Source organism: Achroia grisella, unplaced genomic scaffold (assembly GCF_030625045.1).
Source record: "Achroia grisella isolate CSIRO2021 unplaced genomic scaffold, CSIRO_AGI_Agris_v1 utg327, whole genome shotgun sequence".
NCBI lineage: Eukaryota > Metazoa > Arthropoda > Insecta > Lepidoptera > Pyralidae > Achroia > Achroia grisella.
Window position 1 is genome coordinate 3,149,258 of NW_026712799.1, and position 72,089 is coordinate 3,221,346.

The following is a 72,089-nucleotide window of genomic DNA, read 5'->3' on the forward strand; positions in this document are numbered from 1 at the left end:
ACGCATGATCGACCACTTAAGAAGGCGTCTAGTTCTTAATAACCATATTCTGTGAGCAGTTTTCTTTAGTGTACACTATAACTTTTTGATACGATGATAATCACCTCACCACTGTAGCGTTATATATGATGTGATGAGGTGTCGCTACATAATTTATTGTTTATAGTTGTATGTACGTAGTGAATATTAAACAATTGTACTATTTATTGTACATTAGTAAGTTTATTAAGGCCTATGTCCAGCAGTGGACTGCAGCGGGCTGATGATGATGATGATGAGTAAGTTTATTTAGTAGTGTGCTACATGGTTTATTAGTAACGCGTATATTCGACGCGGAATCGAAACGTGGATTAACTCTACACTGAACTTAAAGTATGTTATCTGGAGAGGTAAAATAATGGATGGGTCTCTAGTGTTGACAGAAATATTACATGTGTAGGCACAATTATAAAAAATCAGCTGAACCCTAACAATAGGATAGGTAGTCGGAAATTATAAATTGTATTGTATTTTTTCAGATTCTGTTCCCAATCGGTAAAAGCCATCCCCGTGAAACTTTTGACAGTGAAGAACCTACGTACTTTGGATTTATCGAACAATTCATTGTCATCAGAAGACGCATTGCGGCTACTCACAAAAATGAATGAGAAGTTTGTAAACCTGCAGAATTTAACATAGAGAATATTATAATCCACAAGAATTGGAGGTAAGAATTTCCAATTTCTTACCTATAATTAAACACTCGCCAAGGCGCGGGTGCAATATAAATAGAATTTCTGTGCTATAATATGAATGTAATTTATATTAAATTATTTATATAAAAAAACATCTATTGAAAAGAGCAACATACAAGTTTCTTGCTCATTCTTCTTGTATTGTTGATGAATCGCATTCCGAATGAGTGGTAAAATCAAAATATGACTATTCAAAAGTGCTTGTAATGAGTTTATTTGAATAAAGATTATTTCTATTTCTATTTCTAAAAAAATCTAATATATAAACCTTTCTCTTGAATTACTCTTTTAATTGCAGAAAACTGCTTTAAAATACTTTGCGTAGTGTTAAAACCTAAGAGTAGAGCCAGTGACGGCGACATTGTTTTCTACTATGTAAAAATATTAGCATAGATTTAGGTAAGAAATTGTTTTAAATAATTTATTTTGAAGATGAAAATCAGCGCTGGAAACTATGTTCCAGCATTATGCTGGGTTGTGGTCCACATTAACTCTGTTTTATATATTGTGTAAATTATTGTTTATTTTTTTAAGTCATGATCATGGCGGTTGTAACAATGTCGACATATCGGGAATTCCATTAAAATAGATAAAATGTTGTAAGATTCTGTGATTTTTTGCTAATTATATGAATATAGTTTTTCTTTAAATAAAAGCATAGTGCATATATAGATGTTAATTGTTTGAAGTGAACGTATTGTTTTGATATTGTAAAATTATATTTAGAATACCAATTGAACGGAGTCAACTCGGATGTGGAGTTTTGTTAAGCTGGATTGTTTGAGTTTTCGTGTCGAAGTTTATCGGGTTTTGAAAACAAACGTAATTTTAGGAGTACGCTTTTAAGTTTCTGTTTCAACGTAGATACCTGTTATTTATTTATTCGACAAGTTTTGTAACTTGGTAAGTTAGTACTGTATAGGTTGCTGTTTTATTATTAAAATATATTGAGGTATGGTGTATTTTGATAAACTTACTTCATGTAACAAACATAAATATATTGGTGCATTAAATTACTTTTATACTATAGGTAGTGTATCTAATATTTACATAACATCGCTGCATATAGCACTTTAGTACCAATTATTGAATTTGTCATTATTTGTATTCCATTTAGGAGATATAACTTAGTATTATGAATTTTATTTTGGTTTATAATGACTTTGTCTTCTTTTTAAAATCTCCGTACATCTTGTAACAATAAAACATTCACCTAATATCTACTGGACCTCACATACAGATGTTCCACTATTGTGTTTAAAAACAATCCATAGATTAGACGCTGAAAAGAGAGGTAAGCAATTCGAGACATAAGCTGACTCGATGTGTAATTTACCGCATGAATAGGTCTTTGAAATGCCGACACGAATGTAGACGCGTATGAAAATTAAAAAGATTTACTGCGGTATTAAGGGCTGTAATGAAATTACTCTGGGATTACGTTTCAGATTAATCTGTGAAAGCATATGTATCAGTGACCCAATAAAGTGTCGACAGAAATGAGACATGAAATTATTTTTTATCTGGTTCTAATGGTATGTTTAGACAACTAAACTGCCAGGTCTGCCCTGGAGATATTGATTTCAAACAAGAAGAAAGACGAACCTAATGTAATCAAGACTAAACTGAATAAACTTCGAATTTAAATTCAAATTCAAAATATCTTTATTCATGTAGGTCTATTACAGACTTTTATTATAATTATGTCAAATCTACCATCACTTCGGAATGATTTCGAGATGAGAAGAACTGACAAGTAACTCAGCTCGCAGCAACGTATTCTTTTCAAATAAATGTTGTACATGTTTACAATAATACACAGTCATTAAAATTAAAATTTGGGAGAATATAGTGACCACCAGTATATGCTATTGCAAAAAACAAAAAATCTACTCAGTGTTCGCAACCTGAACAGACCGGTCCTCACAAGCAGCACCCGTTCACGAGTATGACGGATGAGCAAGTCATCATTGCACTCAACCATATTTGAGGGAACACATCAACTGATAACAATGTCAGTTAAGTCTTGGTTGACCACAAAATTTGTAATATGCAACTAGTGTAAATTCAAAAGTGCAAAACGACGCAACTAATGTTGTAGTATCAGAATTTTGCAATATATATAGTATAGTAGTATACAGTATTAGACCAGAGAACAATGCAATGAGAACCTTTACGTAATATAAATGTAGTCGCTTCCGCTGTCTATTTGCTAGTAGTTCTTTTGAACTTTTTAATACAGTTTTTAGCAATAGATAGAGTGATTGATGATGATAGTACATTTATGTCCGCAATAATGCTTACATAACAATAATATATACCTACTTAATTATACAATAGACTCAATAAATAGACACCAATCCTTACGAATATTACAAATGCGGAAAATAACTCTATCTGTCAGTCGTTCTTTCTCGCAAAAATGACTAAACCGGTTTAAATGAAATTTGGTACACAGATAGTCTAGACCCTGAGAAAGCACATAAGCCACTTTTTAATGTGAAAATAGGGTTGTAAGGAGTTAAAAGTGGAGATGAAAGTTTGTATGGAAGTATTCTCATTTTTAAAGCTAGAATGAAAAAACTTTTCCATTGCCTTGTTTTGAGTTAGATTCTGAATATTTTTTCTTTATTTGGTCCAGGTCACTATACCACATGCACGAAGTTATGGAACAGCTAGTAATACATAAAATGAAACAAAACATTCTCAAGGTTCTGTTTGTTTATAAGTAGATATACGAACCCCTAAAATATGAACTCACTGAATTCTTAAATTGTTAATTTGACGGAAGTGATGTCGTTAACGTTTACCGCTTCCTACCAGTTTAGCGGTTTTACTGGTTTACCCAATTGCATCCTGTCAACAGATGCAGATTAGGTACAATTGGGTAAACGGAATGATGAACACCAAGATGAGACTTCTGTTCTGAGAGATAGCTCCAGGTCAGGATCTATATCAAGTGGTAAACAGTTTCATTATACATTTAGCTCGGTAGTAATAATAATATTATTCAGGACAATTCACAAAGCGCTATTTAGTACCAAGTTAAGCAGGACTTGTGTTATGGGTACTAGATAATTGGTATAAATATTTAAATACATTTACACAACTAAAGTTTGTGTGTGTTATAGGTAACTGATACCAATACATAGATATATATTTTTTGTATAAGTGTAGTTTACTACTAGTGTAGAGAACCGAAGTCGTCAGGAAAAAATGCATGCATATCAATCTGTCGATATTTTTAAGTTTACCTAATTATTTAAGAGAACTTTCAAATGGCAAATAGTGTCGCAAATACCACTGGCGACTATTACGCGACAGGCGATACATTAGTCGCGTGAAGGAAATAGAAGACATATATATAGCCCAATGGTGGGAAAGCCCACTCTGCATAACAATAAATCTCTTCAAACATAATATTAATCATTGTTAATGCTATGAAGGATATGAAGTTGACTGTACCTAGTTGGCGCTGACTGTACCATGTTGACTGTAGTTGGCGGAAAGTGATCTGACATATTCCCGTGTATGTTGTTTGTTATTGATGATTTTAATTACAAAACGGGGTAGTTTCCAATGTGGACGCAAATGTCGAGGTTAACCGCACAACCACTGCAAACAGTATCATTTCTAGGATGCCTGTAGTCAATCATGCGGAAAGACAAAGCTACCAGTTTCGAAAATAGGCAACATCATATCGGATGCAGGTAAATAAAACTATGCAGTAGGGCGGATTGTTTTTGCTCCAATGAAGATATAGAAAAAGAATTATTCAAATAAACTTAATATACATACGTAAATAGCACTTTTGATAGGCATATTTACTTATATTATTTATTATATTATCTCATCACGAGAAGAACGAATAAGAAACTTACGCGTTGCTCATTTAATTAAATGTTTAGCATAACATTTTTAAAGTTTTTGTGAATACAAACTGCTAAATAGCAAAACTTACAAAGTATGGTATTCTCCGTATTAATAACTAGAACTTACTATACTGTCTCGTATAGTCCTTCTTTAAACAGAGGGGACAAACGAGCCATCTGATGGTAAATGATTACCGCCGCCCATGAGCACCCACAATACCAGGAGAATTGGAAGTGCGTTACCAGCCTTTAATGAAGAAATAAGCTCTTTTCTTTGAGTTTCAATATTACATCGGTTCGGAAATACCAATGCGCATGGAAGGTGATTCCGCAATGTGGTTTCGCAAAAAAGTTTCTGGAAAAACACACTTTAGAGGACCGTCATTTATCCAGATGATCAGGATCATTATTTTGTTTCTTTTCTTACCTACAGATAATAAATGTGGAACTACTGCTCGTGGTTAGTTTTACCTCGGTTACATTTCAGTGAAATTGTAAATGAAGCATCGCCGTGTAACGTCAACATGATACTACCTGAAACTGATGAAATGATGAAATATCGTGTTCGCTCGGAGATGTTGAGCAATTGACTGTATTATTATACGAGTGTCTCAAAATCATTGAAAAATATATATGTATACTAAGCTGTACCCGCGGTTTCATCTGCTTTAAATTACAATAAAAATATAGCCTATGTGTTAATCTGATGCATGAATTATATTACTGTAAAGCTTCATCAAAATTCGTTCAGTAGTTTTTGTGTGAAAAAGTAACAAACATCTTCAACAACTCACGAACTTTCGCGTTTATAATATTATTAATAAGATTTATATTAATTTTTGAATGTAGAGGGAACCTTAAATATATGTATTTTATCTAATTTGGTATTACTTTTTACAGAAGTTGATTTAATTACTTATTATTTTATATACTTCGGTCACCACTAGTATGTGTGAGACCACAAATATTCGGTGTGGAAACGCGAACTACGATTCACGGTTTGGTTGCCGAACAGTCAAAACTAGGCTTCCAAATGAGAAAATATTGAGCTCTACGTAATGCCTGATGATGCCTCGTTTAGAGGTGAAACAGGAGTGTAGACTCAATAACGGTCGGAATTTGATCAAATACAGAAGGTCGTAACGCTTTCAGTAGCTGTAGTTAAGTTTCCACACTGAAAATATATATCAAAGCGTTCGTGGCCCGGGTATGACCAATATGCTGCCCACCTTCATGAAAGAGGAACTGGCCGAAAGGGGTGGTCTATTTTTTGCCTTCGTCAGTGCCGTGACCATAGTTATTTTAACTTTTTATTATTATTTCTGATATATATTAGTCTATATGGTATGTATAATATGGGCCATGTAGCCTGAATTAAATGAATAATATAATTTTAAAATAATATAAATTCGCTATGTAAGAACAACTTATTTTTTGTCTATAATATTATATAGTGAGAATTTAGTTGTGAGATTTTTGTTTGTGTTTATGTTAGTTTTGCTATTAAAAAGCTAGTAGTTAAACTAGTTAAAAAGCTTAATATATATAAGCTAAGTAAGTTATGAGCAGTAGGGTGAATCAAGAGTGGGCCACTAGTCTAGCATAGTTTAGGATAAATTATTATTATATATTATATAAATCTTGTATATTGTTTTAGTTTCTAAGTACAATAGTTTGTTTTCAAGTTTAACTTGTTCATTTTCAATCTGTTTACCGCGAACTTGTCACTTCAATATCGATTGTATGCAAGATTGGCGATTAAAAGTTACGAAGTGCTGTACGATGTTTAGACGTAACTTAAAGCATTAGCTTACTTCCTTCTAGTTGCATAACAGATAAAAAATCCATTTTAAAATTTAAATAACTCTATAGAATTTAACGAGTAATCATAAAATTTTGGCTTTTGAACTTCGCAGTTTAAACTCTGGCCACTCAAAGTAATTATGCTAGAACGTGGCAAAAACTCAACTTAATCCGCGCCACCTCGGTTCGCTTCAATTAACAAATAGCGATACATCAAGTGTGCACAGGAAATTAGCTCAAAACTCTTCAACTGGTCTCGTTGTTAAGATTCAATTTCGCATAGTAGTCGAGCTAGTGAGTTATTCTGTCGCTTTAAAGTGGAATTTGAACTTTAATGGCTACTAGAAAGGCAGCGTTTGCTATGTTCACGAGGTATTCGGATTCTTTCCCACAACAGAAGAAAGTTCAGTGTATCGTCGTGGAAATACGAGCCACTGTTGTACACTTAAGATACCTATGGGTTAGGGTTGAACATTTACATTTTATTGACTATCGTTAGAGAGCTCTTATATAGCGGTGTAAAATGTATTTGGGTGGGGAAACAAAATGTATTTTGAACAGCAATCACGGGTAAAAATACAACGGAATTGTTCTATGTTTCTACGTGGGAATATATATAAACTTGTATTATATGGGTTTATGTTAACAACTACTTATTTGATCTGTTGGTTAGTAGCACAGATAAGATAGTATTGTTAGTAGTAGGAGCAGTAGTAGAGCAGTTGCTACGCTAAATTCTTGTTTAATTTGATATCTCGATAGAATTTGATGTATTTATATTTCTATATTATTCTAAAGAAAATTCTATAATTTAATGTTTATATCGCGTACGAATAACGTATTCGCTTTTAAGAAAATTACACGAAATCTTACAAAGTTTTAATAAAATAATAATGTATTCAGTCCACAGTTGATAGGAGAACGTAAGCCGTGAAAGAGCAACAAACGTTTTTACCATAATAATATAAGTTAGTTTTGATAATATTACTTCTTTTCTAGAAAAAAAAATATTGTTAGAGTTAAATGATTTGTATGTTTTGTACCGACAAAGTACGACTCTAACCAAATTGCACAGTAATTTGACGTACACAATTATATAAGCCGCCTTTGAAACTATACATATTTATATACATGGTCTTTTAATCTTTGTATTTATAGTTTAAAGGTTACTATTTGTTATTTATTGCCAATTCACGTACTCTACATTATATTATAAACTTTCATTGTCATTCCATTCATAAATTCGACTTTATTTCTTTTTAATCAGGGGTCATTACGCTCAAAATATAACTTAGGCAAAATATAGTAATATCCCGAAGAATTTTTTGTTCGTTTTTCATAGATGATCGTTGTCATGTACAATTTTACTGATACTATGGGCAGTATTTCAATTAGACTTATATATACGGTATAGTATCATCCCTACAGTTGTACAGAAGGACGCAGCACCTGCAAGCAGGGAGAACTCCGCTCGTTTCTCACTCCAATGCACATTACAACCTCGTGGCATTGCTGCAAACAACATTAAAGTCTGTACTTCCATATAAACTTGTGATACTTTCACAGTATGTACGTTTTGTATTTCAAGAAAAAGCTAACATGATCTATGACTGGATCTTGGATGCTCTGAAGAAATTTTTAGAAGCCTAATATTTTTTTTCCGGAAATTTAAAATTTTTGTTACTAGCACTTTGCTTCTACATGTATACGATGTGATGTGGTAGTCAAATTATTGGGTACAGATACATGCATCTGTTCTGTTGTATGTAATTTGTTCACAGGCATATAGCTCTAGGATATAGTCACAGATCATGTTAGCTTTTTTTTTAAATACAAAACGTACATACCTTGAAAGTATCACAAGTTTATATGGTAGTAAAGAGTTTAATGTTGTTTACACATAGCATGATTTTTTTAATATAGTAATCGGAATGTCAAATATATTAAATTGGTAGCCCTGAATGCTACATTGATCATCCACGTAACAAGTCTTTACAATTGAGATGGCAAACTAGCAGAACTTCACCTGTACAGCATCACGGACACATCGTTATATGATGCACGTGGCGCTTCTAATGCACAACGCATTCATTCCAGATGACTAGGACGTTAGGTTTCCGTATCCTGTGATCTCTGCCAGCCTCTTCAACCGTAACACATCTTAGAAGTAAGCTGCGCGGGTTGAAATAAGCGTGATTTATAAGGTACCCACGCTGACAACTTCATACAAAATCTACCTCGGTCAAAAGAAGTTAAACATATTACGCCGACCCCAAAATAAATGAGATAAGTAGATGATGACGTCATCTGTGTTCTTAATAATCGTATTTTTATTAGGAATTTATATTCTCCAATCAATTTATAGTTCCGTGATATACTAGTGTAATTTTCGTTAGAACCTCAATACTGGAGACGTTATCTAACGTGCCTTATTTGGGGTCGAATTTTATGTAACGGTGGTGGGCTTCCTGTAAATTGTACCGCGTGTGCGCTCGCCAACCAGCCCATTGCTAACACTCGTGTCAGTGCAAGCTAACGATAGCTTACTATAGATGCGAACACAAAATTAGTTTCCGTTTAGATAATATATCATCAAACTTAAAGGCTTAAGTGTTAGAGAACGTTGTATAATCACGTGTGATTATGCTGCACAAATGGTCCTCTTGAAAACAAATTATTATCAACAAAATTGGAGGGTAGCTGTAAAAAATCAAGTCGTTCGTTATACCTCGAGTCGAGTAAGTGTTCCTTTACTTTTTTTTACATGTGAAAATTCTTAGTAATTTCTCCGTGAATAACGAAATATATTCATTAACCGCGGTCTCTTCGCATCATCCAATTATAGAATTATCTCGTGCATCTCAACAAAGCCTGATATTGAAAGTGGAATGGCTAAGCGTATTTATCACCTACACGCATAGACGTGAACCAGACTTGGATATTCTTTTTAACTATAATTTGATTTTCGTTTAAGAATAGAAACTGAGGGTTTTATTAGAAGGGTATAATAAGGTTTTTTAAGGGACGACAACGCGCACGAGATAACCCTGGTGTCTCAGGCGTCCATAGACTACGGTAACCATATACCATCAGATGACCGTATGCTTGTTTGCCACCATCGTAGCGAAAAAAAATGGTATTAACCGAGTTAAAATTAGCATTCTAAACATGCATATGATATAAATAACTGAACGTCAAACGAGATATCTATATTAAGCCAACGGTTCTTACGTACAATTTGGTTTGTAAATATTTAATCGTAAAAGGTTATCCACACTAAGTGAACGCAACATCGGTATATATCCAGGGGTACATCAGCCCGCTCTCATCCCCGCCGCTGGCGACGACCACCAGACATTATTTATACGCCGGGAGCACCCTCACGTGACATATTTTAAAGCGACCATTTTAATAAGTCGCCTTTAACCTGAGTCCTTTACGCGTAGAGAGACTGGAAGTGTTGGATAATCTTAATGAAACACAGATTAAAATATTTATTTGTTTGCATTTTTAATACCTTTTAATATCTCTTATCTATAATTTATTTTTCTGACTATAGACAATAAAAATCAGACCAGTATTTAATTCAAGATTGGTAGGCTCGCACTTTGCTACGTTGTACTCTTTGTATTCCACAAAATGATATGTTAATTGGTGCTTTCCCAATAACACCCTAAGGTAATAGAAATAGAAATAAGGGTTATTCAAATAAATAGAAACCCTTTTTAAGTGTCTATATTTTTTGATATATTGTTCTTTACTCCTTATTACGATGGATTCGTATTCCGAAAAATGACATGCAATTGTTACTTTGTCCATAATCATCATAGTTAATAATATCGCTACCTACACCGTGTCAAATAAAAGTCGTAGAAATATTTTATTCTTATGAATTTTAACAGGTTAATATGACCAATGTTACTATGGAATAATTTATCTTTTTACAGAGAAAAAAAATCTAATCAGTGTAGTGGTTTACTTGTTGTCTCTATTATATTAGGCTTAACTAATTTATTAAATTACATTGCCGTGAGTAACGTGGTTTCATGCGGGCGATACCGTCGCATATAGTTAGTGAGTAAAAAAATATAGACTTAATCGAGAATGACTTTGTAAAAAGTGGTCCAAACTACTTTCTAAGCTATGTAGGGTGTGAAATCATAGAACAAGAGATATGGCAGTAAAGTCCTTGTGTGGCGACCGCGGCCGGAAGACGCAGCATGGAATGGCCTCCAGCAAGGTGGACCGACGATCTAGTCAAGATCGCTGAAAGGCGCTGGATGCGAGGCAGTGCAGGACAGATCGTCGTGGAGATTTTTGGGAAGACCTTTCTTCAGCAGTGGACGTCTTCCGGTCTGAATGAGAAATGATACTTTAGACCTCCGGAATGACAAATGGTATCATGAATGTTGTTGAGATGACCATAGTGCTTGGTCATGTACATAGGCAGTGGAGCTGTTAGTTTGTTTCCCATTCCAATTGTAAAAAGACTTGTCAAATGGGGTAGCAATAAGAGCTGCTACCGGGGTATAGTAGCACTTTATATCTGTGTTCATTCCCTTGGCATACCGCCTATATAACTTGTGTGGGTTGCCCTCGACACCTCCTAAAATCTAAAGCTAGTGGCATATGTTACTAATAGATGTGCTCTCCGGGGAATAAAAACTGCCCAATTAGAAGTTTCCACACTGTCTGATATAGGCGAGTTTGTTTGCCCAACTTTGTTTCTGTCTCTCTAAATAATTTAATAATCTTACCTTTCCGGTTTCATTTATTGTTTATACGATCCCACGTTTAGTTTCATTTGGAGCATTGTGGCTTTGTATATATTTAGATTATAGCAGTGTTTAAATAACAAACTTTATTTGATGTTTGTGACATGGTTGTGGCCAAGAGGTTGTAAGTTCAAATCTGGGTGAAAACAAAAAATAAACTGTTTCTCTACTTACAGTTATCACTGACTCTACGGTGAAGGAACTATCAAAGTCAAAATATAAAAATATCCGGGACCGCGCTATGTAAAGTGTTGCGCTTAGTACAACATCGACAGTGTATAATACCCCTTGTTAGTGAAATGTATCCCAGTTATATGTATATAACTCTGGTATATTGTTATCTATGGTAAATATTCAATAAAGTTGTATGAAGAACCGACCGGTTTCATCATATTCAAAAAGATATTTTAGATAAGTTTGAGATGCGATCAATGCTATAGAGTCGCATTCCAAAATACAAAAAGGGACGCAGTCCACATGGAGGAGCGATTTTCAGATCAATGAGATCTGATTTTCTTCTTCAAGCACAATGGTGCTTGAATAAGAAAATGATAGAATAAGAAATATTGCATGGATAGTATACCTACCTTCTAATTTCCATTAGCATTTTTAGCTGTGCTAGACTATAAAAAGTTGTCTCCGTACCTCAGTTTCAAATATTTTAACCGCCAAATAGTTTGCATTCATAAGGTAGCTAAACTAAGCAAAATAAAATACAGGATAAGAAAGAAAACATGTTTATTTGTCGTTACACATATAAAATATGCAAGAAAAAAAAGAAGTTATTAAATACAATTTGGATCATTAATTGTGGTACCAAATAGGTCTCCGTTCAGCATATGTCGTGACGAGGTCCCACGACGCTGGTATTCTGCGGATAGAAATCTATCTATATCTTCGATTTCTTAGTACTCTGGAATGGCAACGGATAAGTGGCATCACTGGTGTCACATGGTAATGTGATGACCGTCATCATCATCATCATCATTATTTCAGCCTGTGTCTGAAATGATGATGATGATGATGACGGTATTTACTGTTGAATATAGGCCTTTGCCAAAGACTTCCACCATGTCCGATCTTCCGCCTTCCGCATCCATCCACCCAATCACGAAGTTGGCCGGGAGTGGAGAGATGGCCGTAGTGTTGTTCAATTATATTAACGGTTACCGTTTAACATCAGGTCCCTAACCGCTAAATACCATTACTCCAATTACGTAACAAATAGTAGCCATATAGTTTTGTGTATCACACTAAAGAAAATCGGCATGCTTCAAGATTTGAAATTTCATATCGACCCCGGTTCGTGTAATCACCAGATGTGTTGAGTTTCCAATAGCTTTTGTTTTTGAACTTTTTAAACTTCAGTCTTGGAAGTTTGTAATTTAGGTGTTCGAATGTATAGTACATACTTCCACACTAAATCTTGTCGGAAATGCACGGCAGCCAATGATTTACCGAACAATAAGGACTTTAATTTTAAATGGCCACACTTTTATTGCAACAGTTTCGCGTTATTAACAAGAGGGGAGAACTTTGTCAATTTCGTTATAAAATTGAAAAAGTTAAACAATCGACAATATTTGATTGAAACTTTCCAGTGAATTTTGGTGACTGCGGGTTCTTTGCTAACATTGTAAATAGAACAATTTGCTGTTTGTTTGATAGGTACACAGACGGACAGTTTTTTTTCATTATTTTATACTCTCATTATTTTAATAATAATGATAAACAATAAACGTTATATTCCAACAAAGCAAAAGTGAAAATAATTACAATTAAACATGTTTCCGAGTGACGTGTTGCAGTCACATAAATTTATTATTATTTTAAATTACTATAATACAGTTTAATAAAATTAAAGAGAATGCTATGACCACCAGCATATGGGTACATGGTAACATATGTAAGTTATAAAGAAACAATTTAATCAGCGGTCATAATCCAGACTAGTCTCCAGATAAACAGAGATAAACAGCATTTGATTCGATACCGAAAATACTTGCTATTGAAACAAAAGTATCAAGTATTTACTTATATCGGAACATCCCTAGTGAGTATACTTTTTAAAAAAATGCAGAAAAATGTAAATATCTCTAAAATACTGTAAATGTAAGTAACTGCAGTTTAGAACCTTAACACAAGCTCTGCTAAACTTGAGTCTAGATGGCGCTAATAAATGAGAGGTTTAAGAAATCAGACATGTTGGATCTACAGACCTGTTTCAACATATTACTGTTGAATCAATAGTCAGTGTAGGGTTAGCGGAATTTGTTCCCAGAATTATTTACGTCCTCAGCACCGGTTACTAAGTGCTGCATGATTCTCAGACACGAGAAACACATTTCGCATAGTTTACGAGGGTAGGTGCTTAAGATTAAGTTTAGCCAAGCTGTAAATTTCATGATCTTACAATACGGGCCGGGTGTAGCTATGGGTTAACAGGTTAGTGCTTAACGGGTCGCTAAGATCCAATATTATAATATAACGTTATAAACAATGTATGTATATTTATAATATACCTTGTACTTGCAAATTCGTGTTTTTTGAGATAAAACAACTTATATAATTCTCGTGATACTATATATGTATTGCCTTATTGTAACGATACACGTATCCTTTAATATATTGTTTATGCCTTTTCTTTACTCTGTGTTACAAATAAAGTATATTCTATCTATCTATCTACATCTGCAAGTCAAATTTCATTACAGTAGGGAAAAAATTAAAATTATAATGGTAAAAATTTGACGTTCATAAGCGGCTAAAATGTCCTACATGAATAAATGATTTTGAATTTGAATTAAGATTCATGCAGACGATTACTCATGGAAAACTCACGTATCAAATGGACAGACAGATAAACAAATTGACATCTGCATGACACTCAATGCTACTCCAGTCAGCTCGCGACTACGGCTACTGTAACGTCGTGAGGGTAAATACTTTTATTTACCATAAAATTATTCGCGATATGACCCGGTTAACAATATATATAATGTGTATTAAACAGGAAGGTTTAAAAACAACTATAACTAAACTTAGCCACGCCGACGGGTCCATAAAAAGTACTCTGCAATATCCATATTTTAGAGTATTAGGCCATTTTGTGAAACGTTGAGTTTGCATTTTGCAATCACTTAGAATCATAACATCCAGTTGGAGTAATAAATATCAGTTTGATATAAACATTTCCTATCTATATGTATAACACGATTCGATCGCTGTCCGTAAACCATTTAGCTAAGTGGTTCATGCAGGTTGGCTTTCCATTTCGATATTGAAAACTTGTTGCAACCAACAAGTTTAAGTTATGTCGGCGTAAGGTAAATTGGGATCTCTCCCTTTTTTACAATCCACTTTAAACATTTTCTTTTATATGCAGATGAAAAATAGCCTCCAGAGCTTTTGTAGTTAATTGAAGCATGTTTTCCAGACTTCAGTGGTTTGTTGAAAGAATTTACTCAGTATTAAACGATTGCTATTTGTTGTATAATTGTTAGTAATAGAAATGTATACTTATAAAACATTCAGTCTAGTCCCTTTCTATTAAAAACTATAATACAAACCGCTGACACACTTATTTTAATTATTATATTTTTTTCTTATAATTAAAATTAAGTAAGTAAAATTTTCTAAGCTCTATATGAAAATAACAATTGTTTACAAATTACGTCTGACTAGCTGTGCCCGCGGTTTCATCCGCATGAAATTTATAGCCTATGTTATTCAGATGTAATGTATAAGCTATATTACTGTAAATTTACATCAAAAGCCGTGTAGTTTTTGCATGAAAAGATAAGAAACATCTATCCATGTAGTCTCACTCTCACAACTCACAACCTTTTGTCTTTTTATATTAATAAGATAGATCATAATTATACAAACATAGTTATGTTAAATATTTATTTATCTAACTCGAATTTCAAAACAACCACCCTATGGAAACACCTGTTCGGGGAAAGTGGGCTATTCGCATGCTATGTTAGTTTGGTTTGCTAACCTTGTTCCAAAGCGTACTCGTATCATACCACTTAACGTAGAAAATGAAATCGATTAGGTACAAAAGTAATAAAACCTAACGATGGCAACAGTTGGGGTGTGCGAAACATAAATGTGTTGAGTTCCGATTGTGTCAGGCAGACTAACGAAGCCTCTTCAATTTGCGAGCCGTAAACAGTGTTGCCATCAAACTTTGGACTAACCCTTAGCTAATGCTCATAAAATTACCGAAAAACCACAGACTTTTAAAAGCATACCTACTAATAAGACTTTCAAAGCAACCCCTTGATTATAATTTAGTTTGATATATGTACTTCTTTAAAATGATGATTACATATTGCAAAGTTTGTGCTAAGAATAATTAATAAATTATTTAGTTGCATTCTTATTTAATATTAATAAGTATGCTTAGGTTTATTTTATAGGAAAATATTTGTAATCACTAAATAGAATAGTTCAGTGAATACTAATAAGTGACTGATATGTGCATGATTGAAATGTGAATGAACGAGAATTAGGAATTTATTAAGTAAAATATTTTTAATTTGTCATTATTATCTTCTTTATTTTCCAAGCCCACTGAAGGATCCATTTGTGACCAGAAACATATTTTACCAAATATTTCCCAGAATTAGTTTAATAAATACAAAATATTCTCGTATTCTCTTCTTCTATATTAAGGGCTTCTTACGAGTCCTTTCATTTCCTAATGAGTAACAGGCAATATCAATACTAATCCATTAACTAATAAATTAAACCCACCGAAGATGCGGTCAAATTTACCAGATCGAGTGATAAAACCACTAAGGTGGCAACACTGGCAGTAAATATGTTTTACGAGCTGGCCCAGGCTGATGGCCAGACCGGGATATTACTCGTCCGGAAGCTTACGACGAATGGACACTTGGTGATAGTTAAGAAGTAATTTACCTTAACACTGAGCTCACTGAAATTGCTGGTAATATAAGCAGAGGATGTGTTTATTAGAGTACATTATCTCATTCAAAAAGTCGCCAAATATATATTAATGATGACCCCTATTAATGATTTTAACCGTGATATATTTTGTAAATAGTCGTCTGCGTCTGCGATCTCATTTTTACCTATTTCAGCCACCAAGCAGTTGCTTTGTAAGGCGTGTTTTGATTATATGTAAGTTGTGATTAGCCAGTGAAATGACCGGATAGGATCATGTCTTCATACTTTGTATTTTCACTGCCTCAAATTACAGATCAATCTGAATTAGATCTCACAAAGTAAAGTTCTTGACGGCCCAGATAGAGAGATATTATTCACACAGACGATTTTACTTGGCAAAATGATGTAATGAAGAGGATATATGTGGATAAAGTTAGATCAACTAGTTTGTGGCAAATTCATGATAAATTTAAACACGATTACTTGTAATATCCTCCCTTCCATCTATTTGTATTTATTCTATGTATTATTTGCCATCCAGGAGAAATAGATAAAAATATTATTATTATTTATCAGCCTAAATACGTAAAACATTCGGGAACTTTCAGATTTTTTTATAATGGTGGCAAACAAGATCGTTTGCTTTGAGCAAATCTGATCGTAAACGATTACCGTAATCAATGGGATGGAAACACTAGAGGTGTACCTTTAGAGCCCTCGACCTTTAAGAAAACCTTAAAATACCTTTGTTTTAAAAACTCCACGCTCTGGTCTTCAGAAAAAACATCAGCAGACAGTTCGATTTACAAATCTAGTGTGTGCGGGAGGAACCGTCTCAGAGTCTCCATTTAGTACAAGATATAGTTTACAGAGGTGTAGACATAATTCTAGACCCTTATCTTCGTTGATTACTTGTTTAATGTATTATAAGTTAATTTTCAAATTGAGTTATAGATTTAATGGGTATATATGGGTAATAGTGTACTTCCCATATCTCGATCTACTCGTATCTTGAGGGTCGATTAATTTATGACGTGCCGGCGATCTCTATCAAAACACCAAATTGGTGAATATTAGTGCTGAAATTGCTTTAAGTTGTAGGCCTTAACACATTTAATTTAATACACAGTGTTATTAAATTATAGAGATATTATTGTATAGACAACATATAGGCTAGTTTAGAAAATTGTTTATTGTACTATTATTAATTTTATATGCATATGTCATAGGTATTCAAATGATTATGTTTGACCACTAATTATATCAGAAAAATAACTGCCACCAAGTGTTAAGTCCGCCATAAGTACTTTTACCGTTGTATTACATGCATGAAAGTTATAAAATTAAACTAGCTGTGCCCGCATAAAATTTATAGTCTATATATATAGACTATATACCTATTTCACGCGGCTAGACTATATATTTTTAGGCTATAAATTTCATGCTTTAAGTTTCAAGTTTTTATATTACTGTAAAGTATCATCAATATCCGTTCAGTATCAGTAGTTTTTGCGTGAAACAGTAACAAACATCCATCCATACTCACAAACTTTCGCGTCTGTAATTTTAATAAGGTAAATAATACAATAACTGTTAACAAATTAATACTAGTTTTGTATAGGCGAAATATCATTTGTATGTCAGTCAATTCGTTAATTTTCACGACTAAACACCTGTAAGCTAATGAAATTAATCGCGATTATAAATCGTATAATTAGGACGGATATACACTATTTTTTATTAAAAAAGTAGAAGTCGCGGCTAGTAATTATTAGGGATATAAAGGAGAGGTTATTATGTTTCTTATTTTGTATACATTTGTAGGTAGATTTGTACGATTGGGTTGGCCTGTCGAACAAATAAGATCACGTAGCGACAATTTCGGAGTCGCACGAAACTTGCCCACAGATAACGTACGAATCTATACCAATTTAGTGGCGTTTAAACGGTTTTACGTGAGTCTTAGTTACAGATAAAATATAGTGCGGCCTTTTATGTTTCTAATCAGCGATAATGTTGTAAGACCTGGCGTCCAAACGATAGAAAAAACAAAAAGATAATTACATAATATGAAGTAAATTATTTAAGCTACGAAGTATGGCCATTAAAAGACAGTATGGGTACGGTACAATGGTTGTTTTTTTGTGATTGTTGTATTAACGTATTTTATATAATGTATCAACGAGAAAAAAAAATAAAAAAGTTTAATTTACTCGATAATTTAACATTATTATAGCTATGTAAATGGCATACGGGATTAACGAAATAAAAACAATTTATTTCTTAAATTACCAAATTTGATATCTGAAAAAAATCCTACTAAATTGGTCACGTGTACCGCGCAGTTTATATGAACGTTTAAAAAATCCACTTCTATGTGAATGTTGTTGGTTTCATGAATACCTAAAATTATTTCGAGTATTATACCCTTTTCTAAGATTTTATGTTTTTAGTTGCGGTTTATGTTTCATTGATATATAAACCTAATTTGTTGTAACAGTACTTAATAGTGCTACTTTTTACCGGCCTCAATGGTCTAGATTTAGCACACCGCTTTACTTTCGATTGTCGCGGGTTCGATTCCTCGCAGAGGAATATAATATATCGGTCTATGAATTTTCTATGTATATTATCTATTTACAAAAATAAAATAGTAATGTCTAGTACCCATAACCCATAATACTGCTTACCATGGGACTAGATAACGCTGTGTTTATTGTCCAGGGAAAAAATACTATTGTAATTTGACATAGAAAATGTTTGAAGTCACACAAAACAATGGTAGGTAGCAGCTTCAATAATAAATAGGTACGTACAGCTAAATCCCGAAATGAACATGCATCAACACAATGTAACGAAACAATTTGCATGAAAAAAACGGCGGGATCCATGATTTTTATTCGGATTTAATGGCGTTATAAATCAGAGTGATAAAAGTTTTATCTTGATGTCCCATATATATGAGACACGGGCCGTGACATATAGCTTTTTGATTGCGTTACGTTTTTATTTTTTTCAGTGTCGTCTCCCAGGGCCGATGAGAGAAGTTTACTGAGAGCGGTAGACATTTACGATTATTTGTTTTAATATTATTAATAACTATAACAAAAGCCATGTTTATTTATTTATTCTTTACTAGCCGTGCCCGCGGTTTGACTGCGGGAAATGTTATATTGTGATGTATAAGCTAAAGTTTTATCAAAATCCGTTCAGCAGTTTTACGTGAAAGAGTAACATCCATCCATAGTCACAAATTTTCGCGTTTATAATATTAATAAGATTTATTCTTTATTGAACAAAAAAAAACTTGTTCAACAGACGAGCTTTGTGCCGTATGGCATTCTCTCGTAGATATAATCAGAAAGCGTTGTGGGGTAACGAGAACTGTGACAAATTTACTAATATACATATGTTGGCGTCTTTATTAGTTTTGCTATTGGTGTTTTTATCAGTATGACTTGTGGCCTCGGTGGCGTAGCGGTTTAGTAAACCGGCTTACTTCGCGTCGCGGGTTCGATTCCTCACACTTTGTATTCATGAATATAATTGTTTGTATCGGTCTGGGTATTTTCTATGTATGTTACGTATGTATTTATAAAACATGAATCTATGTATTTATATTAATTGTATAGTATATAACACAAACGCTTCTTGGTTGGGAATTAGATGACGCTGAGTAAATTGTCCTGAGTTATTGTTATTATTAGTATGTTTTAATAGTTTAAATGTAAAAATTATAATGATGTTCGAAAGTTTGCGTGTTTGTTATTTAATCCTGCTCAAAAGGCTGTACGGGTTTGTTTAAAATTAAAATTTGTCCCAGATAGATTATTTTTGAATCTACTAAATGATCTAGAACAATTTACATGCGATATTTTTTTTATCGTAATTCCAGGCAATATATATAATTGCAGGCATAATCGCAGGATGCAGGCAGTATTAAATAATATGTGTAGAATTAGCTAATAAATAACGTTGAACTTCCTATATATAAAGCCATAGACTGACATACTATTTATGGGCCTCTGATAGAATTATAATGTTGCCTACTACCATTAACAGAAAGTCGAGGTAGTAGAGTAGTGTACATATAATTTATATTTAATAAATTTTATATGTAATTATATTTATAATAAAAATAAAAGCATTTGATTCCTGCATAACCATATTGTGGAAGCACTTTTCTGCAATTTTCCCAGGAGTTTTCTCGCGAGACTACAGCATGGAGTTTTTCAAGAAGATATATTAAAGTTTCTTAAAGATCGGCGACATGGATGTCTGGGCTGTTTATTTTTATAGTATAATTTTTTTTAAATGATTAAATAGTTGTCTAGTACCCACAGTACAAAAAACTGTACATAATATTTGTTATCTGTCCTCTATATTCTGTTAAAGGAGACAATGGAACGACGGCTAGCATTGTTCTCAAAGTTTTAGGGAAGTAGATCACACGGGACAAATAGTTTGTTTGAGGAAGTCCAACTTTGAGAAAGAGATCGATCGATGGCTCCAAATCAACTAACTGCGCCCGAAGTCTGTCTATTATATATTATGTGTATTTAATGAGAACTTCTTAATTATAATTCATCAATTTGCCAATTTTCTGCTCACTTGTGTTATGAGAAATAAATATACGTAAAGACCATGGAATAAAAATAAATAAATATTACGAACTGATAAACGGCTTTACTAAAAATGGCTGTGGTTAATTCATATGCGGTCGAAATGAGAGTGACAGGTATATCAGCGAAATATTTCTACAATCTTCTAAAAGATCTTGGCCTGCCTAGAACTGCAGTAAGTTCTATACTAGAACGTGTATCTAAAGCTGCACTAGCAAGCTTCTACGAGATATGGCTGGGCGGGGAGAGAAACACGAATATATCACGAAATATAAAATTTAAGTTAGTTTTTAATTTCAAATTAACTGCTTTTTACTAAATGCATATGAAATTATATATATGTACGTACACATCAATAAATAATTTGAAATGTTTTGCTTATCTATCTGCTAATCTCTGATACGGTGATTTTGACGGGACTTTCACTTGCAGATAGCTAATAAATAAAGAATGATACTTTAATTTTAGAAATATTATTATTTGAATATGAAAAAAATAAATTATTCGCGGACGAAGTCGCGGGTAACAGTTAGTGTGATAAAATCGTCTATAGTTGTACTACAGAATAAATACATTATTTTCATCAAAATATCTGTTGCAAAACATGTTTGTAATATGTATTATGTAGGGTCCAGGTCTTCACAATGTCTTCATGATAACCTAAAACACTGTAAGCGTATCGTCCCACCACTGCGACTAATTCAGCGCGATCGTTCGCCGAGCCGTAAGTAGTTAACCAATAGTTTTGGCAAGGGCCTTACAGAGGAAACCATTCATATTGAGTAATGTTTCCTTGCTGCCCGTTTATTACTTACCTCCATTCTATTGGAAGACATTTGTACACCAAAGTAGCAACGGTTCGACGCCCGACAAAACGAATTATCTCTAACAGGCCTGTTTTTTCCTCTTTCCTTTAAATAAACTTTTGCTGGCAAACTTTTTCGATGCTAATATTCAATCGATACAAACATTTTGGAGGGGAAAGAAGGATTTGTATGTGTATTTTATATTTTCCTTATGGAATTTACTGGATATAATATAGTTACGAGTATTTACCAAGTCAGTTTCTACATCTTCATGGGTATCTCTGTATTACCTATTTACGCGAACAAACTGCTTGCTTTTTAAGATAATAATAAACAAATAAAAATAATATCTCAGAATAATTAACACAGTGCCATCTAGTCCCATGGTAAATAGAGCTTGAGTTACGAGTACAAATGATATAAATACTCAGATTTATTTTGTAAATACATAGGTACATAATTTACATAGAAAGAAGAAAACACCTAGACCGATACTTGTATCGGTCTATGATTGCTTAGCAATCATACCCATCACAAATGTTTGTACAATACGAGGAATCGAACTCGCGACCATCGGAAGTAAAGCGCTGTGCTAAACCGTTAGATCACCAAAGACTCCATGGAACTCATACCATAAATGAATGGATGCATAAAATATATTTTTGTAATTGTATTGAGAAGCTACTTTAGTTATAACAACTGAATTTACCACGTGGCAGACGAATAAAGAATAATTCTACATACTCACCTTACCTTGCTCTACCTTTCGCACAATTGTACATCTGTATGAGATGGAGGTCATATGCATGAATTACATATGCGTATTAATCTGCCGGAAGGAATCTTTAGAATTACGGTATCCGTTTAGTTGCGTGGTTTAGCAGAACGAAGAAACAGTAGACGAATAAAAATACTATGTAAGTATATATATAGTAGAATAAAATATATATACTGAATAAATACACCCGTAAGAAACTGTTCATGTAGGAACAATATTGTGTCTTGTTTTTTCAGACAAAATTTCATGTATATACTATTGTTGATTTTTGGGGTGAACTTGTTTCAATTGAGGATAAAATAATAGTATATAATAGTAATAATATTTCCATACACAATTTTTCAGTATTCCTTAGCATTTCGTTATGTCATGGCACAGATTTTAATATTTTGCTGAATATTTTTGGCTGGATCGCCCGATCATATTATGTAGGATAAAACTTACTAATAGCTATATATATAAGGTTATGACCACATGGCTTAATTATAATTACTATTATTTTGATGAAAGTACTGTATATATATTTAGTAAATAGATCTTAAGTTGAAATTTCAAACAAACACTACAATTTTATTTATTTGTATAGTTAATGAAACGACAAAAAATAAAGAATTTACGAAATTAATTCATCGCTTTAAGAGGTATTTCTCTCAGCTTTCCGCTATATTATGTTGACCCATATTAAACAATATATTCCTTTAGCCGTTTTACGTAAAACCTTCTTAATATACAGACAAACAAATAAGCAGTAAGTTATTGCCTCGTCATGACTTTACGATTAAATTATACATATATGCAAAGATATGTAACGATTAAACCTGCATGTTTCGAATGTATATAGTCTACTTGCCCAGTATCTTGAAAACTTTTTCTTGGTTCTTTTACAGTATTAAGTATTTTAAGTTAATAATGTAAAACTAGTTTCATATGCCACCTAGTTTAAAACTAAGCAGAATCGGTATTAAATGCAAAGGTAGTTTGTAAGATCTAAAAAAATGAGTTCAGTTAACTGTTGATAAAATGCAAAAGTAAAACAAATCATTTTGTAACTAGACTAACAGTAGATTTTATTACGTTCATAAAGTTCTACAATTGTTACAGTTTTTCTCATATACCTTTCTGTTACTTACAATAATTAAATACCATGTTAAATTAAGTCTCTATTGAATAACCTGAATAAAGCCATGATAGGCAGAATTTTAAAATAATTAAAACAATTTTTGAATAATTATACATTTTGATACAGAAAACAGTTCCTATTCGTATATAAAGCGTACCTTGACCGTGCACTAATCGTAACGTGGTATGTACCCAGTGTTTCACGTAATAGCAGGCATTGCTCTAATGGAATAAACGCCTGCTTATTGCAAGGTTGTGACGCTCCGACCGCGCCAGTCCTGCGGGCTCCGCACTCCATCTAGCTCACACTACGCCCAGCCAATTGCGTTTAATGATACCACTCGAACGCGTATCCGTCCAATCAACTCTTAAGACAACAGGATCTTTCAGTCTGCTCTCTGGCTTGCGACACTATTGTCCTGCCAGTGTCCTGTTCACTAGAGTCGTGGGAATTGTGCAGTGTCGTAAACAATCCGGTGCGATGCTATCCAGTGATATTCACAGGAGAAAAACGTCTAGCCACACTAAATGACTTTACGATGGATACTCGGAGAACATTCAGCAAATAAGAATCATATTAAAGATGATTGATTGAACTTTAATAGTGCTCTAACGATTTAGGACAACATGAACGGTATCAGCACGTCGGTTGAGAAGCCAACGGATGGGGAGTTACGAGCAAAAGATGAGGCGAAACCTAAGAAATCGGGCGTTCTGCAGAAGTTGCTGCTGATCAAGTCAAATATAACCGTTGAACCGATTATTGCGTGTTATATAATGTCAAATGTGTTCTCGGGATTGGCAGTTCAGAATTTAAATTTGGAAAAAGCATGTCGAGTCAATTTGGGATATAGCGATGAAGTTTGTTCCGCTTTAAACAGGCGGCAGACAGAGAATTACACGACAGAAGAAGCCGAAGTCCAAAAGTTGACTGCGTCAGTACAAGCTTGGAAGAACATCGTCCAAACGGCATTTCCGTGTATACTGGTCTTATTTGTAGGCTCATGGAGTGATAAAACCGGGAAAAGAAAAGCGTGTATACTGCTACCGATCGTAGGGGAAGTGTTGTGTTGTACGAGCTTCATTCTAAACACATATTTCTTCTACGAATTGCCTCTGGAGGTCACGGCCCTCTCAGACCTATTTCCGTCGTTAACTGGAGGATGGATAACTGTATGCGTTGGTGTATTCAGTTATATAGGTGACGTAACAACAAAAGAAATGAGGACATTCAGAGTGGGAGTAGCCAATTTGTGTATGTCCCTTGGAATACCCATAGGAATGTCTTTGAGTGGTATATTACTGCAAAAAATTGGGTATTACGGTATATTTTTAATATCGAATTGCTTGTACTTCACCAGTTTAATATATGGATATATAAGATTGAAAGATCCAGTTATCTCCCAGGAGAGACAACGAGTAAGTTATATATTTAACATCTCTACTTATCATGACTTCTTTCTAATTACAGCAGTTCAGTCTTTAAATTTGTTATATATAGTAATTCCTACTTCTACATATTGGTCACCATTGTGCAAAATCATTAGTATGGGCAGCTTATAGCTCATCTGTTTCCACCCCCAACCACAATGCTTTGTGTTCTTTATTCAATGGGAGGTGTCATATTTCTTGTAAAACCTGTGTAGTTGTTCATATCTATAAGCAATAGTTACCACTTTTCATTAGATGAACTAGCAGCTTGATTGCCATTGTCACTATATTAAAAGAAAACGGAGTTTATACGTTTTAGGTAGGTATCACTCTTTGCTACGCGAATTAGATAAAGTCATGGAACCTTTGTGCCTTCTTGAGGTGCTATTTGTTAGTGATTTGTGTAAGCATTATTTAATTCTTCTATGATAGAAATAAACATGGTAGTAATATTTTATAGTGAAATACGATGGTAAAATACGACACGGAGCAAGTGGGTAAAGGATTAATAGACATCAGTGATTTCTTTGTTACCATTATACTCTGTCCACTCTCTGTCTGACCTCCATTCTGTCCTTCCTGGAAACTATTGGGGTTTATTGCTGGTAAAGCCATTGTGCGCTAAGTAAGCCGATTTCAGTTTTCTTTGGTGTCCTACATTACCATTCAGCAGCTACATAAGAAATCTTAGTAAATAATTCAGATCCGAATTTAGATATTTCTTACTAATTTAATCTCAGAATAACAATCATTATAATTTACGGCTTTGCACGGATTCTTCAATCAATTTTTATAGAACTTCGGTAAATTATGCATTTACACATTCCTTAGGATTTTTTCTATTGCGAAATGAAAACCGCATAAAGATCCGTCGAGCAGCTTTTGAGATAATAGCGAATACAGAGACGCGGCGCGGACTTTGTTTTATAATATGTATAGTTATATTAAAGGATATATTAACATATCCAGTACTAGTACTGTTCTATAGCTAAGTGATAAATTACAGCAGCCAGCAGGCAAATTTGAAGGGGGACATCGTATTGCAATCAGTGGTTTACTCGAGGCTCGAATAGGTGCGATTTATTCCGGTGATCACTCACAGGATTTTATACCTTCAATATTGGTTTACTGATGTCTAACTAACGTTCTCTCTCTATAAACATATAATCTTACTATATTACGAACGCGGAAGTTTGTGAGTGGATGAATGGATTTGATTATCTTTCACGCAAAAATGATTGAATTTAATGAAACTTTACAATAATATAGCTCATACATCAGAATTACATATAGGCTCTAAATTTCACGCGTGTGAAACCGCAGGTCAGCTAATAAGTAATAATAATAATAACGCAGGTCAATTTACACAGCGCCATCTAGTCCCATGCTAATCAGAATTTATATCAGAATATATATAAATACTTATATACATTTTTTTGTATATACATAGGAAATATCCAGACTAATACAAACAATTATACTTATGACACCAAATGTTTTAACTACTGTACGTGGATCGAACCCGCGACCATCAGACGTAAGGCGATGTGCTAAACCGCTAAACCACTGAAGCCATTAGTACAGACGTACCTACATATAGGTGTATTTGTTACGGGCGGATTCTCAGATTTCATTCGCGTGGATATTTACAAATTTAGTTATAGTGATGACTATTATATTGAATGTTTGTGCAAAATTTCGTTTCAGCTAAATGTTGATTAGTTGCTGTTTTAACGTAACGTTTAAATATAAGGTTGTTTTAACTTGTTCATTCAACATAACATGTATATACATTTATTCGTGTGATATCTACCTGTTGATTGATGGGTATACAATTATCTGATTTCATTATCGTCACAAATATTAAGTGTATACATATTAAACTTCATGACACTTAAACATTTTGTGACCAACTACCCCCACATTCATATTTATCATATTAGTAAGGGATTATGTAGATTACTATGATTACTCTATATGCAAATTTTAAACAGACCATTTTCATACAAATCGTTTATACATAATTATGAAATGAATAATAGAAAATGTTACAATTTAATTATATAGTTACACGAATCTATGTACTATGACTATAAAAGTATTCAAAAATGCTTAAATTAAGTTTATATGAATAACGGATTTATTATTCTATTCTCTAGTACCCAGAACACAAGCTCTGCTTAGCTTGGGACTAGGCGTGTGTGAATTGTCCTGAGATATGAAAAATATATATATATGTATATATATATATATATATGTATTATTTATATGTATATATTGCATACTAAGATACAAATAAAATTCTTATCTATCTTTTTTATACTACATAGGTGGCAAAAAATAATACGACTCATCCGATGGTAAACGGTTACCGAAGCCTATGGACACCAAAACACCAGGAGTGTCACGTGCGCGTTGCCGAGCCCTGAAGAAACTTAATAAACCCTTCTTGAAAACCCATGCTGTAGTCTCTCGAGAAAACTTCTATCTATGTACATATATTTTTTTTGACAATAATAATAATAGTTATACTTTTTATGAACGAATAACGGAATAGGCTAATGATTCCTAATAGTTAAGAATTTTCTTTGTATCATAGCACGCATATATTTGTTCAATTACAATCACTATAGATTATGGAATATTTAGAAGAATACGATTGAATATGGAAAAACCTGTATGTTATGCCATAGAGAAAATCGATAACTTCCTATTCACGGAAGGTAGACTGTAGACTGTAAACAGTCGCTTATGTGTGTAGCTTAGTCTTACTTTAGCCGCCAAGCAGCTTGCTTTATAATCTGTATCGGTTATAGAGTGTGAGAGGCAGTAAAATTACAAGATAACAGGAATCATATATTAATTCTCTATATTTGATAATACATGAGTAGTATCACATAATGAAGTGATGTGCGTATTGCTGTTCATATGCGACGGAAGATCTGTTATAGCTCGGCCGTCGGCTTATAGAACAATGTAAGATTATTAATTTGTTACTTTGAGTAGTATATTTTACTTCATATTGGGGACTTTAGGCACTAGCAATCACTACAATATTTATTGCTGTCTTTCCACGATACATTCCTTTATGAGGGATCTGAAGTGCGCGCGATTTAGCGCGGGAAAGTTAACGCGCACAAAAGTGTGTAATCGCCTTTTACAATTTATGTGATCATTCTTTCGCGCGCGATAGTGCATATGTTTCAAGTCATTTCATTTTGTAATATTAATTCATTATTATGAAAAGGAGCTAAAACACTCACGATTGAAGAACGCGGGAATGTGCGAGCTGGCGGCGCTAGGGGTCTTTCTCAATCTCCTTGTCTACATTTAAATACACCTTCTTTCCTTCGTGAAACCCGATTCCAGCGTATTAGTGTGGACGTGTAAAGGTTTATTGTCCTTGTTAAACCTTTGAATACATTTTATAAATGTTACTTTTCAATTTATTGTAGGGTATAGAAAATAAACAGTCAAATCAATGATGACGCCCTAAAAACGGCTAAGGTGATTTCTATTGTGTACAAATTACTACGTGTGTGTTATAATAATAGAATTTGAGAGTTTGACTAAGAATAGAACATAGTAATTGATCAAGGTGAATACATCCTCTTTGTTGATTAGTAGGCAGGTCAACACTTCTGGAAACATCTATGAATTTTGTGATCAAAGGCCCTTTGTGTACATCCGATTACGCAAACTAGAACTTTATGCTTGGGCAGAGACGGAGCTGCACATTACCATTGCATTATAGCCTTAAAACTAATTATTGGAGATCATCGCAGTATTTCTTCTTCTACTGATTCTTATCAATTGTTATGATGGTAGAGGAGAACAAATAATGAGATCATCTTGCTCACATTTCATATTTCCGGTCTTCTATTGTTCTTTTCCTCTTTATTTATCTATATTTATATACAACAGACAACTACAATAACTATATTTGTTTAATAACAATTCCGAAATCCCTTGACGTAAGGGTGATAAAAGATATTCCTAAGCGTCTCAGAAAAAATATTTGAAAAAAAATATCATATGCATATTTTTGAGTAGCACTCTAAGTTGTCGGATATTTTAAACGCGTCGGTGTTAGCTTGGATATGATTTAAGAATTGACTTATAATATTACTAGCTACTCTCCCTGGCTTAGCACGAGTGTACATGTATTATATATATAAACGTGCCTCTTGAATCACTCTCGGATTTTGAAGCGGTTTTTTTTAATAGATATTAAAAAAAACCGTTGCAAAATCCGTTGCGTAGTTTTAAAGATTTAAGCGTACATAGGGACGGACAGACAGCAACAGCAACTTATACTACGTAATGATGACTTATAAATTAATTGGTTATCCGTGAAAAAAAGAATTAAAAAAAAAGTAACTAGACAACGAAATAAATCAAATTGAAGATGTTTTTTTTTGATAAAAATAACATTTTAATATTGAAACAAATTAGTCTATTTAATATTAAAATTCTAATTACTAAATAGAATTGTAATTAATTAACAAAAGTCCTTTCAAAACCAGCACTTTTAAATAAACTCATAGTATTTTTAAATAAATTTTCTCATAAAATATTCAACTCTCACTGTGGGTATTTGTAAAATCGTAATTAAATTTTTGGACCTTTCTAATTGAGTTACCAGTTTTCCAACTACTGTAATAATTTATTTATGTCGACGCGATCGTAGTTCACGTATGCTTAGCATTAATGTTACCATAAACAGATTAACTAGATCGACAATTAAGTTCTAGGTAGAGTCAAATTCTCTAATTAGAGGGAGTTTCTTTTCTGTCTCTGGTACATACAGAGTTAGTTTTAAAGGAGATATACCAAAATCTACGTAGAATACTCTTGAATACTCTATATACTCTAGAATATTCTCTGTCTCTTGTATACTCTAGAATACTCTTTTTCTTCACCAAGAAACAAAGTTGTCCACTTTGAAATTTTCATTGTAAATTTATCACGTGTGATGGCTAACGGCCCACCATATGGTAAACAGTAACCATCGTCGATATACAGCATTACGAACATTATTATGTGACACCCGTAATACCACTCCAGAGATATCATGCCTCTTTTCCCGTATATTTACTGCCTTACTTTTATCGTGTGTTAAAGTCTTCAAAAGACATACGATCAAAAGACATCAGAGGGTGACGAGGGGGGATTTTGGGAGTCTTACACATTAAAAACCAAACCTACGAGTGCCGTGGTCCCGTTAGCATTCCACCGCGACTACGATGGCGTTGGATCACCCAATAGATGGTGTAGAGCAGGTACTATCTGGTTGTAGTAATTTTACTGCCTAATTTCACTATACAAACGAAACACAATTTTAATAGCTGTGTATTATTGTAAACATGTACGACATTTATTTGAAAAGAATACGAGCTGAGTTTCTTTTCAGTTCGTTTCATCTCGATATCATTCCAAACTGACGGTAGATTTGACATATCATAAGCGTCTGCAATAGATCTACATGAATAAAGATGTTTTGAATTTGAATTTGAACATTATTAGCGATCCTGATTAGCCATATATTATTATAGTTACAATTAAAAATAAAATTATTAAATTTAAATTTGGAACGTCACGCATGGAACATCGATATTATTTTATTTAACATTATATACATTTTGAATTTTTTCTCGAACATTCCGTGGCGTCCCTATTAAATTCAGTGTACAATACATTCTAAACATTTTTTATTTCAATAATACAACCAATTGAACATTGCACTATTCCTCCAGTAAACACACAGTTTACAAAGCAACTGAAGTACATAGATGAGACGCAGAAGCAGACAATTATTGTCTACATCTGGTAACCCTGTAGTTTATATGAACGTTTTAAAAGATTATTTCTATTTTCAAGTTAATTTCTCTGGCAAAGTTGTCCAATTTTATGAGTCTTCTGCGTTGGCTAATCTTGTACATTGAAATTATATTTTTATTAATGTGGATTTTAGGTTATAATTTCTTACATATGAAACAATCCATTTTTGTTAATACACGTATATCTGTTCAATATTACTATTACTATACTGGTCCGAGGTCTTGGTAGTATATATAGTTTTGATTGCGAGTTTTCCTTTTCAAACACTGTTATAATCTGCTGTGTTCTGCCACTAGGCTTTCATAATATTGGGTTGAAATATAATGATGATATCTCAGAACTGTACAAAATACCGCTATAATTCAAATATTTGTAATAAGACTATTAAGTTAAATTTCAGAGTGGAATTTTTAAACTTTGTAATTTTTTAATTCATGTAGAATACATATATAGTACAGGTACTACCTATGCAATATATGTATTCTACATGAATTAATAAGTTGTACTACCTGTGTTATACATGTATTCTTCTCCAATAGGGCAATATAATATGCATTAATGGATAGAAAATTAACTTGCATAAGTGGCAATTTTTTTTATGCCAATAAATTGCGAGGTTCAGTTTGTATTCTCAATAAAGGCAAATTGATTATCGAGTTTAACTCAATTTAGTTTTATGTAGATTATGTATTTAGATTACGATAATGATTTATTAAAAACGATAGTTTCAACTCATTCCATTACGAATCGAATTTATTTTCAATAGTTGAATTTCTTAGGAATATAATTTTTTAAATTACACGTTGAGAGATTTCTTTTTTAAATTACCGATAAAATGAAAAATATAACTATAATGGAACATATTTTGCTATCTTTGGAATTTAACTTTTATTGTTATACATTTCAATATGAATTTCATACAATCAGTTTTCGATAAATTTATACATGCCAAAAGATATTTTTAATGTACCTTTTAATAAATTCAATTTTTTATTAAAAAATTTTGAGTATAAATTCTATTACACTAGCCGATTACTTAGGTGACGGCTGAGTATATCGTTAGTTGTTCAGTCATGGGATTTTATATATGATATGTATGTATATGTAACATATTTATTATCTAAACTGTATGTTAAGACTGATTAAAAAGATAACATAAAGAATATACCAGCTACTGAATTTCACCATAGTACCATTCACTATGAACTAAAATACTATCCTGTTCATCTACATGAATGCCGTTCCTCCATCGTGCAGTTTTCTAGAAAATTTTTCCACACACAACCCTATTGTAGAATCACCTCCCAGCAATCATATTTCCGAACCGATATGATATTGAAACCTTCAAGAATAGAGTTTATTTCTTCTTAAAAGGCCGGCAACGCAATTGCCCTGATCTGCTCATGGGTGACGGTAATCACTTACCATCAGGTGAACCGCAAGCTCGTTTGTCCACTGTACTATAAGCCTTCTTAAGTTGAAGTTGTTGGACTGGACGATAGGGATAATGGTAAAATAATCTTGATGTTCTTGGCACAAGTGTTTTATATGAATTAATAATTCTGACATGCACTTTAATACTATTTACTTCAATATTATTTTACTTAATATTTGAATGTATTCTATACAGATAGCATAAATGACGATTTACGCCGAATTTCGCTAAATCATGGCGATTTTTGGGGATTCCAAATTGACCTAGATAACGCAAACGGGAAATGCAATTTGCGAGCAGCTCGCTTGCATCCGACGTAATAAATATTGTATAAGTATAGCAATAATAATTCACTCGCAATTAGTGTAATAGAAAATAAAATAACCATTCCATTTTACAAAATACCTACTAACGTAGCTTGTTTATTTGCAAGTCCGTCATTTAATCTTTTTGTGTACTTAATATTTCAACTCTAATAAATTAGTATTAGTTGGTAGTTTGTATTCACACATTTTAAATTAAAAATGTAAAGTTATATCAATTATTTACAAGTGCAACACGTAAGTTTATTTTTCGTTCTGTTGTGTTGAGATAGTTTTCCGAATGAGCGGTAGATTAAAAGAAATAAGAATATTAGTACTATTAAAAAGTGCTTAAACTTAAGTATTTGAATACAATTTTCTATTTTATTCTTGTCATCAAAGGAGAAATGTGCATAGTGTTGTTTTAATAAATGAAATTTCTTTGATGTCATATTTTAAATATGTTATACTTAAACTATGTCAACAAAGAAATGTGGGACAACTCTTCAATATAACCTGTCCTACGCAGTATGATCAAAATAGACCATTTTATAAGGCAATTGCCTTCTAGAACTAAAGTGCAGACCTCGCTTAGTATTCAGCTCGCTACGCTGCGCTATTAACATGTCTGTCTTAGTTGAATTAGTATCAGGACGTATCTGCAGTAATATCCTGTCATTGGTAACGCGTTTATGTCAATCTACTCCTAACTACATTCAATTTAGCCCTTGGCCCTAATACCATTTAGACGTTGATCTGACAGATGTGTGAACACGTTTTGTCCGTTCTCTACATATATAAACTATAAGTGTGCGAAATTTCATACACCTCTATAAGCGCAATTTTTGTAAAAGAGGTACAAAATTTTTGTTTGTCACATTAATTATTAACGCGGAAGTTTGTGAGCGTGGATGGATGGATGGATGTTTGTTACTCTTTCATACAAAAACTATTGAGTAGATTTTAATTAAACTTTACAATAATATAGCTTATATATTAGTATAACATATAGACTATAAATTTCACGCGGTGTCATCATGTCAAATTTATTTATATCAGAATATCATATATTTACATAGTATAAAATGAAGTCACTTTCACTGTATGTTTGCTTAGATCTTTTAAACATCGCAATGAATTTTAATGCAGTTTTAAGCAACAGATGGAGTGATTAAGGCGGAAGGTTTATATGTATAATACAAGGCCAAGCCTTAATACAATCCAGACGTTGATCTGACAGATTTGTGAACACGTCTTGTCTGGACTGCGAATTTGCATTGCGGGAATTTCCTACGGTTTTTTTATGATGCGACTTTCGTCGTGTCGTCTTAGGTCGTGGGTGCAAATCTGACACTAAAACTTTTGAAATATTTCTAAACATTGCATTTTAATTTATATTTCAAAAATTATACTGCAATTTACATTAATACATGTCCATTATGTACATTTTAACTAGTTATTCATTCTGTTATATTTAATTAGTTCTATTTTTTCGTAAGCCTCAGTGGCCTAGTCTTATCTCCAATGGTCGTGGGTTTAATTCCTCGTACGGTACAAACATTTGTATTCAGGATTATGATTGTTTGTATTGGTCTGGGTATTTTCTACGTATGTATTACGTACGTATGTACGTATTAGGCATGCATTTATAGACAAAAATGTGTTTAAGTAAATGTAACACTTGTCTAGTAGCCATAACACAAGTTTTTCTTAGCTGAGGACTAGATGGCGTTCTGTAAATTGTCCTGGGTTAATATAACTAGTGGTCGCCATTGGTCTATATTCGACCATATTTAATTTAACATTCTGGAAGACTATAGACAAATAATATTAATCTATTCTCAAACTGACTACATATTTTAACAAAAAATAAAATACTGTATTTATGTGAGTATGTGTAAAATATTTGTGCGTAATGTTTTTTTTTCTTAATATAATTAAAAAAAAAATTGCATTCTTCACTCCTTTGTGCGAAATTTCATACTAATTCGTCATTTCGTAAAAAGGGTTAGAAAGTTTTTGCTTTTCGTATTAATCTTACTAATATAATAATGACAAGGTATGTTTGTTGTGTAAAAACTACTGATCCAATCATCATGAAATTTTGTGTTCTTGAAGGTATTTGAATGAACATAGGATTTTTATTAAATAATAAACAAATATTTAGTTATAAAAAAACATTCAATGCGAGTGAAGCTGCGGGTAAAAGCTACTATTATCATAAACGCGGAAGTCTCTAAGTGTGGATGGATGGATGGATTTTTGTTACTCTTTCACGCAAAAACTACTGCATAAATTATAATGCAGCTTTAATAGCATACATAGAGTGATTAGGGCAGGAAAGTTTATATGTATAATACATGTACACTCGTGCGAAGCCGGGGCTTCGCACGAGTGTACATTTAGCTAGGTTGTCATAATTTAATCTGTGATTATTAATAGTAATTCAACGAACGTTTTTTTCTTGGGTACAACTAGTATTTATTATATTGTTTTTAGGAACTACCAGTTGGATGTCGCGGGTGGGTGTGTTCCTTCTTCGACGCACGTCACGTCCGCGAGACGTTGACGGTTGCGTTCAGGAGCGGCCCCCGACGCAGGCGGCTACGGGTGTCCTTACTTATAGTGGTTGTGTGCGTCATATTCGGACCTTTACACGGTAAGTCTATATTCTTTTTATATAATTGAATTTGCAAAAAGCTGACGATTTACCTGTGAGAATGAGGTAAACGCAGGCTATACATATGAGCAGCACTAGAGCCGTCCCTACAGTATAAATGTTAAGTGAGAGGCACTTTTAGGTTTACCAGTATGTGTTGATTTCATATTGAAAGTGTAAAACGCTATGTTCTTATGGCAGCTGTGGTTTGTATTACAACTTCTTAGTCTCATTGGTTTTAACATTGAATGGCGTCTCTCGTTTTTTTGTTATAGTTAGTTAGATACTAAAATGTAGTATTTTTTTTAATAAATTAAATTTAAGTTAAAAATATAAATATATTGTGTGCCCGCTGGATGCGATTACCGTAATTTTCTGAATTAATATGTTTATTATTATTATTTATATATTCTTGAAATTCTTCGGTATTATAAATTAGACTTACGGTTCGTATTGACCAAGTAATTATTATTATTAATTATTATTTCATATGTATGTTAGTCTATTAAGGTATTTACTAATGGACTACAGACAAAAGAAACTAATGTAAGTAAATCTATCAGTTGTATAGTACCCATAACATAAGCTCAGGTTAGCTTGAGACCAGATGACGCTGAGGAAATTGTTAAAAGTTATTATTATTATTACTTTTAACTGTTGAATTCACTACTAAAATCATGTTAATTTGTTAATAAGTTCTGTTTTTCTAGTATTTATCAATTGTTTTATTTAATACAAGCTGATTAGCGCAACTTCAAATTAGTCACAATTTCTTCGTTTTTTTCTTTTTACGTATTTCCGTACTATTTACCAAAAAATGGTACAAAATCTGAGAAAATATGACTTTCTGCTTCTATTGGTCGCTGCGTGATGTTATATTAAACATCTAAATACATAAACTTTACCTTAATAATAAAAACACAATACTTTTTTTTAATCAATAACTAATTACATCTTTATAATATTAGTAAATAATAGATGTTATTTTGATCTGTACAGGTGAGATGAACGTGTTGTACCTGTTCATGAGGTACAGATTCAACTGGGACGAGGTGCAGTTCAGTATGTTTTGTACCTACAGCATTATCACTAATCTAGTAGGTATGTCTATAATTATATATATAAATATTACTATTTAATAATTTGCAAATTATTTATATCTGTGATTTTAATAATAGGTAATATAAGTTTATGCACACTGATACCTTAAATTCGTAAACGTTAATACGTTTTATATATTTATAGTAATATTATATATTTATAGTAATATTATATGTTTATACACAATAATTATTATATTTATAAAAACTAACAGGTTCTATAGATTCTATAAGTCTATTTTCGTTACTTTCTTTCAACAAACCAGTCAAAATTATAAAAGTTATTTTTCCGTCGTTAAAAATAACACGAAAGAATAGACAAGTTAATACAATAAAATTCACTGAACAAAGAGGTCTACTTATTTTGTTATATGATAAAATTAGACTTATGGCGTTCTAGTAAACAAGAAAGCGGGCCTATATCCGACAAGAATCTGTTGTAGTATTTTATCTCAAGATATTATGTGCTACAAAAGAAAACTGTTAAACAGTTGAATTTTAGTCACATCAATGATTAAGTTACTTCTATTATTACTTGTTGTCATAATTTCCTATAACTTGACATTTTCTTAATTTACCGTAAAATTTTCAAATTGTGCTAAGTTATTATGAAAGATTTATAGCAGCCGACCGGCTAGGAGTTGCAAATTTATGTTAACGCCGAAGTTCAGGCCTATATTGATTTTATTACTGCTCTAATTTACAATAATGGTGCTGTGACGGCCTTTATTAAAGGGCACCAGCCAGTAGTGATTACTAAATCAAAATTATTGGAAAATCTTTATATTAATTAAATATATTATAAATACTTAATGTTAATTAAATATATTATAATTAAAAAAAAAAAATATGGGAAAAGTTCTGTTAGTAAAAATTTTGAAAAATTGGTATTCAGTAAATTGTTTATACTAAACTAACTTACCCCGCAAACGTTGTTTTGCTATTTAAATAATATCGCTATTACAAAATAGGGGTTGATGGTAGAAAGATGAAAAATTAGGGTTGTGTATATTTTTAATACGACACATTAAAAAATTAAAATATTTATTTTATACATAAATCAAATAAAAATTTATTGACGGGTTACCCTTATCATTAAGAGGTATGAAAAATAAATGTTAGCCGAAAGTCAAACCTACCGGATATGCACACAAAGTTTTATAAAAATTGGTAGGTAAAGCCCTTAACTGCCGGTAATAGCCGATAACAAACACTAGGACACGAGAGTTTTGTATATTAGATGTTAATACAATATAACAATTGTTAAAAATACACACAATTATGTAAGTGATTGGAAAATATTTGTATTGACTAAAAAGTATTAATACTTACTTTGAATTCGTAAAATTTTAAATTAATGCACAAAATATGGTATTTAGTTTAGGATTAACTTGTTACTCAACTCTATCACGAAAACAATCATTACCTTATATAAGGTTTGTCACGATTTGATTATGGAAAATTTTTAAATCGCATAGCCATAATATATTAATAGTGGCGTCTAGAGTAATGGTATTCTTCTTAGCACTATAGATAAGTCACGTAAGAACATTAAAACATCTTCAGGTTGAATACAGTACAAGCTTCACTCCAAGCTTGTAATAGATATTCTGAAATTGAGTCTTTATATATCTGGAAAACAATATCTTTGTAAAAATTGAAATCTGAAGTCCAGCCCAGTCATTTTATAGAATAGAGTAGAAAATCATTTATTCAAATAAACTTATATTGAAGCACTTTTGAATAGTCATCACTTTTTTTTAATCTACCGCTCATTTGGAAAGCTGTCTCATCACAAGAAGAACGAGCAAGCAACTTGCAAAAGAGCAACTCTTTTAAATAATTTTATATCATATACAGGCTTACTCAAAACTCAAATCTCGTGCAAAGAATCATCAGAATACTTATAATTATCACGTAAAGTACGCAACAATAACTGGTCGATTTTAAATTGTTCAAGATCTATTGTTTTGTTTGACGATTAAATAACTATTATTATTGCTTACCAGGTACTCTATTCTCCATCAGTATCTTCAGTGACTTCATGAAGTTAGACGATACAGTTGTGGGCATCATATCCTGTACCAGCAAGATCCTCGCTTCATTCATATTCGCGTTCGCAACCACCACATTGGAAATTTATATAGGTACTCATAGATTTTTCATAAATATATAATTTATAAATAACCCTGGACAATTAATCTAGTCCCACGGTAAGCGTGCATTATTAGCTTGTGTTATTGGTTCGAGACCACTGATATAATTTTCTTTTGTAAATATATACATAACTAGCTTTTGCCCGCGGCTTCGCTCGCGTTAATTTATTCCCTTAGAGGTGGAATTTATCCAAATCCTTGCTTAGGGGATGCCTACGTCATAGTAGCTTTATGCATGTCTCAGTCCGATCTGTTTAAAATTGACAAAGTTTCATACAAATTTCATCCCCTATTTTATCCCTTTGGGGGTAGAATTAATCAAAATTCTTTCTTAGCGGATGCCTACGTCATAACATGTACCTGCATGCCAAATTTCAGCCCGATCCGTCCAGTGGCTTCGGCTGCGCTTTGTTAGATCACTATGTCAGTCAGTCACCTTTGAGTTATATATATTTAGATAGAGATGCATACCAGACTGATAATACAAACAATCATAATCATGAATACAAATATTTGTACATGCGAGGAATCGAACCCGCAATCATCGATAGTAAAACGGTGTGCTACACCACTAGATCACTCTAGCCGTGGGAAATTTTATTTGTAGATTAGGTAAAATTTATGAAATAAACGTTATTGTAGTAGAAAATGTCATTGTACAGATATTATCGATCGTCAAGAACTTCAGTAGGCGTTGAAAGCAGTTTGAATCGACCGTGTATAATTATTTTTATTTGTTTTAGCTCCTCTTGTGGAGATTTTTAATGGCACCTCGTTCATAGCGATGAGGTCTATCGCTTCAAAACTGGTGACTAGTGAAGAATTGGGTAAGACATAATTTTTGGTATAGTATAAGAATTTTGTAAAAAAAAGTCTTAGTATGGGCATATAATGCTTAGGTTTGTAGAGATTTTTTAAAGAAAGTGTTATATATAATTGTAGACAATTAGAAGAGCCAAGGAAGGATGAAAAAAAGATGGACTCTGTGAAAAGTGATATGGAAACTGAGATGAATGGAAGAGAAAAACATTACAGCGTCCATACTAGGGATAAAGAAAAGCAGATGATAAATAAAATTTTGTTGAGATATTTGATATATTATCTGCTATTACTCAGTCACGCCTTAAAGAAAAATAGATTATAATTTATAATTGAATGGTTAATGGTTGGTTAATACTCTATGGTTCTGTTGGTGAGGCTTACTATATTGTAATAATGTTAGATATAAATATGTGGAGGTAGAGTTTTATAAAATGGTAACATTTTATATTAAATGCATGTATTTCACACTACATGTTATTACATATTCTCAAGTATTATATAAATCTACCATTCTCAGTTCAATAGTAGATTTTTACAATAATTCAGTAGAATAGAACCCTCGGTCTCAACTTTTGAAATACATACTAAACCATTGTGGCAGTTACGAGCATTATTTGTGCCTCGGCGACAGAATTTCATTCATGAGCGCTATTAATTTTCCTCGTGAAATTAAATTTTCCCCTAAATTAATATTATCTATTTTGATTGGCTTGTCATTCTCGAAAACTTCCTTCCTGAAACAAGTACTTTCGTGGAATCGCAATCGAAAACTCGTGTAAACTTACATACCCATCATGCTTATATACATATATCTATATATATGTATATAATTTATATGTACATATACATCTATATTAAGATCTTCTCATTAAGATTAAAAACAACATAGATATGAAAATGTTATGCCGAGAGTTTTGTTTGTTTATCTATTTACAATGTTATTATTTCATATTGCATATTGATTAATAGTACTTATCTCATTAGTAAAGATATTAAAAATACTTTATTGCCTGTATGCTGTTACGTCGACGTGTGTGTATGTGTGTTAATTGATTTATAAAACCGTTTTCTATAGGGTAGGCAGAGATAATCCACTGGCATTATTTTTTATCTCTTCGTTTATTACTAATAATTCTGATAATATATATGTATAAACCTTTGAATCTAATCATAAATAACATTATTTACCAGTTCTAGGCGGCGAGATAAGAATGCGCTAATAATTTCTATTTTTTTTTTCGGACAACTCTAATGCTGTTGGCCGCAGCTGGCCTTTACAGCTTCACCGGACGAGTTACTTCTATAATGAAGATAGACCTGTACCTATCTGTGGAATAATAAAGATTTGTTATGATGATGAGGAAATAAATCGTATTGAGTTAGTCTTTGTAGAATGTCGTCTGCGTACGCCTTTATCTGACCTATTTGAATTGCTATTAGTGTGAGATAAGGCAGGGAAATTACGGGGTACGAAGGCATGACACCTTAGTCCTCCAGAATGGCAATGCATAAGTGGTACGGATATTAATTACATCATGGCGTGATATCTTTGCCGCTGTTCATATATATAGGCATAGGAGCTGTCAGCTTGTTTGCCATTCCAGGCATTCCAGGCGTTCGTACTATGAGCTCAATCGATAGTCAGCGCTGGAAACTATGTTTTAAGCATTATGTTGCGTTATGGTACATTGGCTGTGTTTTGTAATGTGTGTAAATTATCAGTTTTTTTATGGCATTATTGTTGTGTACGAAGTATAAATTGTACCTATTCTATTTTATTTTATGATGTCGAATCGTGATTATTCAATATTATACGATATATCATGTACACACAGAGTGCTATTTGCGGTTTTGTGAAAACATTGTCAAATGGTTGAGAGTGTCAATTGTATATATATTTGTTTTGTCAATAATTACATAGTTTTATAAATATATGGGTTTTTCTATAAGGAAACTTGGTACATATACTAAAGCACAAAATATTTCAACTGACTTAAAAAATGAATACACTTGTCTTCATTTTTGAAGTCAGTTGAAATATTTAATAAATATCTCCGGAAAACTTATACCTTAAATTATAAATATCAATAATTAGGTATGGTGTGAGCATTTTTTCAAATACACTCCTTACATTAATAATATTGCTACTATAAATGTGCGTACAACAATCTCTTAACGAATTAATTTTTTTTTTATAAAATCATCTCTCTTTTGCAGGTAAAGTAAACTCCCTATTCGGCTTAGCTGAGGCGATGATGCCATTAGTGTATGGGCCGTTATACTCAAGAGTATACATGGCAACACTGAATATACTGCCAGGCGCAGTGTTTTTGTTAGGTGCGGCCATGACGGTACCAGCCGTTGCAATATTTGGGTAAGTATTTATTTATAGGTCAATTATTAATATTTTTTTATTACACAAATGTAATTATAGAAAAAGAGAGAGACGTGGCCTAGTGGTTTACTGTATTACGCCTAAAAGTTCTAGACTGGCCGACACAAAAAACATGTGTTTGTCAATTTATATTTAGTACTAATTCATCAGTGTTGCAAACACCGTTATCAAACCAAAAAATAATCAGAGAGACGGCGGCAGGCTCCGGCTCTGATATGTTGAATACAAAAGATACCCAATGAAATGTGATACCTAAGTCATATGCGTTCACCATGACTTCGATACTTAACAATGTCTTTGCCTACCCCATCTAGAATAAAAGTCGCTTCTGTATGTTTTATTTTTCTTTATTATATGAATGAGTAAACAATTTGATTTTAACATTCCACAGTTCGAGTCTTGATTTAATGCATTCCAAAAATGAGTACTAAGTTATTTCCTTGTTATAGGTGGATGTATTTCGAGCAGAGAGAAGACAACAAACAGACAGACGAAACTGAGAATACCAACAAAGAAGTGTAACTCTGTCTATATATAATAATAATAGGTACCTATGAACATTCAATTGTAATGGAAAGTGTCAGTGAACGATGCGTTGTACGTGTGAAATGTCTAATAAAAGTTGTCTAATGTATGTATTTTGAATTTGCAATCGTAAAATGATCATCATTCGTCTATAAACATTCACATGTCGTTCAATGCGATGATCTGACATCATTGGCTTAAGATGTTTGACTTTAATAGCGTTTGTTTTTCTGAGTGTTTGTATACGCATTAAACAATGATATGCCAACGTAAAGACCTGTTCACACGACAGTAGTTTATAGTAACGATTTATATAGGCTATTTATTGAGCTACTATATCCGTACGTATAGGATACCTGTGTAGATCGTTTGAATAAATAGACAGGTACATGTTATTGGAGACAGGTACATATTAAAAGAGTAGATTTTTTTTATAGGTAGTGTAATTAATTAGCATTTTAAAAGATCATACTCTCATATATAACATTATTTGAGTTGAAATTTGCACATTTCAATTTTGATTTAAATACAAATGTAATAATTATGTTACATTTGATAATTAGCTCTCACTTTGATTTACACGCTACGATAAAACTGTAAAAACGATATGGACAACGATTTTTTGTCTTGCTTTAATTGTTTGCACTTATGAAAAAATCTACTTAATATTAATAATAATAACTCTGGACACTTAACATAGCATCATCATCACTCCCTATTCAAGAATACAATTGTTTGCTTCGTGCGAGGAAATACACCGTCACGAAATCAGAATCGATACCTATCTAAGTCCAAGCACCTATTTTCGTCCATATATTCGATAAAACAGCATAAATGAACTGCCTTGACAAAAGGCTACGATGAATCGTTATCGTGTGGACTAGGTTTAAGTTTATTTGCTTAGATAGTGAACAATAGTTTGGAAGACTCCCGCTCGTGACGGAGACGATCACAGTAATTCAATATTCAACATGTTATCGATTTATTTGTCTTTGTACAGTCTTGATGTGCACTTCACTTTAATACAGTCATAACAACAATGTATATACATATTAATATATCAAATTGTAACGCCCTATGAACTAAATAATTGCTTTACTTGTACTACAATCATGCAATAACATATTGAAGTTTAAAATAGTAAAGTAAAACTATTAAAAATGGAAAAAACGGAAAAAGTAGAACTGGGAATTCAAGGCGACACGACCGAAGTTTTGCCGTTAAAATCGGAAACCAATATTGCGGTCCAAAACATGAGCCTTATTGAAAAAATAAGGTATGTGAAGTCGAATATTACCGTTGAGCCGGTGTTAGCTTTATTCGTGATGCCCAGTGTGCTAGCAATGTTGGCCACACAGAATTTGAATTTGGATAAGGCTTGCCGAGTGAATTTGGGATTTAGTGATGGCGTATGCGAACATTTGAGGCTGAGGAAGCGTGCAAACCATAGTTTTGAAGAGGACGAAGTGCAGAAATTGATCGCTTCTGTACAGGCATGGAAAGGCGCGATTCAAACCATAATACCAACTATATTAATGCTGTTTATAGGCGCATGGAGTGACAAAACGGGGAAACGAAAAATTTGTATGCTAATGCCAATCTTTGGGGAATTCATGACGTGTCTATTGAATATGGTGAACACGTATTTTTTCTATCAGATCCCTGTAGAATTGACGGTGGTTATGGAAGTGATATTTCCAGCGTTGACGGGTGGATGGTACACTATGATTCTAGGCGCATTCAGTTATCTAGCTGATGTGACCTCGAGAGAAACAAGGACCTTTCGTATTGGTATTCTAAACTTGTGCATGACTGTAGGATTTCCTGTTGGTATGGGCTTGAGTGGGGTACTCTTGAAACGCTTCGGATTTTATGGCGTGTTTACCATATCTGCCACATTGCAGTTTTTAAATTTTTGTTACGTTATGTTTGCTATAAAAGATCACACTTGGCTGGAAAATAAAGAAAAGGTTCGTATTATTATAAGCTACTTATTTATTATTCTTATATACAGGATCTAATATACATTTTTTTCTAATTTAAAATATCGACAAGATTGATAAACAAACAGACGGATACACTGTCACATTTCCAATTTACAGTTGAAAATTGACATACAAAGATGTTTTAGTGATAAATTTGGCTAATAAACGGCCAAAATGCTCTCAAATCTTTAAAGAAATTGAGCGTTATATTTGTTGAAACTTATACTTCATTACTATTTTTATAAAAAAAACAACATATCAAAACACTGTATGTTTTTATTAAGAATTGGATCTTAAAAATAGATATTCATTGTTTTTAAAGGTGAAACGAAAAGGATGTACAGGTTTTCTGCTAGATTTTTTTGATGTAAATAGCTTAAAAGAAACATTGGAAATAGCTTTCAAGAAAGACACAAATAATAGAAGAACAAGAATATGCCTTATTTTGACTGTCGTTTGTTTGACATTTGGCCCGATGTGGGGTAAGTACTCATTTTCTTTACATATGCAATTAGATTGGCATAATAGCGCAAACCTTAGAAAATGCAATGTATGAAAGATGCAATTGGCGTCTCACGTGATGTTCATGCAATATATAATAATGATATTTATTTAATGCAAAAAGCTCTACATCTACATGTAATCTCAGTTTCTGGGGAAAAAAATAAAATTAAATGAAATGAAAATTTAGTTGACATTGAAAAGAAAGAAGAAGAATGTAATAAAACACAATCACATATTTGCATGTGTACACAATTTTGTTAAAGAAAACAAAAAAGATATGAATTTGTTAAACTACATACAATATCTGCTAAACTAATTAATACAAACAGAGTAACCTTAGAGTACATTCTGGGAAAATGGGGCTAACTTAGCTGGTTCTGAAAGTTTTAACTTTTACTCTTACGTTTAGCGCTGATAATATTATATAAACAATCAGTTCCTAATTGTATTAAAAAAATACTAATAACGAATGTTGCTTATTAAACAAATTAGAGGTTATATATAATTTGAGTAACAGTGAAAACAAAAAGAAATGATAAAATCATGTCGCATTGGCTTGAAAATATATATATATATACTTTTGTTGTGTTGGCCGTCAGCTTATTTGATAAAAAAATCGTACTTCCAATAATTTAATAAGAAAAAATACCTAAGTTTTTCTTACCCTATTTGATAAAACGAAGCACTTCAATACATATAAGAAAAACACTAACAGAATATATTTTCTCCGAAGTATTTCTAATTTCTTTTGACGTACTCCAATCTCTTTTTGTACCTTGAAAGAATTCTATGTAATACATAATGTATCGTAGTAATTCATTACTTAATATTAACAAGTTGTCGCCTGGTGGTCGAAATTCGACGATAATTAATTTAACATTAATTAAGACCATAGACAAATAATATTAAAGACAATATTAATCTATTCTCAATTTGACCACAGACTTTAACAATAAACAAAAGAGTATATATGTTAGTCAAATACATGGTAGTGTGGGTAATATTTTTTTATTGATCTAATGTATTTTTATGTATAATTCACTCCTTCTTTATCTATACATATAAATAAAACTGGAGTGTCTGTTTGTAATATTGAAATAACAGTTTTTTACTACATGCATATGAATATGAATACGGTACATACACCAAAATAACATTTTTTACAATTTTTGTCTGTCTGTCTGTTTGTTCCGGCTAATCTATGAAATGGCTGGACCGATTTTAACGGGACTACTTTTTGGCAGGTAGCTGATGTAATAAGGAGTAACATAGACTACTTTTATTTTAGAAAATAAAGTTAAATAACGCGGACGAAGTCGCGGGAACAGTTAGTATAAACTATAAGTGTGCGAAATTTCATACTTCTCCGTCCGCGCAATTTTTGTAAAAAGGTTTTAATATTAACTTAGCTACATAAAGGTAACAGTAAATTAATTCGTTAGTAACATTTCACTACCCAAGTTCGGTTATCTGTATATAATTTCTCGGATTACTCCTTTACGTCGCATTTTGTAAGTTTCAGTTGCCTGAAGTGTAAACAGGTCACTTTTTTAATGTTTTAAATTTATTTTAATATTTTCGTAGTGTTAGGGAAAATACTCTCTGCTACCAAAATGTTAGGGAAAGTACTATGTATATATATAGGGAAGCGTCTGTCACATACCTGTATGGTTCTGCGGGTTTCTTGGGCTTCAGGGTCTCGAAGGATGCTTTCCAGTTTCACAGTAGGTTTAACACAGATTTCACAACACAATGCGCGCGCGCGTCAAGGCCGCTGAACGGTCAGTTCAGTACTAGGTAAGGGTGGGGTCAACTGCGCGGGAACAGGACTCTAATATAATAATCATGTGCTTACGATGAAAAGATTTTGAACACGTAGATATATTAAAAATGTAGTGTTTTTTATTAAAGTTTATACATAGGTACATATCTAAATAGCTATTAACCTTAATTTTGTCAGTGTGGTTGTGTTTTATAATCTGTATTTATTATGAATGCTTCTTTTATATCCATATAGCTGTTATTGTACAGTAACATATTATAGAAAATTGTAAATTGTAACAGGTGAGCTCGGTGTTACATATATATTCTCGCGGTATCGTTTCAATTGGGACGAGGTAAAGTACAGCATATTTTCCACCTACAGTCTCATCACACATGCCATTGGTAAGTATTGCAAATCTTTATATTGTTAACTTTATCTTTACAAAATCTTTAGAAAGAAAACTGTGTTTGCTTATATGTTAAGGCAAAAACGATAGGACAAAATTTATATGAAATTTATTGTTGAATAATATAATAATAATTATTATATTCTTGGACAATTCACACAGCGCCATTTGGTCCCAACACGCAAGCGTTACAAACTATCATACTCTCGAATACAAATGTTTGTACTGTGCAAGGAATCGAACCCGCGACCATTGGAAATAAATCGGTGTGCTAAACCAATAGACCACCAAGACCGTCAAATATGCGGTCGTAAGAAGAATACTAAAAATTAAAAACGTATTATATTTTGATGATATATAAGAATTAGAAGTGACCCGTTTTTTGTTTTTAAGTTAATTAGCATACACATACAATATTTAGTATCTACTTATAGTCATGGGGCCTATACCATCCCATTGAGTATGACTTTTATTTTTATACTATGATGGCAATCAAGCATACGGCCCATCTGATGGTAAATGGTTACCGTAGCCTATGAACGCCTGAAACACCAGGGGTATCACGTGCGCGTTGTCGATCCTTAAGAAACCTTAATATACCTTCTTGAAAAACCCCATGCTGTAGTCTCGTGGAAAAACCTCGGCAGGAAGTTCATTCCACAATCTAAGTGTACGCGAGAGGAAACTCCTCTGATACCGCACTGTTTGAGACCACTTAGGTTCCAGCGTGTGGGGATGAATTCCCTGTCGATGGCGCGCGGTGCGGTGGTAAAAGGTGGCTGTCGGCATCATGTCGAACTCCTTAGACTATTTTATTACAGTAGCCAGAACAGACAAATGACATTAAACATATATTCTCAATTTCCCCAAGAGAACTCTGCGCGTTTTTTTCCCAAATAAAAAAATTATATCGAGCTATATGCACTTCGAAATAATAATTAATTTTGGTAAAAATAATTCACAAATGCGGGAAAAAATGGCGCGAAATAACATACGCTGATAAAATTTGCATTGAATATTTCGAGGAGATAATTCACATTGCGAATAAAATATAATTTTTACAGGATATATTCAGAAAAAAATAATTTCAATGCATATTAATCACATTGTTTCTCTTACGGTCAATAAGTACTGTGAATTTTTGTTCGCATTTGCTTGCGAACGTTTCTCCGAATTACGGCGAAAAAAAAATTGAAAATATTTATTATTATACATGATTACCTATTTTACTATCTATAGGATTTTCGTTTGTCTTGATACCACACTATTTCTGCGTACAATAATAAATCTCTCAACTGATCATGAGGTTGTTGGGAGTAGAATTTGTAATTCCTTACATAGTACCACAGACGATATTAAAGTTACGTACATTATTAAAATTTTGTAACTTGTAATTTCTTTTATTATAATAGCCCTCTGGGTATTACATACCTCGTATATTGTAATACGAAAGAACGATCAAAATTTGTAGATGCACAAATTGACAATCTTCTTGCAAATTACAAAAAATAAATATAGTATTACCTTGCATTGCATCGGTTGTTGTAGTTTTTTTTCTATTATACAAAATATGTGAAAATACTTACTAAGAATATTTAAAATTCACTGTTACGAACAGGTACATTATTCGCCATAAGTGTGTTCAGCAAGAAGTTGAAAGCAGACGACGCTGTACTGGGTATGATATCTTCAACGAGCAAGATCTGTGGCGCCTCCGTAATGGCTTTCGCCAGAAACGACTATGAAGCGTATCTATGTAAGTACTTCCAACTTTGCCAACGAAAAATTAATGTGCGTTTGATATTCAGCAAAATTGAACTTTGTTCCTTCTGATTTAGTGCACCTTGGTAATCCAGGTTCCATGTTATGGATTGTATGAAGATTGGATGACTATGACGATTCAATTTTCCCTTGATAGCAATGTCTAACAACAATAGTTGTTAACACAACTTCTAAATATGGAACATTAAAATGGAATTAGGTAACAATGAGCAAAACAATTCAAAAAAGGAATGCTCATGAATTCTAATTGTATTCGAAATTTAATACATGAAATAAAATAATTTATTTGAATTTCCAATTAAATAATTATTTTTATTTTTTCATCTTCGGGCTCTCGATTTCTATAAATAAATATACATATGTATTTATATATAAATCTTTTTTGTAATCTGTAGCGTAGTTTTTTAAATGATCTGTAGCTGTAGATGACGGGCTTTTTTGTATTTATATCTATTAAATTCATTTTAAACGTAACTATGTATTGCTTTACTGCCTAGTTTATTGCACTCTGAAGTAGGTTTGCATCACATAAATCAAAATACTTTCTAAATGATTAACACGCTTCATTTGCAAGTACTTGTTACCATAGATTGATTAGTTTGATGATTTTGTCTGCATGAGGAAGTGTGTCTCAAATAAAATGAATGCTATATTTTCTCTGCCAAATCACAACCTACAACGCTTACAAAGCAAACAGCTTAGCGGCTAAAATAGGTGTTGCAAACTCTTTCCACATTTTTATATGTTTATTTTTCTATAAATTTTAAATGTATTTTCTTTATAGAATTGTCATAAATTTTTATTGTCACTCTTTTTGTCTTACAATCATTTGTACACGTATCTTCATTATAAGTATTTACCATTTTCTATCCATTGTTTGATTTACGTCACACATACAGTCCACTAAGTTTATCGCCTACATTTTGGTCCTACATCGGTAGAATCCAACATTTACATGTTAAAATTGATACCCACGCAGACAACTTTTTAGAATATTAGAACGAGAATAACTTCGTATAAAAATGTTTTATTATTATAAAATTAAACTAGGTACCCATCCACATTCAAGAATCCTGCATCCGTACTGTGCAACTATTTTTAGATGGTTTTCTTAATTTAAATGGAGGAAATTTTCCGTGAAGAGCCTACCGCAGACTCTCAGATTTAATTAGCTCACCGGAGAGTTTGTTCGAAATTTAAATTGATGTCCATTTATTGTGAGATTCGATTCCACGGATCTCATGACTATCAAAGTTTCTTTTAGTTGATAATAAATTGCTAGTCCATGATTACGTATACCCTACTATCCACGTAAATATTATAACTTTAACTATTTTTTTTTTATTTATTTTATTTGCACTCTTACAGCTATTAACACAGGTCTTAGCCTAATACAATAGTGTAACAAATATATTATTTATAGAAAAAAATCTAAAATAAAAGAAGCCTAAGTTACTCCTTATTACATCAGCTACTTGACAATAAAAGTCCCGTCAAAATCGGTCCAACCATTTCAGAGATTATCCGGAACAAACAGACAGACAAATATTTTAATAAATGTTATTTAGGTGTATTCATATGCATGTTTTAAAAAACAGATAATTCAATATTACAAACAGACACTCCAATTTTATTTATATGTATAGATAATTAGACATAGCTTATAATAAATAAAGCGATCTTAGTGAATTAATTCAGAGAACAAAAAAACCGATCTATTTGCTCCGCTGTATGATTTACTCCTGCTTACTTCTCACGTAGCACCACTGGTGGAAATACTGAATGGAACATCAACCATCGCTTTAAGATCAATAGCTTCGAAACTGGTGTCGTATCAAGAACTCGGTGAGTTTGTTTTTATTCTCTAATACGTGTAAATCCAAGAAAAAAAGCCATTATTATTATGATAGGTAGCAAATATGTTTCTTGTGTTATACAAACCGATGGCCTGTCTGATGGGAAGTGGCAACTGTCGCCAATTATACTTATAATCCTTCCTCTAGAATTACTCAATCTATTATTAATATCTGCATTAAAATCCGTTGCGTAGTTTAAAAAATCTAAGCGAACAAACAACGACGACATTTTATATTATGTAAAGATTATCTATTTAAATCTGAGTACGTAATGTATTGCCTATTTAAATAAAGTGTGAAGTCAGTCAGCTTATAACGTTGCAGTCACCAGGAAATATAGATTTTATTTCCCAAGTGCGCCCATTGCAGAGCCGCGTGGCGCTAGCCATGGGAATCAGTACACATGTTCGATTACTGCAACGATCTTGTACAAACTGTTTTCAGGTAAAGTGTTTTCTCTATTCGGCGTGGCAGAAACAATGATGCCACTTGTATTTTCGCCGTTGTATTCCCGCGTGTACATCGCTACACTCCACATCATGCCCGGAGCCATATTTCTGCTGAGTGTCTTGTTCACTATACCGGCGTTGGGTATATTTGGGTACGACAATAGTTTTCAATTACTAATCAGGGATGCCAACTATACTAGGAATCTCGTACAAATGCGAGAGTTTTGACATTTGGTACGAGAATTTTTTCACCCTCATACGTGATTTTAACCTACAAAAATCGGTCAAAATACTTTGATGTAAATTTGTACGAGATTTTTACCTATAAATATCGGTCAAAATATTATGATATACGTTTGTATGAGTTTTTGACCTACGAAAATCTGTTAAAATAATATGATGTACAAGGTCAGAGTCAAATTGAACTAATGTTTGAGATCTTACCACATTTTTTTCTTTGTTTTAAATTATGTGTTTTAAGGTTGCCAACCCTGTTACTAATGTACATTTTGAGTATTTATCACAATGCTACTCACTATATACCTATATATAGTGTAATAAATGTTTTACTATATTAGTGTATTATAACGTAACTTGCGGCTATAGCTTGCTTTAATTAATTATTATACAAAATAGGCCGATATATAAGCATTCAATACAGTGTACCCGCGGTTTCGCGTTATTTTTGGGATAGATTAATCACACAATAATTACACAAAAAGCTCTTGTCGTTAAATTGCATTAACTTACATTTAGTCCGAATATTACGAAAAATATTATATATAGATTATAACGGATAATACTTATAATTAATTTTAAAATATATTCCATTTTTTTTAGTATTCCAGTTGTATTCTTATTATATTTAGTATTTATTAGTATTTCTTGTTTCGAGTTAATGGCAATTAAAATTTTATTTAGTAATATATATATCAAAATTATTTTTTTCAGATATTACGTTTGGATAATTAGATATTTACTGTTTATAATTATAGATGGTTCTACCGGCTCCACAAGGAAGATGATAAAGAGAAACGGCGGAATGCACCCAACAACTGCCCAGTCGCAGATGGTATTTCGGCCGTTACTACGTGAACTATATTATATATTATATTTATTTGTGATATAAAACAATTAAGCAGTTTTATTGCCAAAACGAATCATTACTTAATGTATTTCTATTATTTTTTTTAACTGCATTTACATATATGCCATTATTACAAATATTCAGTGTGGACACCTGACCACCGTCATTCGAAGCGCTATGACCTTTCCCCCTTTGTGATCAAACTCCGGCCGTTATAATCTATATATTTATTAAAACTACTATGTACAAATACATTAACTAAACGTGCACATTTCATTACAGACTGGCACGTAATGAAGTAGATTACCGCAAAATAACACATAATTCGATAAAAAAAAAGTTATCTTCAATACCTATTGTTTTTGGTATGAAATTAACTCAGATACACTTTGTAGAAAGTAGTCTGCGTGGATACTTCAATCACATTTATAAGAGCGGTCAAGCAAGTTGTATTTCGGTTGTAAGTTGAGATAAGGCAGGGAAATTCAGGATAAGGCGCATGATTATAGAAGGCGTTTTAATCCCTACAGAATGACATGATAATAGAAGGCATTGAAGTCTTCTGGAATGTCAACGCATGAGTGGTGTCAATGGTTGTCACATAATAACATGATGTCTGTAGTGAATTCATACATAGGTATACCTAAAAATAAACTGTGAAGAATTTCTGTACCTAATAGACAAGAAATAAATTGATTCTAGAAGTAATTTTAAAAAAGGAACCCGCGTGTAATTTTATTATTTAATAAAATTACTAATCTATTTTTGTATACGGAGAATCGTATCTATATGTAAATACTTTGTTATACAATATACTTATATAAACTTAGAAATATTATTATATAATAAAATATACTAATGAAATTTTAATTAAATTTCTCTTTCACGTGCTTTATATTGTATCGTAACTACTAAAAACGTAGTCATTATATACTGACTAAATTTTTATTATTGTTACAAGAATTTTTAAAAGTAATATTCCTGTTTCAAGAAATAGCCCTAAGAAGGAACTTGTACTTTTACTAAGGTAAAGTAATGTAAAATAATGAAATATATAAGAACATATTGCTAACTTTAGTCACTAGTGTAATATACGTTTACGACTGCTATCTCAGATAGGGTAGTCAAAGGTCACCAAATGTCGACATCGTGGTAACATATTCTATGGCTATATAACTTTATATATATGTAAAAATTACGTGTCAAGTTGTTTGTCCGCGAAAGACTCCTAAATTTTATATACTTATGTGCGTCATATATACAAAAAAAACACCTGTTTCTTCCGGTTTAAATCATGATGAATCTTCGGAAAGAAGATAATTATATTTTGAAATATCAATTACATTTTTTGAGGCTATCCTGGTTATCTCAACGGTATTTATAAATTTTAATATCCTACGATATTCATTTTATAACCAATACCACTTTGTTTCAGCTTTTTTACATGAAAGGGCAAATTGAGGTAGTTATATATAGATATAAATGGGGTTTTTTGTAACATGAAACATTATTTACACATTGAAAAGAAAACAATATTTTATTTTAATAAATATTCTACTAGATGTTATACATAGAAAGAACACACTATACTCATATTAATTACACTTACTTATAAAGAAAAGTTAAAGACGTATATCAGAAATTTTTAACGTGTACGTGTACTCATGAAATAAAATATCTTTGACAATAACTTCGAACTTAGTCATTAGTTTCGAACAATATAGATTCTATTCTCCCAATTTTCATCATGACCATCGTCCCTCCATCAAAAGTTTTCCAGAAACTTCTTCAATCTCAAATTTCCTCCAAACACTGGTATTTTTTTTAATGGATGATAATGTTGCTCCGCCTGTGCTAACGGCCTATGCTAGCGGGGCACCAGTGGAGCATTATAACACAAGCATGAGGTCAGGTTAGTTAGCCCATTGTGGCAAATTCGACAGGAATTTATCATGATAGTTTCTAGGGGGTCGCTATCAACCTGACAGCGCTGTTAACCTGACAACCAAAGATCCCATTGCTCTTTAATCTTTAGTCGACATAACTAACAATCCTCTTTCCTCCTGATATTTGATATTAAAACCTTGAAAATAGAGTATACTCCTTATAAAAAGACCGGTGACTCGCTTGAAATTCTTTTAGTGTTCGGAGGCACATGGATGGAGGTAATCACTTCTTTTCAAATATCCGGAAGTTCCTTTACCGCATAACTAAAAACATCTTAAATTAGATTGCGCAATACATTTACTTAATTTCGAAATGATTGAACTTGGTTTTCTTTCATTAAACAAAATCGTACATTATCTTATCGTCACTCACTGATGTGTGGCACTTAATAAGATTAAAAATAATCTTCTCTAATTGTCTGAGTATACCATTTTATTTTATTATCGTCAACTTACCAAATTACACTGATAACATTATAATTTAGTAGTTATCCTTATTTATATATATATGTGAGATTGATGTTTATTGCCTAAGTAGTAAGTATTCAATAATTTTGAAATTTCTTATAAATGCAGTATTTTTAAAGGATTTGTTTTGTGCAACAGTCGGAGCTAACAGTTTAGCGCTGGCGGAGCAACAGTGGAGGATGATAAGATGAGCGTCAGGTCACTTAGTTAGTTAGTTATTATCTTGGTAAATTACCATTTACTACGTTGGTTTCAATGTAATAAAATAATCACAGATATATATTTCTTATACAAAAGGTGTTTTATTTGAATTGATTTCCAAAATAAAATTTAACAACACTCCAATTACAGTTTTCAAATTTAAAACTGTATCATGACTTACATACCTATCTACAAAATATTAAAAAAAAATACGAGCTGAGTCGTTCGTCAGACCTTCTCATCTCGAAATGATCCGAACTGACGGTAGCTAGATTTGACAAGAGTCTGTAATAGATCTACGTGAATAAAGATATTTTGAATTTGAATATCATTCTACAGTAAGTACGCGATGTTGTTGTAAAAAATAAAAATATAACTGTGATTTTTTTTATAACACGGGACAAACGAGCATGCGGCTCACCTGATGGTAAGTGATTACCGCCGCCCATGAGCACCCGCAACACCAGGGGAATTGCAAGTACGTTGTCGGCCTTTTAAAAAGGAATAAGCTCTTGCCTTGAAGGTTTCAATATCGTATCGGTTCGGAAATACCATTGCTGGAAGGTGATTCCACAATGTGGTTGTGCGGGGCAAAAGTTTCTAGAAAACCGTACTGTGGAAGACCGCCATTCATCCAGATGATCAGGATGGTATTTCAGTTTCTGGCGGGTGGTACGGTGGTGAAACTCAGCAGCTGGTATTAATCCGAACAATTCCTCAGAACACTCCCCGTGATATATGCGGTCGTATCGTCCTATCGTCCAGTGCGAAGCAAACTCGCCCCCATGGGTAAGATGTGATATAATTCATTCATAATTTAAGAGCTGTGCTCTTGTCGGTGGAGCTCCCGCCACCTTCCACGATCTTCCATCAATCCTTTTAGCTATTGATACGACACGGCTCCAACTTTTTCTTTAACTTGCTTGATATAGCTGTGTCTTGGTTTTCCTTCCTCTCTTTCCATCTATTTTTCCTTCAATAATGTTGTTAATTAGTTCGTCGTGTCGTATCAAGTGCCCCAAAATTTTTCCCCGCCTATTCTCAATAATATCTATGATCTGTCTCTTTTCTTTAATCCTCTCAAACACTTCTTCATTCCTTATTTTATCTTCCCAGCTAATTCTTTCCTTTCTTCTCCAAATTTCAAAGGCTTCCAGTTCGTCTCTTTCCTTTTGTGTGTATAACTGTGATATATTATATAAAATTGATAAATATGAAAGGAGTTCTATTTAAATCGGATTCCAAAATCGATATTTAAGGCAGTTTTCAGGCATGCAACTGTGAATCTAGTTACATATCTACAAAATACGTTCCTACCTTGTGAGCAACTGCTCCGCGCCGCGCTTCGCTCGTTCTCAATCTATGTCCGGAGCTAATCTGGCGTTATCGCCATCCCACATACGGAATGAAAGGCTTAATATTGTAAATGTGATATAAGTTGTACATAAAGTATTGAGACAGAGGTATATGACTTTTATAGTGGGGTGAAAGAGATGATTCGTTGTTATGTAACTACGACTCGGAATGATTCCTATTAGGATTTCTAACTGAAAATATAATACGGTTTGGTTCGGAATGAAATATTTGGAAATGAGAATGACATATTTTGAAATTTATACGAAAATAAGTCTGCTTTCCGAACGATTCTAATGATAAATTAAAAATAAATGATTATACAAAAGTACATAGGTTTTGCAACTGAAAAGATAAAACGCGTTGGTTCAGAACTGAATGAATAAACATGTAAAAGACGATATTTTGAAAATTATACGAAAATAAATCTGCTTTCTGAACGAGTGTAATGGTAAATTAAAAATAAATTATTACACAAAAGCAATTGTTATTATATTAAGTTTATTTGAATAAAGATTTCTCTATTTATAGTTCTTTTTTGATGTCGATCAAAAACAGAATATATTACGAGTGCCCAATGTATGATATGAAGCCGATAGGTAACGATATTATGGTGTGACCGGCCGATTCAGTTATGTTGCGGCGCTGTGAGCAATTTTGATTAAAAGCGCTGAATATATTTGGTGTATTTCACCATAGTTTTAAGCTATCTATAGTGCTATATGGTTTTTTTTATACTAGGCAAGTGGAAAAAGTATACAGTGCATCTGATGGTAAACGGTTACCATAGCCTATGGACACCTGAAATACCAGGGCTGTCAGATGTGCGTTGCCAACCCTAAATAATATGTATTTCAGTAGAGATGAGACTGTCAAAAGACTCAACTTTCTACAACCTATTTCTATTTCTGCCAAGCAGCTTACTTTGTCACCTTTGTTTCGTTTGTAGGGTCAGATTAGGCAGTGAAATTCAAGGATCACAAGAATTACATCTTACTCCTCTGGAATGGCAAAAAATGAGTGGCATCACAGGTGTTACATGATAACGTGATGTCCGTAATGCTATTATGCAGTATATAGACGACAGTTACCGTTTACCATCAGGTATGTCGTCACTTTGTTTTTCCACGTACAGAAAAATACTACGCAAAGGAAATATATTAATTATAGATAGAAAGATTAACAAACAGAGAGACCTGAAGTGTTGAAGAATGTAGAAGGCAATAGAACAAATAATTAGACTACTAAATGGCATGTCATAGCGCTCATTAATCTGAGTGTACATAAAGTATAGTACATGGCGAACCATTGTTGGCAATGCGAGCTTTAATTCAAAGCTAAATGCATAAAGGATACAGGTAGACCCGGCTCGTAAATCAAATTTTAAGTGGCGGACGCCTCTACTTTGGTTCGTATCTGTAATGTACGGTTGAATGAAATGACCACGAATAATAACTAATTAAATTATTTTTAATCTATAATAATCCTAATTTGTAAGTCTGTGTAAAATATTTAGTTCCGTCAATATAGCTTTATAATTTCTTTCCCTTGCCTATAAAGTTCGTATTAAAAAAGTAAAATAACTCTGGCGCCAAAATGATGACATGAAAAAAAAAACGTATATAAATGCATAATAGTATTGAATAATAGTATTGCATAATAGTATTGTTTTAAGTACGGATTAAAATATTTGTATTTTTATATTACAAATGTTATAAAGCACTAATAATATACTTACTGCTCGAAACAAAGCGGATTTCCACACAAGTTTTGAAAGCCTCGCCTTCAATCTCGTCATCAAAAGAAATTGCTTTCCTGGGAGAGTATTTTAAATTTGGAGTCTGTCAAACTCGAACTCACTACATGTAAACCACTGAGCTATAAGACTATCTAATTAATTAATTACTCGTACAGAACGCGGTACAGTCTTCGTGATAGTTGTGGAAACAAACATTTACCTGCATATTTTACTATCCAACTGTACACACTCGTACCTGTGTTGTGTACAAGCGAATGTGTTTCAATGTGGTCCGTTTTAGCTTTGGGCAGATTTATGCTGACAGTACTTTGTCTATGCTCTCGCAAATGAAGAGGGAATAGATGTTTCTGTGCATTGTACGTGGGCGAGGCTATATAAAACAGTATTGTATACTACCTACGCTTTATTTACAGAAACGTCCATCAATATTATACGAAACGGCAGATAAAAATAAAATTTATTTCATAATATACTGTACAGACTGTGACTATTAGGTTGAATATTTTTTTTGTGTTCACGAATTATTTAGAATATTTTGCACTTGCCTTTTTTGTAATTTATAACTAGTGTGCATGACGCACCTTTTTTTCTATATTGTCTATTATTTTAAATAGAAAAATATTGCGGCGTAATAATAATTTCTAACATTTGCTGCAGACTTCCTAACAGGTGAACCGCAAGTTTGAGCCACAAATCCTGAGGACGAAGGTATCATGCCCCTACAAACTGAAATTTTACTATCGTTACTCTAGTATCAGATCGAAAGACTTAGCAATAATAAGCAAGTTGCTTAGCGAAAGTAATAGTCGAAACACGAATTCTCATCCAGATGACTTCATACATAGTCTACCCCAATAAAAACCCTTTAAATACGATGGAAGTGCATCCTAACCCCTTGCTATTTGTAACTTGGAAGTCACCACAAACTTAAAGACAAACGACACGAGTGTAAGTGAAAAGCAATGTTTTGCGAGGACTGATTTGCTTAAATCTAAATAATGTTCCGCGTAATGTACAATTATAAATTCGGTCGGTTGTTTTGCGTGCCTGAAATTAATACAGACAACTTCTAGTTCCAAACTCTCGCTCTACATACGATAGGCTTATTATGCGGAGCGATATCACAATGAAATATTGCTATTCAGGAGTATCCTGTTAGTACGATTTTAAGCAGTTATTAATTATTTGTCAAACAACTCTGCGTACTTAAAAAAGAGATCAAACCGTTCAATCAATATCATAAATAATTTATTCATGTAGGCCATTCAAGCCGCTTATGTACGTAATTTTTTTGTATTATATTTTTTCCCACCCTTACTGTTGCATATAAATCAGAATAGTGCCAGGTATGGTATGTAATAGAGAGTAACACTAGTAGTAACTTGAATACGCTGCCATTTCTAAGCTCTAACGTGCCTCTATATTCACCTTTACTATAATTCATTAAAAGAGTAAATACTAATATCTACGTTATTTCACATCAGGTTGCTTATGGATAAGAATATTAAACAGTAGTCATTGTCAGACATCTTTTACCAGAGGTAGACTTAGCATAAAGTCGACTGCGTCAGTACTTCATTGCAATATTCACAGGAATAGTCGTAAATGGTATACCAAGTTGAAAACCAGCGATAAAATTCATGAAACTGGATATTTTTTGCGAAAAAGTAAAGTGAAAATAATTTGAAGCGTCTCACCACTGTAGCGTTATGTATGTGAATGAGATATCGTTATTTTTTATTTTACTTCGTGTACTATCTAGATAATGAATATAGAGGTATAATAAAAAAACTACACTAGTAAAATTTGATCATGTAAAGCTGCATGATCAAATTTTACTAGTGTAGTTTTTTATATCTGTTGAGTGTACGCGTTACTAATAAGCATTAGCGTGCACTCAACACGGAGTCGAAATGTGGACTGACTTAAAACTGAACTTAAATCAAAATTATGAGGAGACGTAAACAAATGGAAGGGTGCCGAGTGTTGACAGAAATATTACAAATGCATATAGGGACATGTTAATGAACTATTCTTGTTGAAATTTCATATGGTTTTTTGGTTATTTGGACTTTCGGACGCATCTTGAATCATGTTCGTATCGGTCCTCAAAATATTCGCCATTCCACAGCAGCTACGCATTACAATTGGGGAAGTCGAAGTCGTAGAATATAGTTAGCTGCGTCAGTGCATCACTGCTTTGGTTAATTCACAGATTTCGCGCCGGCACGCTCTTGTCGCGCGCTTAACAAGATTTTAATGGATTTTGGGACTTGGCGTTAGACAAATGGATGCGAGGAGCATATTTTGTTTAATATACATATGTCTGTGCTTGTGATAGTTCACAATTTCTTGATAATTAACAACGATTTCAGAAAGGGCGAATTTAGTGTGCCTAATATTGATAATAACCTAGAATTAATAATAATAATAGTAATATCACGACAATCCACACAGAGCCATCTAGTCTTCCACTAAGTATAGTTTGTGTTACGGGTAATCGACTATTGATATAAATATATTTGTTATATACATATGTAATATTCATAGAATAGACTGATAATAATAATTATATTCAAGATTACAAATGTTATTACTATGCGAGGAATCGAACCTGCGACCTTCGGATATAAGACGGTGTGCTAATTCGTTAGACCATCAAGCCGTCAGGATAATTCACAAAACACCATCTAGCCCCAAATTAAGCGTAGTTTATAGTATACGACTGAAAGAAATACTTAAATATTATATTTTGTAAATACATACATAATATTATATATATATATAAAACCACTCGAATCCACTAGAGCATCGTTCATCACCATCACCATTCGAATAAACTTTATTTTTTTTTAATGTCTCGGCAAATTCTGTAATGAAAGAAGACTTCTTTGCCATCTTCAGAATATAGCTTTATTGTAGTCAAATAATTTTGAAGGTAAAACTTCGTCGCTAAGTACTTTCCAAAGAAAAATATGGGATGTACAAGAAGGTCTTTTATATTTCATATAAAGTATACAAGAAGTATACAGGAAATTGTCTGAAGTTTCCTGTTACGCTTGTATGACATGTTAAAAGTTAATAATGGTATTAACTTTAAATTGTACGTATTAAGGAATATTGTAAGCGTTATTTATTATTTGAGAACACAAGCTTTTGTTACGAACTAGCTTTTATATTATCTTACTAATATTATAAATTGTGAGTGTGGATGGATGGATGTTTGTTACTCCTTGTGTCTAAATGTGGTTGAACAGATAAAAAAATAAACGCGTCGATATATTGTATCACACATAGTATTATGTATGTGGAATATTGTTATCTATGGTAAAAAATCAATAAAGTACAGTTCTGTCTTGACATGTTCCTTCTTAGATGAATGGCCGATCGAGTAACAAGTTCAAGAGTGTTTTATTACTATAATTCCAAAAATACCAGTAAAAGGCGTCTTGCTCATGCGTATTTCCATACATAGGCTACCTCATAAACTCGGACAAAGTCACGGTTAACAGTTAGTGCAGTATATGTGTTTATATGAAAGAATCCATTACTAAATTTGTGCATGTTTTTGAAATTTAACAGATAAATACGAAATTCGTTAGTGAATATTTTTAATTGAAATTTGTATTACAATTAAAAGTATACGAAACCAGTTTTAGATGTTTTAAAGCGAGGTACGTCTCAATACAAATTCTATTTGACTGCTAACAGGCGTTAATAACTAACAAGCAAAACGCGCATCGCACTCCGGTTACAATTTTGTTGATGTACCGACCGAGTTTTGTATAGTCACTTCAGTAACGCAGACTAGACGTTCAGCCTGCCGTAGGGCTGTCATATCGTATAATTAGTTACAAATTATATTCTTAAATTAATATCACATTTTTACTCTACTTGATTATAATCTCCGTCAGTTTTTAATAACTAACAAGCAAATCACGCAATGAACGCCAGTTACAATTTTGTTGATGTACCGACCGAGTTTTGTATAGTCACTTCAGTAACGCAGACTAGACGTTCAGCCTGCCGTAGGGCTGTCATGTCGTATAATTAGTTACAAATTATATTCTTAAATTAATATCACATTTTTACTCCACTTGATTAAAATCTCCGTCAGTTTTTAATAACTAACAAGCAAATCACGCAATGAACGCCAGTTACAATTTTGTTGATGTACCGACCGAGTTTTGTATAGTCACTTGAGTGACGCAGAATAGACGTTTATTTAAGCCTCTCGAAAGGCTGTCACATTGTATAATTAGTCACAAAAATATATTAATATTACATTTTATTACCCTTAACCGATATTAGTTTACATATGATTCAAAAATTATCGTCAGGCGTTAAAAACTAACAAGCAAATCGCGCAACGCAACGGTTACAATTTTGTTGATGTACTTATCGAGTTTTGTATAGTCACTTGAGTAACGTAGACTAGACGTTCATTTGAGCCTCCCGTAGGGCTGTTATTGGAATTTTTGTTATTAAATTTATATCTGGCCAGCTAGAGACATTGCATATATTCTATATGTTCATATTTAGAAAGCTAGTGTATATTTGGTATCTTCTATTTTTCGTAAATGTTTTTTGACATATTGTGAGCTGTGTGTATTAAACCTCTACCGCGGACATATTGTATAATTGGTTACATTATTAGGGACTCTATTTTTCAACCTACACTGGATGATTATAGTTATTTATTGTTACTGAAAATATATCTACGACGGTAAAAAAAGGTGTTGGTTATGATAACCCTATATGGATGACCTTTTTTGCCGTTCGTGGAATGTTATACGTTATAAATTATTTTTACAAACAAAATTGGCTACATAAGCCACATGCGAGCACATCAACGGCAAAACCGGAGTTGAAGACAGTCGCCGTGACCAAATCGGCCGGGATTACATCATCATCATCATCATCATCATCTTCATATGTTATACGTTATACATACAAATAACAATTACAAAGATTATTATTCCAATTTCCTATGAAAATAAAATAATAAGAGGTTTTGTTGTGTACAGCTGTCTTATGAGTATAATGTCAAAAGATATTGGTGTAAAAATAGTATTTTTTTTGATAAAATCTATTTCTAAGAATTTTCCTACTTTACTTTTATTTTATTTGACATATTTATTATAATAGATAATGAAATAAACTTCGGGTAAATAAAACTCTTTTGTTACTAAAAAGAGTTCTAAACATTTTAATATGAATCGCACACCTACGTACATAATTTTTTCCGCCCAATAAGGAAATCATTTGAAATAGCAGTAATCTGCGGCGACAGCCCTTATTCATGAGTGCCGCAAGCGTTAACTCCACACCTGAATGGTGCCTCCTCATTAACCAGTCTGCGACACTCAGACAAGTTTTTATTTATATATTCACCAGTTTCTACCAGCAAATTCTTCCGCTACACAAGACTACATACACTTCCGTGACTCTTCACTCGCACCTAATAATAATAATTTCAATCAAGACAATTCGCATAGCGTCATCTAGTCCCAAGCTAAGCTGAACTTGTGTTATATATGTATGCTAGGTCCTTGACAACTAATATATATAATACCCATATTGTATCGCAGTGATGTATATAATCTGTATTGCAAATTTACTATTTTATATTTCATAATAATTTTTTTATCTCTCTATCTAATATGTATACATTTTTTTGTAAAGATTTACATAATATACATAGAAAACACCCAGATACAGATAATCATACTCATCAATATAAATAATTGTGCGAAGAATCGAACTCGTGACCACCGGAAATAAGGCGGTGTGCTAAACCGCCAGATCACCGTGGACGTTTGATTCATCTGATTTCATAGACCATGCGGCTTGCTTTGTAAGATGTTTTTCGATTGCAGAAGATAATGCAGAGTTTCAGGTATCACATGTTTCCGTGATTTCCTTCTTCAAGTACATGCCGGCGGTGACTTACCATAAACAATAATAATCTGCTTTAAAAATATCAATGGTTATATCTTACCATCAGGTATTCCAACAGCTTGTACAAAAAAATTATGTAGACAACTTTGAAAATTTGAACTGAAATTCTATATTAAGGAGTAAGTACTTCTTATAAAGGCAATATCAAATTTAAGGAGCCATGACAGCGTTTCATATTATATAGGTACTTTCTATATCCTCTTTGTAAGAAAATCTTGTTCTAAAGTGAAATCTTTAAACTTGTTTCTCAGCGTCAAATAAAACGCCGCCAATCTTAATAACAGATTCCATAAAACAGTCTACTCACTCGCTAACGAGCCATATCAAGCCCTCATGCTGAGTATGAACCTATATACCACTAACTCGCCCATTATTTTACATGTTATTAATTCTCGGAGCTTCATCATTATCGCAGCCTCTTTTAATTACGTATAATGAATAAGCGAAAATTACCTTTTGTATTATTCCAAAACCCTTTATGTGAGCCGGTTCAGCCATATCTTAATGAGGTTTTGAAATTTTAAAGGCTGTTTTGGAAATAATTAATGATCGTTGAGTAATGCGGGCTTGTCAGTGCACTTAGTGTCTCAAAAATGTGTTCCCATACACCATACATACATACATATGTACCGTTTTGTAGTAGATTTGAGATATATTATATTTTCAGAGAGATTATATTAATATAGTTTTATAATTATATTATTATATCACTAGGATATCACTAGTGATACAACTAGGTCGCATTTAGACTCCAAAGGACATAACTTCGAATTTGGCTACCGATGCTGTTGCTTCTTTTTTACGTTTTATTCAATAGGAAAGGTTCCAGGGATTAGGACATTGGGATAACCATTTTTTTCTGATTCATACTTTCCATGACTTCGTCTGCATGATGAGGACCGAGCAGATAAAATCAGTAGGCATCATGTTCTTCTCGTATTCAATATATTTTTGAAAAATAAAACTAATATAATTAAAAATATTATTTTATTACCTCTTATTATGATAACAACAATAATGATCAAGTACTTTATTTTATAACGCTGGTTTTAGAGAAAGAAACTTTCCACTGAGATACTGATTTTATACTACCTGTATACTCTTACGTAGGTACCCTAGAATACTCTACTTAAGGTATTATTTTCAGCTACGTTTATTTGATAATTACAATGTATTCTTACAGAACATTGAATTTCCAAATCAATAATTTATGATAATAGTATCAAAAAGCAAATTGAAAGTCAATAAGGCAATATATTGTAACAAAAAATATTTCATGCTTCTCAGATATAGTAAGTTCACAGTAGATCATAAAATGTAGAGGACAGAAGAAAAGAGTGCAATTTAAGTTATTACAGATTGTTCTCAGTCTACGAATTGAGTGTCGCCACTCTGTTTTACAGCTCACTTGGCACTTATTCGGTTTTTTTTTACAAAAATATGAATTTTTTTACTAGCAATTTTTTACTGTTCCGTGCTAACACTTCTCGGCATCTGTTGACTTTGTAGCTGCATTTCTTAAAAAATGTCTTTTTTATGTTCAAAATATAGCCACCTGAAAAATAAGTTTTAGGTGTCATCTCAGTTACGATGCCGTTTCATGTGGATACAAAAATGTTGTTAAAATGTTATGGTTGAAGGACATACTTCGATACATTGAAATTGTATCATAAAGTTCTGATGTTAATAACTCATGCATTATACTGAAGAAATGTAATAAAATTGTTTTAAGAGCGTTTAACAACCGCAATTTCATAACATTCACATTATCTGTCCATTTTCAAAAACAAACAGTTGTCAATATGTCCGAATAATTATTTACAATAAGTTATTGTGTTATTGATTTAAAATTATAATCATAGAATATTAATAATTATATTATTAAGCTTAATATATCGACGACAATACATGTATAAATATTAAATTCATAAATCAATTTATAGTTATTATTACTACAAAAAACCTACTTTATTTTTCGAAAGATATTTTCCATAAAGTTTTTACTTTTTAATAATAATCACATTGCAAGATAAAACTCCATTGTTGTGTATAATATCATATTTATTTATTTATTTAATTCAGGCTACATGGCCATATTATAAATACCAATTCACAAATGTTGATATCTTGTTTTTGAAAATTTACGGATAATACAAACTGGAATAACTGGCATGCTGATAACCCACCCGATGGAAAGTGGCAACCTTTGTCTATACACATGAACAGAACAATCGACATAATAGCGTCTCGTTCTTAGGTAACCGCGGGTTACTATAACAGCTTTTAACTTCAACTTTCGTTGAAGCTGTAAAGGCTAGTTGCGATAAACATCGGTAGAATAGTCCGAAAAGAATCAATAAAAAAACACGCATTCTATTTTTGAAAGTGTGAACCGTCACATATAGATATAATGAATATGAAGTCAATAATCAATTTGGCCTCAGTGGTCTAGCGGTTTAACACACTGCCTTACTTCCGATGGTCGCGGATTCGATTCCTCGCGCGATACAAACATTTGTGTTCATGAATATGATATTGTTGGTATCGGTCTGGGTGTTTTCTTCGTGTATAAAAAATATCTATGTACTGATCAGTTGTCTAGTATCATTCTGCTTAGCTTGGGACTAAATGATGCTGTGTGAGTTGTTCTGAGATTATTGTTATTATATTAATAATAGTGTTTACTATTTCCTGAGAACAGAATCTGAGAATGATAGTGAGACCTGGTATGGAATCTGATAACTTATTTTGTTTTCTTACCCAAATATGGCAATAGCGGGTAAAGTAAGTAACGCGCCCATCAGGAACACTGCCCCTGGCAGAATCTTAAGTGTTTCCATATAAACTCTGGAGTACAATGGTCCGTAGACTAAGGGCATTGTTGCTTCTGCTAGTCCAAACAAAGAATTTACTTTACCTGGAAAGAACAATGTCTAAATCAAACTTAAAAGATACATTTTTTATACAAAAATATATCCCAGTGTTATAGGTCCAAACACCTGACAATAGCCCAAACAACCGAATAAATAAAAATACAATAATATAGGGAAATTAAAGAAATGAATCAATTTGTATTTACTTTTTATGTGTTAGCGCAGCAAATATATAGACACAACATAGTATTAAAAGAAGTAGCTACCTCTGGCTGTTCGCTTACATTTTTTAAACTATGCAACGGATTTCAATGCTATTCTTAGCAGTAGATTGAGTGATTCAAGAGGAAGGTCTACATGTATAATACATGTACACACGTGCGAAGCCCAGAAAGTTGCTAGTTTGACATAATATAACTTGTAGTTATTCATAGAAATCCCACAAACGTTATAAAAACCGCCAAATATCTTTAAAAGTAATTTTTTTATTAGATCTACAACTTTTTTCAAAATACATTATCCCCGTATAGGGGATAATGTATAAAATATTATGCAGAGAAATAATAGAGTCATATCGAGTCATATTCATATTAACATTTATAATTTTGTTAATCATGAGAACTACAAAAACGTTACTAAATATTTAAAAAATATCGTTTAATTATTATCTTTCACATAACATGAAATTTGAGTTCTATTTATTTCATCAAACTTCGACTATTGAATAAAGCAACCAATTCTACGATTTAATCACAGCATATTTTTTTTATTATATAGAGTTGACAGACACTTTTGTGTTTATAATATAAATATGAAAAACATCATATATTTAATTAACAACCAAATCACATATTTAACAAAATACTTCAAACATATCAGGACATATAGTATAATCTTATCTTAACTTAATAATATTATAAACTCGAAAGTTTGTGAGTATGGATGTATATTCGTTTTTTAGTTAGTTCATGCAAAAACTACTGAACGGATTTTGATGAAACTTTACAGTAATATAGCTTATACACCAGAATAACATATAGGATATGATTTAATAAGATATTATGTATATTGGGCGAAATATAGTAATAAATGTTACGTAAGTCTGAGGCAGGCGAAGTTGCGCGGGACAGCTAGTATTTAATAAAATACCTACTGTTTATTATACAAATTTTAATCGAATACACCATTCTTATTCAAGCGTAATGTAGTAATCACTCGACCAATGCTAAAGGGATTGTTACAGATCCATATACACAGCTATTCAAAGTAAAGGATCTATTCTTGTTTACTCAACTCCACGTGTAGACTGAAATGTACGGGATCGAATGTTTTTTTTTGTGGATGATAATGGAGTGGTGCACTCGCCTGCGCTAACGGTTTACGCTAGCGGGGCACCAGTGGAGGATGAAAAGATGAGCATGAAGTCAGGTCAGTTGGCCCATCGTGAGAAATTCACCAGGAATTTAACACGATGGTTTCCAAGGGGATCCGCGTGGAGGTCGTCCTGACATGGTACATTGCTAGCAATGGGGTTATCAATCCACATTACTAACAATCCCCTTCCCCCCGGGATCGAATGTTAACGAAATACTAGTATCAAGTAAGCTGTAAATTATATGAAAAGTGCTAATTTGTTGTTTAAGGTTATACTTATATAATGGGTTATACTATATAATGAGTTCAATGTACATTTGTCGGCCTTGGTGGTGTAGCGGTTTAGCACACCACTTTACTTCAGACGGTCGCAGGTTCGATTTTTCGCAAGGTGCAAACATTTGTATTCATGAGGATGATATCGGTCTGGGTGTAACCTATGTATATTATGTATGTGTTTACAAAAAAATATATCTAAGTATTTATATCAGTTGTCTAGTACCTATAACACAAGCCTTGCTTACCGTGGGACTACGTTTTTATTTACGTTTTACGTTCACTGATATTGAGATATACATATATGTATATACGTTGCATTAAATTACTATGTTACCAAAGTTACTTAGTGTTAGAAATATTTTTGTTTTTCTATATTACAGCTTGACACCAACTTACTTCCAACGGCCGCAGGTTCGATTTCGCGCACGATGCAAATATTTTATATATTAGTATGATATATATGATTGTTTGACCGATACAGATATCTGGGTATTCATAACAAGTTTAGCTTGATGGCGCTGTATGAATTGTCCAGGACTATTTTTATTACATTAGCAGTACCAGAGACATTATGGCAACATATGCCCGTGATATTCTTTATCAGAGTTGCCAGATTTTTTTTTATTATAAGGGGCAAAGCTTTAAATAGGCACAAAAATACGAGAAGTTAGTTTATTACCCGAGACAAATATAAAACAAAATTATATAGTGATATTATTTATTTTTTATATACTTTTCTGAGGAGCAAGTCAGTTCTACCACATTTATATTGGTTTTAACATATTTCTAAAAATCAATACAATTATAATCGTAATTAAAAACAGTCATCAACTCGTTTTTTTATTAAATTAGGGGTACGAACGTTGCGTGCGTGAGTATTTTTGTCTAGCGCAGATCGATCGATTTAATATTAAAAAACGGAGCACAATTCGAATACGGGACAGAGTCAGTTAGGGACATTATAAACTAAGGCTAAAATACGGGGCGTCCCGGGTAATATGGGATGTCTGGCAACGCTACTCTTTATACTATTGAAGATAAACAAATGAATACTTACCGACATCATCGCCGTCGACAAGCTTCGTGGCTATAGAGCGCATCGCAATGAATGATGTGCCGTTCAGGAACTCGAGAAGCGGAACTGTGAACAAAAATTAGAACACATTTTTAATAATATTACAAATAAATAGGTAAATCGATAATTAAATCTTTAGAAAAATATTTACTTTTGTAGTATATGTATTTAATACTAGCTGTGCCCGCGACTTCGTCCGCATGGTACAGTACCTTTCATGGTATTTTTAATTATCTAGGCTCATTAAAAAATAAAGTGCTAAAGAATAAAGTTTCATCGTTCTAGCTTCAAAAATGACGAATTTTCGTTCTACATAATTTTCATCATATCCCATTAAGAATTTTTCTTAATGGGATAAAATAAAATAGGTAAAAATAATAAATTACATACTTTGAATGTCATATTTATTTATATTTAATCAACAGCTTTAATAATTATTTTCAAGCTGCTAGCTTTAAAAATTACGATACATCCATTCAAAATTTCATCTACCCTTCCAACCACTTACAACCCTATTTTCTCATTAAAAAGTAGCCTATGTCGTTTCTCAGGGTCTAGACCATCTGTGTACCAAATTTCATTTAAATCGGTTCAGTAGTATTGATGTGAAAGCGAGGCAGACAGCAGACAGAGTTACTTCCGCGTTTAGTAACGATTTATGGTTTGCTAAATAAAGTTACATTAGTGATACGATAGTTATTGAATAACGATAAACTGCATCAGATAAAACTAATTTTGTTTTAGATTTACAATGATAAATTTCTTTTCACAAAAAAAACTTGGGATGCAATTGATTATAAGGTGTGCGATATTATGTCTTATAGTCATAGCGATAAGGAGAAAGTAGTTAAAGGAAATAACAAACGCAGCATTGTTTCTATAAATGAGAGTAATATACCCTTATCATATAAGCATTTAAACAATATTAAAGTTCATTAATAGATAATGGAATCTACAATGACACTCGTTTGTTTGAGAAGGTAATGAAGATAGCATCAAGTGTCAATTATAAATAGAAGATAATATTCTCGGTAGTAGACAATAAAGAGATTATACACTGAATATTATTATTGTTAATTTATAAATTCAACACAATCAAATTGAACATTATAAATAACTAAGTGAGCCCGCGGTTTCATCCGCGTGCCATTTATAGCCTATAATATTTAAAGCATTAAACATCATGATAACACATCATGTTAAAGCTATATTATTGTAATTTGTAATATTTGTAGGAAAAGGTAAAGATTAAAATAATAAAGAATTAAAAAATATCCCTTTCCCAGTGATATTTTTTTGTATATTTATTTAAATTAAGTATATATTGAATTTTGAATTTTTTTGAATTTTGTATATTTATTTAAATTTAGTATAAATACATAGGATTCAAATAAATACATAGGATTTACTACTAACGGGTAACAGCTAGGTAACTATAAATCGAAGAGTTTGTGAAGATGATTGTATGCTACTCATGTATTATAAAATTTACTAGGTGGATTCGAGTGACATTTAGTACACTCATCCAAATAAATGCATAGGATTTATTACTTGTATTTAACTGTGATATACAAAATAAATCGTGCTAATTTGCTTGGAAAGCTAATACAACAAAACGCAAATTAAATTGTTAAATTCTAATTTTCTGCGTGCAGTAAACATAGGATGTTGCAGTTTATTGCTACGGAACTAGGGTTCATGATTTCTCGAGCTTTTCAATTTCTCGGGTCTCGAGAATTCTCGAGGTTAATTTCTCGGGTCTTCTCGGGTTGTCGAGAAATTTACATTTACGTACGTTTTCTCATATTATTTGGTTCCAATAACGTCAAAAAACTCAGTGGTTTCATCTGAGATTTTGTTAAATATTGCACACTGCATTTTTTGTTAAATATTAAATATAAAATTTAACTATACAATAAATTATAAAACTTTTATTGAGTAGGTATATTTAAAAACATTATACATATTATGAATAAGAAAAATTTTATTTAAATACTGCAATATATTAGGTTCTTACATATGAAATTAGCGTTTTGTCGTATTGGCCACTTTGATCTTAAATAACTCCTCTTTGGTTAGAAATTCCAATTTCAAATTTATACGGCTATTCACTCATGCATTTGTTTTTCGAAAACCGTAGTACATATGCTTGGTTTTTTCTTTGGGTCACTCAGCTTACAAAATGAAAAACTTAAAATACTTAAAATATCGCGTCATTTACAAGTACGAGTACGAGTTCCGCTATGGCAGTAGTGCTGCAGAAACGGCTCGAAGGATTAATGATGTGTATGGTGGTGGTGTTGCAAAAGAAAACACAATGGATTTTTGGTTGCAACGTTTTCGTTCTGGAAATTTCGAACCGGCAAAGCAATTCCCGTGGGCGGCTGGAGCCCAAGGTTGGTAATGAAGAATTGAAGGCTATTGTGATAGCAGATCCATCGCAAACCACGTCCGAGTTAGTTGCAGGTTGCGGTGTTAGTGACAAAACTGTATTAATCCACTTGTAGCAAATTGTGAGGGTGAAAAAGCTTGAAAGGTGGGTCCCTCATGAATTGAGTTGACAATTCGCGTTTCGATCGACAAACGCGCGTAGACTGCTGCATTACATTAGTCAACCGGCATAAAAATAAAGGGATTTTAAGTCGAATCATTACCTGTGATGATGTGGATCTTGTATGATAATTGGAAACGCTCATCGCAATGGCTGAACCCTGGAAAACCAACCAAATCCTGCCCCAGGCGAAAATTGACCCAAAAAAAGTTACTTGCGAGCGTTTAGTGGACTAGTTCCGGTGTTGTTCACTTCAGCTTTCTTAAATCTGGCCAGATGATTACGGCAGATGTGTTTTGTCAGCAATTGAGAAACCATAC

At 32.6% G+C, this 72,089-nt stretch overlaps 2 protein-coding genes across 2 annotated transcripts; both read left to right on the forward strand.

The window, feature by feature from the left end:
• The first annotated feature begins 23,705 nt into the window (after positions 1 to 23,705).
• On the forward strand, positions 23,706 to 42,186 carry LOC131843666 (proton-coupled folate transporter-like). The gene is made up of 7 exons (XM_059192353.1): positions 23,706 to 24,848; positions 34,938 to 35,097; positions 36,097 to 36,198; positions 38,207 to 38,344; positions 39,097 to 39,180; positions 41,393 to 41,549; positions 42,020 to 42,186. Exons 1-7 carry the CDS (start codon positions 24,057 to 24,059, stop codon positions 42,090 to 42,092), a joined length of 1,506 nt encoding a protein of 501 aa, XP_059048336.1. The 5' UTR covers positions 23,706 to 24,056; the 3' UTR covers positions 42,093 to 42,186.
• Positions 42,187 to 43,075: 889 nt separating this feature from the next.
• LOC131843667 (proton-coupled folate transporter-like) lies at positions 43,076 to 52,171 on the forward strand. Its single transcript, XM_059192354.1, has 7 exons — positions 43,076 to 44,065; positions 44,403 to 44,562; positions 46,649 to 46,750; positions 48,374 to 48,511; positions 50,299 to 50,382; positions 50,838 to 50,994; positions 51,838 to 52,171. Exons 1-7 carry the CDS (start codon positions 43,256 to 43,258, stop codon positions 51,935 to 51,937), a joined length of 1,551 nt encoding a protein of 516 aa, XP_059048337.1. The 5' UTR covers positions 43,076 to 43,255; the 3' UTR covers positions 51,938 to 52,171.
• The last annotated feature ends 19,918 nt before the right edge of the window (positions 52,172 to 72,089 follow it).

Excerpts from the sequence above, each read along its gene's own strand:
- LOC131843666 (XM_059192353.1), top strand. The coding sequence starts at position 24,057 with ATGAACGGTATCAGCACGTCGGTTGAGAAGCCAACGGATGGGGAGTTA. Across the intron at positions 35,098-36,096 it reads CATATTCGGACCTTTACACG|GTGAGATGAACGTGTTGTAC; the intron begins GTAAGTCTATAT and ends TGATCTGTACAG. Across the intron at positions 39,181-41,392 it reads GGTGACTAGTGAAGAATTGG|GTAAAGTAAACTCCCTATTC; the intron begins GTAAGACATAAT and ends TCTCTTTTGCAG.
- LOC131843667 (XM_059192354.1), top strand. The coding sequence starts at position 43,256 with ATGGAAAAAACGGAAAAAGTAGAACTGGGAATTCAAGGCGACACGACC. Across the intron at positions 44,066-44,402 it reads GGCTGGAAAATAAAGAAAAG|GTGAAACGAAAAGGATGTAC; the intron begins GTTCGTATTATT and ends TTGTTTTTAAAG. Across the intron at positions 50,995-51,837 it reads CCGGCGTTGGGTATATTTGG|ATGGTTCTACCGGCTCCACA; the intron begins GTACGACAATAG and ends TTATAATTATAG.